This window comes from Xiphophorus hellerii, chromosome 3, assembly GCF_003331165.1.
Source record: "Xiphophorus hellerii strain 12219 chromosome 3, Xiphophorus_hellerii-4.1, whole genome shotgun sequence".
NCBI classification, from domain to species: Eukaryota; Metazoa; Chordata; class Actinopteri; order Cyprinodontiformes; family Poeciliidae; genus Xiphophorus; species Xiphophorus hellerii.
Window position 1 is genome coordinate 10,313,606 of NC_045674.1, and position 68,607 is coordinate 10,382,212.

The following is a 68,607-nucleotide window of genomic DNA, read 5'->3' on the forward strand; positions in this document are numbered from 1 at the left end:
ATGTACAATATACTTATTCATTTTAAATTAATACACAGTATTAGATGGTGTCATAGGTTGCCAGATTTTGTTCTTTGTGTCTTTCCAATTGTAGTTATCATCCTCTGATCTGCCCCTGATCTCACTTTTGCTGCTAAAACAATCCTGATCTGTCGAGACCTGAACTCCACCCGGCTCTTGGTGGATTTATTAATTTATTGGGGGGGGGGGGGGGGGGGGGGTTATCAGAGATATCTTGGATATCTTTGCACACTATAAAGTTGTATGCAGGGAAGCCATGCATGAGCTGCAAAATGTTGTTCATTCTGGTTTTATATTGCCTGTGGCTAAGTGTGTCTGATGGAGATTTCATGTCTTTCTTGATTATTTTTTGCTTTTTTTCCTTTACAAGATTATGTAAATGGCTTGTGTCATGTGTTCACTCACTGAGCAACATTATATCGCATTATGCATTATGCATTATATCATTAAGGTGTTTTCTGGCACCAAGTTGTTCACAGGAGATCCTTTAAATCCAGTATCGTTAGATATATGGACCGGACTTGTTTGTGCAGCACTTCTTGACTGAGCTACAAATTTACAAGATTATGTGTTTATCTCCATCAAACATATGCAACAATCTGTGATCCACTCCTTATTCTGAGATATTTCTATCAGAACAAGCATTAATTTCTTGAGCAACAGCAGCTTGCCTTTTGGATCAGAACTTGTTTGAATAATCCTTGGTGACCCATGATCCCTCTTGTTTAGGACTGCTCTTTTCCTGAACCATTTTTGATGAATATCGACCACTGCAGACTGAGAACACCCTACAAGTAGTTTGGATTTGTTCTAGCCCTTATGTCATCGATTTGGAGGAGAAAATTTTTTGTCATTGCTGCCAAATATATCCAATCTACTAATAGGATAGATTATTAGAAGATAAGCAGTGATTCACTTCGCTTATCAGTGGTCATAATGTTAATCTTCATTTACATTATGACAAAAACTCGTTGTTTTTGGGCCTTCGGTTTTGCTGTTTCAACTCTGGATTATTAGTAACCTGCATTAAAACTTTCTGGAATTGCCTCTTATGAACAGTGGAAAAACCTTTTTAGCAATATTCTAAGTTCGACCTGATGATACTTTTGTTACATACATACATGCAAACAGAAAGATTGCATTAAAATCTCAGGCTTTCAGATACTCAGATCCCTGCAGATCAACGTAAGAAAGTCATTTATCTTCAGCAACTGTTTCTACCAAAACCAGGATTAAACCCAGCAGTAGTTTGTGAACATGCCACTTAATTTAAAAGGCAACATACCATACTGAATATAACCCTGTCATCTCTGTTATCTCCTTGTACGTGATGTTTCACAGGTTTTGCAAGATTATCACCTTGAGTTAACAGGGTCTTAAATAGCTGAATGGCACCAGGAATCGAGTGAGGAATTAGACACCTGTTACGTCAACCAACCATAGCCTCATTGTTGCAAATGTGGACGAATGAAGGTTGGCTCTTACAGGGAGTAGAAATGGCGTCAAACAAGCTAGTAGCTGCGGTCCACTTCTCACAGCAGGAAACGTGGCTTAGTTGTGTCAGGGCTGGGAGGGCAGAGGTGAATAAATAAAGAGCAGATGTGGCAGAGGACAATCATGGCTCCAGTCTGGGGCTGCCCTCAATGCAGCGTGACGTCTGAGCAGGACGTCACGCTGCAGAAGCTGGGATTACTATTGTGGGAAATAACATTTTTCTGCAGGTGATTTCTTTTGTTCAAACATTCACTCTTTTAAGCCTCCATTGAGTTTGGACTTTCAAGATTTACATTTTAAATCATCTCCATCTAGTGCTGGAAGCAGCATCCAGCTGCTTTCTACTGTAGAAAATATGGAGCCAGAGTTCAGGTTGCGCTTGATTTATGAACAGTACGACTCATGTAGGCCGGAGCACTTGGAGTCTGTTTATACTCTCTGTAACATATTTTCAGTGGCTCTCTTGCACTGTGGTTTCTCACCAGTTTCTCTGGGCTGTCAGAAGAGATGAGCAACTGAATGAGAAACAGGTGTGCCTGCTCATTTATCTCACCCTCCCTCTCTTTTCTCTGGCCTTGCTGAGCCACAAAGTTTTGTTATGACAAAGATGGCAGAGGTGGGAGTGTGAGCAGAGAGAAAAAAGTGTAGGAAAGTGAAAAAGCAACAAAAGATAAGCCCACATTTATTCACAGTAACCAACAAAAACAACCATAAGCAGATGTGAAAGGTCAAGTGCCACAAAAACCACAACGTAATAAATGTATAGTAAAGTTGACAGATGGTGTGAAGAGGTTTTTTCAAGCTCTGTGGACCTTTGATTATTTGTTTGAATCATGGATTTCAATCAAGCCTGCTAAGTGCTGATGGTGATGCTTTGAAAGCTAAAAATCAATGAATGGAATGAGTGAAGTGGCCAGTTTAAGGTCTTTCACTCAATATTTGAAGTGCAACAATTAGCATGACTCTTCAGAGATTGGTTAATCGAAATGCAGCTTATAGAATAAGAGAAAAAAAAAACATCATGCAAGTTGAGTAATTGTGTTTGCCATTTGATGAGATTATGATGAAAATATATCCAACTTCCACAGACATCCTGGAGTGTGTCCAGTATACCTAAAAAAAACCTGAATGTGCGCCTCGGATCTTTACAGCACCTGAAGATCAGCAATGTTTTAATTTATAGTTGCAGATTTCAAAACGTTTAAGGTCGTAAAGCTTGATTATTTCACAATTTTCTATGAATTCTAAAGCTGCCTAAAAGTAATACTATTGGGTGATAACGTTACTTCTTTTAATTTCTTTTGGTATCGAATGGAGGTTGGTTTTCTCTAAAGCAATGTCAGCTGATCAAAATGAGAACTAATGAGAACTATAGTGAATATTCAGGCACTATGCTGGAAGTTGCAGTTTAAAAGGCCATGCTGACTATGTTAATTCTAGAACTGGTTTGACCTACATGAGAGCCCTACAATCGACTTCCCAACACTCATTTAATTTCCCCTGAAATCAGCCAAAGTCTGATTCATGTTTCCCCCCTTTAGCATCTATCACTTCACATACAAGTAGGAAAATATTCTCCCCTAATTTATCTACCTCAGTATAAGCAGAGGCCTTCTGACTTGTCTCTCTTTTTGATGATTTCCTGGAAAATGGAGCCTATGCTGCTACATCTGAGCTTTCGTCAAATATGGCAAATAATCACTGTAGAAGTGAAGAGTGTCCAGTTTTCAATATTGGTCTTGCTGCAAACTTTGCTTTATTGTTGTTGATTAATAGCTGTCATAACAGAAGTTTCTCAAGCAATCTATGTGGTTTTTAATATGCTTCAAATTAAAAATAAGAAAACTGTGGCATGCATTTTCCTTCAGTTTCTCTTTCTCTGCAATTGCAGCAAGCTTTCTCTGGTATATTTTTCTGTGGTGCAGATGTAGAAACTATTCACAGGCTGACATTTCTGCAGTTCTGGAAACATTTGGGTGTGGTTTCTTCACTGAAGTAACAATTTGTTGAGTAGAGAAATGTTTGCAAAAAAACAAAAAATCACTTTCATAGTATTTTTTTATTCAAACTTTCATGTGGCTTATCTTTGCTGGAAGATTTACAATGACTGCTTACTGTTTTGTTCCCAGAAATCAAAATTTGCTTCAAATGTCTGGATTAAACTGTGGGATCCTGACTGATTAGCAAAATGACTCAAGCTCAGTCAGGTTGGAAGGAGAGGCTCTGTCAACATCAATTTTCAAATGTTTGACTGAACTATTCGAATATATCAACATGATGTGATCTAAACCGTTCCATTGCAACTCTGGCTGTTTGTTGTCCTGCAGCGGGGTGAACATTATGCAGAAGCTTCTCTTCCAGGATTTCCTTAGCTCCATCCATCATCCTATCAATTCTCACCAGCTTCCCTGGTTGCTAATGAAAAAAAAACAAACAAACACCCTTTGCATGATACTGCCATCAGTATCCACCAGTGTTGTATAAAGTACTGAAATCTCAGAGTCAAGTAAAAGTACAAGTACCTCTCCAAAATACGACTTTGGTAAAAGTCGAAGTCACTGACTGAAATGTTACTTGAGTAAAAGTCTTAAAGTATCTGAAACGTCTTGTACTTAAGTATGGAAATTACTGTAAAAATGGATGTACTCAAGTAATGTAATGAAAAGTACAAGTAAAAAGTAAAACAAGGCAAGTGTGAATGACATTTCTTATATTTTGGTAAACTTGTCAAATAAACTTAAAATAATGTACCCAACCAAGTGCAGACAAAATTAAACCTGCTAATAAATTGTTCCAGTTTTAAAGAGTAGCACATGTTAATGGTTTGTGGTTTTGAACTTGCATGCCTTTCCTATATTCGTTAAATTTAGTCTAAATTGCTATCGCTATGGCTTCTGTCCCCCATTGAACTAGGGTGACCAGACGTCCTCTTTTTCCCGGACATGTCCTACTTTTCAGACCTAAAAAGATGTCCGGGGGGAATTTAAAAATTGTCCGGGATTTTGGTCAACTGCCTCAAACACATTACATAGCTTACAGTGCATTATAGGGCACGGCGCTGCGTGTCACGTAATCCCTGAGCCGCGTCAGTGCGGGCAGCACTCTTCTGTGTTCGTCCCTCCCTCCCACGCGCTGTACGGTGTTCTGATTTCCCCAACAATGGGAGAAGCGAAACAGGTGTATCCTATTGGAGGTGATGAACAAGCCCAGGCAAGCAGGCTACGGACTTTGTTCGGTAGCCTACTTGCTAATCAGTAGGTGGGGTCAAAACACTTTGTTTCTCTCTCTCGCTTTTTTGTAACGAGTAACTAAACCACACATTGAAAATGTATCGGAGTAAAAGTACGCAATTAAGTTCGGAAATGTAGTGAAGTAAAAGTGAAAGTCATCAAAAATTTTCATACTCGAGGAAAGTATGAAGTACTCCAAAATATACTTAAGTAAAGTAGTGAAGTATTTTTACTTCGTTACTATACAACACTGGTATCCACCATTGGCTCACCAAGAGGTGGAGCCAGGAACATTTCATAAAGCTGGGATCATTGCTCACTCAAGGGTGACATACAACAGATCAATGGAGCACATCTGTATTTTCAAAATAATTCACCAAAGGCAGAAAACATTTTCTTGAATTGAACAAATTTGTGTCTGTAATATATATTTTTATATATGCTGTGTAAGCATACATCTCTGCTGCCACCAACTGTTTTGGAGGGGAACTGCTTGTTCTGGCCCAACCCCTGACTCCGCCCCATGTTTCACAGTAGCGATGTTGTGATCAGAATGATGTAGCTTTAATTTCTATGGATATATAGACGTAAAAGTACAATTTTGTTTTCTAACATGTTCGCTGTGCCCCATAAATTTCTTGAGGTGAACTTGTGTTTTGTTTTGTTTTTTCCAACAATGACTTCCTTCTTGCTGGTGTTCTATTGAAAGATTCGTTCACCTGATTAAAACATGCAGTTTGGAACTCTGGCATTCATAAATGTAGGAATAACATGGTAAAAATATGTCTCTGAAAAATGAACACCCACAGTTTTTGCCTTTTTGTCAGGTTAAATAAACCTAATTATTGGTGTTAATGTTTTACTGTGTGATACAAACGGGAACTCAACTTACTCCTACCTGCCCGCCGTCCCTCCTCCTCAGAGGGGGCAGGTCGGAGTCCGGACTCCCTCTCCACTACTCAGTGTGTTACAGATGCAGCAGCAGAGCGGAGCGCCACGCTCAACATCTGACATTACACACGGATCTCTACACGTTTACTGGATTTGGGAATCAAACAAAGTGGATGACCTGGGTAAATAAGGTGAGTCCAGGCAGGTCCGCGTGTTGTTCTTGATAAACTTGACGCGGGTAGGTTTGAATCGGGCTCATTTTGAGATATTTTTGATTGGGAAGTTCGAGAAAGCGATCACATGGTGGGATGAATTGATCCATGATCGGTAAATCGGGGTGATTAATTTTCTCTTTTTTACTCTTTGCTTTTCTGGTTTGTCATTTTTACATTGTATTTTCGTCAGAAATATAATTAATGAGATTAATTATCTCATTAATATGTACTGGCTGTGTGCTGGTGGCACAGCGACCTCACTGCTGGAGATCATTTAAGTGTTAATAAATTCTAATATTTTTTTATTTTACTTGTTTTCCTTTTTTTAAAAAAAAAAAATGTTTGTCTTTGTATGAGTTATCTGACATCTTTATGGCTTGTGCCTGTGAAGCAAGGAACAAACCATAAAGTCATATAGTACGTGCCCTGTAAAGTCATTTCTAGCGGTCAGGGTGAGTGTGATTGGTTTCTGACTGTGCATATTGTCCATAAACACAAGAGCAGGACTTCAACTTGAGCCAAACAGATTTTTCTGAAAAATTGACAAGTGCATCAATGTATCTTGTGCAGTGTAAACCAATCCACAGACCTTGATGCCCAGTTTAGCTGGCTGGTATGAAGAGAATGGGGTAGCTGACTGACCCCTGTGCTCTCATTAGGGCAAATACAGATGACATGAGGCAGTAGGTTCACAGCTTTGTAGGTTTGACCTGAAATATATCCATCTGCATGTAACCAAAGCTTTGTTTTCCAAACCTCCACTGTGTGTATCTGCTAACTTTACTGCTTTTTATTCATGCAAATAAATAACTAATTAATGCATGTTACTTCCCAAACAGAAGACTAGAAGCTTAAGTTTAAAACAACAGAAGGAAAATAGGTATGGTTGTTATGCAATCGACACACTTCAAAGTGAACAGATTCTCTTCCAAGGACAGAACCATGTGGCCTCAGGGTCCACTGTGACCCACCTCAGCCCGTCATATGCAGACATTATTTTGAATGAGTGTCAAGAGTTGGTTTGAGTGGGATCAGGAGCATAAACAACTTAGAGGCCAGACTAAACAAATCACACGTGTCTCTAAATAGATTTATCTTGACTCTAATAGGTGAGCACGTGTCGTTTTGATCGTCTATGTAATTCTGTTTGATGCAGATCATCTGCTGGGAGTGCTTTATTCTCGCTTTCTTGAGGGAGAGATGATCTTTTAGTTGTGCTGAGAGCCACTTCTGTGGTAAAAATAAAGACTGACGCAGCAATAATCTCTCCACAAGGTTCTCACAGCAACTGCTCAAGAGCTTTTGAACACATCAAGGGATTGTTCTCAGTAGATGAGTTAACCTACTTTTTTGACAACTTTAAAGACTTAAGTGACAGCTTTACACGTAAATTATGTGTTATTTTCTTTCAGGTTCATCAATTTTCAGGCTCTTGTTAGGGTGATTTGTTTGGAGACAGATTTATTTTGATCTCTATGCTCTTAACTTTAACTCCATAAATTTGACTGACATTACAGTGCCTTGCAGAAACATGCATACCATTTTTGCCCTGTTACAACCACAAGCTTCACTGTATTTTATTGGTATTTTATGTATTAGACCATCACAAAGTAGCACAATATTGTAAAGGGAAAGTAAATTATGATTTTTTCAATTTTTCTTTACAAGACAAAATCTAAAAAGTGTGGCTTGCATTTGTGTTCATTTGTATCCTCTAGGCCAGGGGTGTCAAACTCCAGTCCTCAAGGGCCAGTGTCCTGCAACTTTTAGATGTGCCTCTGCTGCACCACACCTGAATAGAATAATTAGGTCATTAGCAAGACTCTGGAGAACTGATCTACACAAGGAGGAGGTAATTAAGCCATTTTGTACCTGTGGCACATCTAAGAACTGCAGGACAGCGGCCCTCGAGGACTGGAGTTTGACACCTGTGCTCTAGGCAGTAGTTTGTTGAACCGTTTGCTGCTGTTAAATTTGCTAGCTCTTCACTGTATGAGTCCACCAGTTTTGCACATCTAGTGACTTTTTACTCATTGCTTTTGTAAGATTTTAGCCTGGACTTTGACTAGGCTATTTTAACACATGAATAATCTTTTATTTAAACCATGGGTTTGCAACCTTTACAATCCAAAGAGCCCTTTCTATCCTCAGTCCACCTAAATAAAACTTGAGTTACCAATTTTGTGAAAAAAGACAACTTATAACTTTTGATAAATACCAACTATGGGAAACATATTTAAACATAAACTAATGAAGCTTCGAGGCAGATAAATTTTCCTTGAGGAATTTTAATAATCGAGGTACTCAAAGCAATTGAGGAATCATTACAGCCCTACTAAAATCTATATCTGATATTATATCTATATTTATGTACTTTCTTCATCAGTTCTGACCAAAATTACTGAGAATCACTCGTGGGTCCAGAGCCCCAGGTTGCACACCCCTGATGTACACTCGTCAATTGTAGTTATGGCTATATATATGATTAGAGTTTCAAGTTTTTTGCAAATTTCAACAGGATTGTCCTGTGTTTAGCTCAACCCATGTTCCCATTAACTCTGACCAGCTTACTGAAAAAAGCCACCCACACCATGATGCTGCCACTCATGCTTAGCTCTACTTGACTCTTTAAAAATTGCAAACAGGACATCTTTTTGCCATTTAAAAAAAATAAATAATAATTCTCTCTCTTCTTAACATCCAGATTTGTAGAGCACATTGATAACATAGCTGTGGATCTCTGCATATTCCTGAAGAGTTGTCTTGGGTCGTTCAAGTGCATTTTTAATTGGTCTGATTTCAGGGGGTCTGAATACAAATGGATGCCTCATGTCTCAGAACAAGACCCTTCTTTCTCCACCCTTTTTACAATTTTTCACTAGTTTGTGTGTATCTCATCAAATACCAATTAAAGACAGTAAGGTTTGAGGTTGAGAATTTGAAAAAGTTGAACAAATATTAATGCAAGGAACTGAAAAATTATATGTGAAAAACAAATAATAAGCAGTGAAACATAATAATAATAATAATAATAATAAGCAGTGAAACATAAGTCAGTCGTTTTTCTGGTTTCGAAGCATCAATATGTCTGATTCCTGTAGAGCAACAACACATCTTCTATCTCCCTGGGGAAGAGGCCAAATGCAGAGAGCCGTTCACTGCAGTTTTCATCTGAGTCGTTGATGGGAGTCCTAACATCATTATCATGGCTAAATAAAATGCTATTTATGCCTCTTTGCTTGGTTTACAGCACCAGAGGGGACGTTGATGATGATGTTAGAGATGCAAGACAGTACTAAGAAAAACCTGCAGAAGCATGTTGAATTTATGACCCTTTACACCATGCATCTGCTTGTTTTGCTTACCCAGCCTTTTGTATCTTAATAATCAGAAAAAAAACTAATAAATTAACTTGTCAAAGTCCTCACGATCTGCTGCTTGCAAAGCAATGCCTTAATTTAAATCCTTTTTATTCAATTTTAGCATTTTGCTTGTTTGTGCTGTTGAGTAAGTATTTAATCTGATTTGTTTGAACCACATCAATGCCTGCTGCAAAGAGCAAGCAGAAACCACAGAGCATTGTCTGGTTTTAGTTTACAGTTGGTCACTCATGTGCTTTTTATCAGTTAAATGTCAGTCAGCTCCACCACAGCAGCTATTAAGATTTTGTATGTGCCTTCCTGAACAGCACAGCCGTTTGAACACTGCTCTTTAACGAAAACATTAAACATTCGCTTTGTTAGCCCCTCGGTTGTTGAGTGGCTGCATGTAAAGATCTCCAAGTTATGGTGGGAAGCTCGAGTTTCTAATTAAAGGGTAAAATGTACACTGCTAATGACATCATCTTCCCTCTGGGTATACATGGTGTGTTTGTGTGTGTGCGCTTCAGATGAGCAGCTGGTTTGAGACACTTGACATTCAGTGCAGTGTAAAACTTCAAACACTTACAGAAAAACCCCCCCACCAGTCATATAATTTGAATTTACAGCTTCTTGTCGCCCATTGTGCTAAACGTTTGTGGGAACTTTGTAACAACTTTAAGGAGGGGGGACTATTGGAAAAAGAACAAGAAATTATTAAAACTTGAGCTCCACAGTTACAGTCTGCATCGATGCATTTAGGTAGACACTATATGTTAAAGTAATAGCCACTGTTACGAAGGACAGCTGGTTGCACGGTCCAGTAAGACCTGCCATCTATTTCATAAGCTGGCATTTCTTCTATTTTGTAAACATCAGGGTGTGGAATCTTCTTCACTCAAGTAACAATTTCAAGAGCAAAGCTTTTTTTTTCTTCCCCCTCAAAAGTTATTAAAATACTTTTTGAATAGAAACTTTCATGTGGCTTGTCTTTGTTGGAAGATTTACCATTACTGCTTGCTAGTTTGCATCCAGAAGCTAAAATTTGGTTTAAATGTTTGAACCTAACTTCGGGAAACTGATTGATTTTATTGCACAATTTCAGGAAAATATCCAGACTCAACAATATTCCTGAAAATAGCTGTGACGACGTGAAAAAATATGATTATCCCTCTGCCCTCCATTAGCTTTAACATCTCAATCCCTGAAACTCGACATCAGTTGTTGGTTTGAGGGAAGATACAGTCCATGTAGTTGACCAAACATTTTATCAAGGATGCATTACACTTGAAATGTAGCATCTTGTCAAATAATGAATCTATTTTGTATTGATTGGGATATTGCACACAGTGACATTGTGATAATAGTTGCAATTTAATATAATGTTCACCTCTACTTGTCAAAATCCTTCTCTTCTCCTTTATTCTGTATGAAATAGCTCAGTCAGGTTTGATGGAGAGCCTCTTGAACAGTAATTTTCAATTCTTGCTGCTACTGAACTGGTTTGGACTTTGACTAGGCCATTCTTACGTGTATCAATGAGAGGCAGTATCCTGCAGCATTCAGTCGTATGCAGTCTTTAACAGGTTCTTCTCTATGACTGCCCCTGTTTTTTTAGGTCTATCCAGCTTTTATCCAACTCAAATGACTGTGTTCTCTTCTGATGGTAGCAGTATGGTGCTGACATCGCCATGTTTCATTATGGGGATTGAACGCTCAAGGTGATGTGCAAAAAACTGGGATATATCTTGGCTGTCTTTCTTGCCTCTTCCTCATAAAAAAAACAGATTCAGAGTTGTTGAGTGCCTGACTAATAGCTGTGGATCTCTGGAGCTCCTCCAAAATTACCATGGTTTCTTGGCTGGTTCATTGTATTATCTTGTAAATATTTTAGACGTAAGTCCAGCTGCTACTATTGCATTAGTTCCCTTCCCTCATGGGCTTATGACTCAATCCATAATTCATTGTAGTCAAGAAAGTCATGAAACATGATCTGACAGATCTCCATCTCCTGACAGCCTCCTATGAGTGGCTGACAGCTGTGAGATCAGCCCTTCTCGCCACTGCTCTCACATCTTTGTAATTGTTCACAGCCTGACCGATCACCTCTGTTGCTCTGCCACATCCCATCAATCTCAGCCGTGGCATGCTGCGTCCATTCATCCGTGAGGAAGATGGCACCGAGCTGGACATCCTCTTCCACACAGGATGAGCCCTTGGATGCGGCTTCACTGATTTATCCATGTGTTTTCGGATTCTGACAGAAGCAAAGAGAGGAGTAGGGGACGAATAGAGGGTTCTCTTGCGGTTGCACTTGGGTGCAGTTTGAGGCAAAGCAGGTCGGCTGATCGGTAATGAGAGAAGACAGCTGGCTGGTTCAGTGGAGGCTAACGGCTAAGCGTAAATGGCAGTGAGGAAGAGGAGGAGAGCTTGGTTTAGGGTCTTTCTGAAGGAGTTTCTGGATGTTTTAATTTTGTTGCCGTTGAAGATGTTTTGAAGTGGTTAGGGATGTTTTAGGAAGATAAAGTTTGGGACAATAAAAAGAAACATAAGTGTAGAATTTTTTTTATTTTGAAGAGTCTTACTTTGTATATTTTTTACTACCTTTATCTTCTTATTATCTTTGAAGATTTGTTTTACTGCAATGCAAATAATAAAGAATAACTCTAAAGCGTATAGAAGGCAATTCCCATATGTTTATGCATTATTTCCTGCATAAAGAAGGCTGATTTTAACCTAAATGATGATCAATGTTGAGACTTTATGCAGTGTTGCTGTCTAAACTGATGTTTCTCAAACTTCTCAAGTTCTGGCCCTCAAAATAACCCGAGCATAGATATAAAGCCTTACCTTGGATGAACTATGCAAACATTACCGATAAACTCATTAAAAACAGTGTATTGATGACACAAACATCCACAATAAGTCATTGTGACTTGAACAATCCTTCGTCCTGTGCAAACCTGTGGCGACAGTGGAGAAGAACAGCTTCCTTTTATCCTTTTTAGAAAAAAAAACCCTCCATCAGAATCAGGCTCAATTGGAGCAGCAAAGTTGTTGGGGACTGAGAAGACAGGAATGGGAAGACACAGAGGCAGTTAGCCAGGAGTACTTTCTATGGGAAGAAAAAGAGAGCAGAAGGATTTGAAAATATAAAGTACACATATTTATTTATTAATTTGTAAGAAATATTGTAAATGCTAGTATCAACAATTTTAAGACTTTAATAGTTTCCTCTGAATGAATGATTGGATAGAGTTGGAGTTTCATGATCCCACCTCCTACTTGCACACCAGTAGTCTAAACTGACTCACAACAACTGAGACTGTAAAGTATAAAGCTAAATTTGGGAAACATAATAATGTCAGCCACAAATATTTGCTTTATTCATTTGATTATGTTTACTCTCTTATAACATTTTACCTTTTGGAAAAATGGAACTTGATGTTTATGTCCTACGGTGAACTTAATGTGCTGCGGTGATTATCTCATCCTGTACATGACTATTTTGTTGTTTTATTTTCAATCTGATTCCTCAGCAGTGTTCAGAAGACAGAACTTTCCTGTAAAATGTGAATAGTCATGGTTCTGTTTAATTAAACTTTCAGCTGTGTCAGATGAATTAAGTCAAATAGTATCCGCTCACTGCTGATGCAGCATATGAGCTGCATTAATCTTTCCTCTGTTATGCTTTTAATAATTAATAACCGAGCTTAACCGGTGCATCATAATTATTTAGTTATGATTATTTAATGTCTCGGAGAATCATTAAAAATGTAAAAGCCAAGCTTAAAAGACTATAACTATGCCACACAAAAAATCCACTGCACTTTTTAAAAAGCATGGCTTTTTACTGATAAATCTCGATTGACTAGCTGCCCTTTGCTCCTCCAATTAAGTATATTTGGGAAACTTTTTCATATAAAAAGACAAGTGGAACATTTTATGAACTCTGACGTCAAGCCTTTTAGAACTGCTCTGTTGAGTGGATGCTGAATCAATGCTGACACATTTAAAGTGGTGGAGTGTTGTTCCACAGAGGGAGGGGCTGGACGGGCTTTCTGCAGTGTTACAGCAGATTACCCAGAGTTTGGAGACAACTGGAGCAGCTTTGTCCCCCGAGTTTCTCCAAACAAGCTCTATCACAAACATTGACAAGTCAGTGCTAAACTTTTTACAACTTGCAACACTGACGCGTGTTCAGAATAATGCGCCAAAAGTAGTGTAGGTCTCCTTTTGGCATGTTTGCGTGAATGAGATGTTTTCTGGTTTTACTTGCTCTGATAGAGAGGAACAGGTGTATGCTTTAGCACCACTCATTACATTCTGCTGCTGCTTTCTGAAAGCTGGCGTCCTGCTTTAGCATCTTTTAGGACTCGGTTGAGTCTGACACAAGTGAAAAAGTGTGAAAAATGGTCTGAATGTGTGAAATAAAACATCTGGCTGCATGCCAGACAGCGGCGTCTCTCTCAAGGACTCACCCCAGCAGACCTTAATGAGTGTGTGTGAGAACAGAGCTTCATAATTTAAGACTGGCAGATTGAGGGATGTGCCTGGATGTATGCCTCTCCACTGCTCTCTATAAACAACCTCAGGACAGTGAATTCACGGTCACACATAGACACACACTGTGATCACTGTGGCTTTTATTGTTGGCCACATAAGCCAGGCTGGCATGCTGGGGGAGCGGGAGAGGGGGAGCAGCGGCCATGGTCGTAATTTCCAAAACAATGCTGTCTAGAGCTGCTGCGCCTGCTTGATGTGAGTCAGATTTGGATGTGCTGTGTACAAACTTAGCTCCGCCTCGCTGCACTTTGTTCCCCTTTTGCTACACAGTCTCTTCCCACACACAAATGTCACGAACACAATTCTCCATAGCCAAAGACTGGGAGTGTGCCACACGTTTAAGTTTTGCCTGTGCCACACACTCAATTATTTAGTTAACCTCATGAGGAGATGAGAAGAGAGCTCCATGCAAAAGGAACACCAATATTCTTACAATGGCCTGTGTGGGCAAAGCTCTAAAAGTAGCAGCTTATGGACTTGTCTTTCATTAGTAGCACATTAGTGATATATTTTCTGAATTAGTCTATTTGATTTTATATGAAGTTTTTATTCAGTCTTGAAAACTATTGAGTCTAGGTAGGTTCCAGGTCTGGATGTGTATTGAAGAAAAAACAGATTCCATATTTAATACATAACCTCTGTAAAATGGTTGGGAATTCAAAATAAACGTGTACGCTACACAGATTTAGTGCAGCAAAAATATTTGCATAAAACTGGAAACCTCCTTGTTAAAAAGTATGAAATTCAGACATGTTTTACATTTGCTTCCCTCAAGCTCAAGTTTAATTATGGAACTTTTTTTTAATAGTTTAGTATCTATATGCATTTAAAATTGTTATTCTCGTTCAGTATTTACATTTCAGATGAGGTTTTGCTTGACTGAAAGCGCTGAGCTTTTGCCGCAGTCTTTAATTATGTAAAAGAGAATGCTATGCAGTCGTCTTTTTTAAAGACACTTGGAAGGAGTCCTTCTAATACAGAAGGATGCCTTCTGTATTAGATAAGCCATGTTAGCAGTGATAAATCTTTGTACAAAACTAAGTATTCTACTTTCATAATTTGTTAAATTGCTCAAGCATTTAGTTGTTCACTCATTTTCAGTGAGGTCAGCACAGAATCATAAAGATATGGAGGCGCATTGAGGCTGAAGGAACTGCTTTCATGCAGATCTTCGAGGAGAGATAAATTGGTCGCTTGCTTCAACTTTATAAAGCCTCTAAACCTCATATGTTAATTACGTCATTTTCAATTTCATTTGTATCAACTTATAACACCATGCCGTTACATAAAAGTGGCATTAAGCTGGTCGTTAATGTGGAAACATTGGCGTGCAACGCTTGAACGCTGTGACTTTTCTTTTAAAAAGCTTTGGATGGAAAAACAAACACTGACTAATAAAACTTTATCCGCCAGGACAGGAGTGTCAGTAATCTACAGTAACACCACCCTTCCTAAGCCTTGAAGTAGGAACAAACTTGGCCTAGCAATAAAAGCAAGAATAAACATGGACACTTTATCAAAAAGCTTATCAGAACAAGCAGTGGTGTGGTGCTACGACATCAGTAAGGTTAGCTGTAAAGCTTAAGGTTGATGACATCATTTTTAGTAGATATTACAGCAATAGTTTAGGGGACTGCAGCTGCAGATCAGGATACAAAGTATTTTATTTATTATGCTAACTTTTAAAAGCTAAATAGATTGTGTATGAACCAAAACATTATTATTATTATTAATTCTGCGGTTTTAAGTAGAAAATATGGATTTGTTCACTGCTTCATCTTTATCCAGATCAGATTTAGCTATTCATGCTGTCAGCATGTCAGAGTAGAAATGTTTGGTCCACTGAAACCTCAGCTGTCACAATGATAATTTGATCTGAATGACAAAAGAGCAGCCGCAATGAGTTAAGAGCCCATCTTGTCGATTTTACGGTTTCAGAAGGAGGTCTATTCAGATTGGGGGTCTGTAAAGTCCTCCCAGGTGGCCCTCCTGCTGTTCCACATGAGTGTGGAGCCAAAGACCCAGTGGCTAACGGAGCCTTTGTGTCTGAGGGGAGACAGCAGCTTATGCACCCCATGGCTCCATCTCTTTAGCTTTAATTGTCACCATGTTGTCCTTTTCACTACCTGACTAATGAGGCAGAGAAGCCAGATCACTTAACTCTGAACATGGAGGACAATCGTTGTTCTTGGTCATTAATAATGCAGAAAAAGGCAGACACGTCTCTGTTAGGGGAGTAGAAGACACCGTCTTTTTTTCTTCAACATACTCCTTTGCAGATTTTCTTAAGCTCAGTGTCTTTATTCTATTATGTTAGTGGAGAATATTTGCCAGAGTGAAAAGGCAATCAGGATGTTGCCAAAGATTTTGAAACTCAAAAGTTTGAAACTTTATTGTGAATTTTTATTGGGATATTTCTGAGAATTAAGAACAATTCAAATTAATTGCTCCATATCCAAACATTCCAGTTTCCCACAAGAAGACAAAAAAAGACATCCATAAACATCTTAAAACAGTAGATTTCAATAGGTTTATTGGTGAGATTAACTTTACCAAGTTTTTATTAAGACGGGAATGTGGAGGAAAAATTGTACTCGTCCACGGATTAAGAAATTTTGTTAGTTGACACTAAAAGACCCGTACACTATGTTATTTCACAATAGCCAGCCCCGCCCTAAACCTCACAACTCCCATGGACTGACTACTGACCAGCTCTCTGTCTAATGGGTCCGGAAAATCTCTAAACCCTTGAGTCTTACCCTGAGACGGGTCTAGGAGAGATAATCTGTCTACATGAAAAGATTCCATTCCCTACTCCTAAAGAAAGTCTAATTCAACAAGAAAATCAAAATACTACCTCTTGGGCCTCTGCAACATCCTCCATGTTCACTTCCTCCACCTCCCACTCTGGTGGCCAATTTCTCATTTCACATTTGTCAGCTTATTGTGAACCTTTGTGTGTGCATTCCCAAATTTTCTCACAAATTTATGTCAATTCAGATGGAAAGTTATGAATTTACCAACCTGGCAGAAAAACTTTTATCAACCTTTTCCTCAAAGGTCAAATGCCTTTCCTCTGGGAATGCCTAGCAAGCTTATTTACAGGTTATCCTCTCGTAAAACAAACACTTCCTGAATTTTCCTGTGTTTGTCTAATTTTTCACAAGAAATGATCTGCCTGCTTATACCTGGCAGCATAATTCACGACAGAATCTAAACACAGCCCATGTGCTTCCTCTTGGGTCAGATCTACGTGGCACAAACAATGCAGCTGATAAAACTGAAAGGCCACACTCCCTTCCCTTTACACGTCTCTGTTGGAGCCGTCTGGGTTCCTTGATGTGGGTTGACAAAAAACATCTGTTTTTTCTTAAGCTGTGCTGGAGGTAGGTATAAGCCTTCCCTAGGGACTGGGCCAAAACAGAGAGGACAAGAAGGGAGGAAAGAAAGACAGAGATGGACAGTGCAGTTTAACTAGCGGAAAAAGGTTGTAAGTTTAACAGATTGTTGCTGAGGTCAGAGGTTTGTTAGTTTGGAGATGACTTTAGGTTCAGAGACCTTATTTATCAAATCATTACCATGTTATACAGTGGAAATCACCAAAGACTTTCTTGCAGGACTGTCAATCTATGTCCAGTTCTAGAATAAACTCCACAAAGAACTGAACAAGTTGCTGAGAGACTTTTGGCTTTTTTGCTGACCAATGTATGCCAAATTTGATCAATTTAGTAATTTCTTTATTTGTCCTGAAATACTATATTATTGTCTGGTAAACTGTATCATTTATTGTATTTTTATACATTTAACTAACGTGATTGGAAAGTGTATCTTTCTGACCTGCAGCTGGTAAATCTACTGAATGTCATGAAATGGTGGTGTTGAGGTGGTGAGGCAGACGCTGTAGAACCAGGATGCGATAATAAATGATTTTAATAATGAATGTCCAGCATAACACAGTCCAACATGGTCCAAACAACGGGCAGCACGGCCGAGCGGAAGCCAGGGTTCGACGCCGGTAGCAACCGTTACACAAATGGACGAGACGACGGACTGGGTACAAAGACGACAGACTAGAAGTCAAAATGAGACGAGGACAAGACAAAGACACACAGGTGACACTAAATACACAGGAGGTAATCAGGGAACGAGAAACACCTGGGAGTAATCGAGGGGAAAACAGGACAACACAGAGACACAGGAAACTCAAAATAAACACACAGAAAAACACAGATCACGACACTGAAAAGTGAATTTAAAAGTGATTATCAAGCTTACAATAGGAGTGTGCACAATAATAACTTTGGGAAGGACTGTTTAGAGTGTAATATTTGTTGTTTATTATTTTAAGTAATCAGAAATGCACAATGGATACCAGTGGGATATTCAACCTGTTCAATGGAATCTCAGTACAACATATTTTCACAACTAACACAGATCATACTACTATTAGTACTTATGCTCAAACTAGTATTACTTATTGCATTTGCTGAAGTCAAAGTTTCATTGGTTCTATTTGTGGAAAAAAAGACAACTGACCTCAGAGGTTACAATGAAATGCAGAATTCACAATTTTTTCATATGTTGTTTTGTTTTTTTTTTACTAGTAGGATCATTTAAAATTAAAGTTGTCAGTCATGGATGTCACTTTTTATTGTTCAGTTGCAATGACTACTGTCGCCAGCAGCCAATAGAATAGTAGCAGAGATGCTACTGTTCTGTCTCCTGTGACAGATTGTGCAATTTATTAATGCAATAGAATCACATAAATGGAAAGAAAGTCTTAAAAGAGGGCAAGGAGACTTACCAAAACCGCTTCAAACTAGAAAAGAGAGAGACTGGTCATAGCAACAGCAGTGCAGGATTTTATTTTGGTATCAGATACTTCCAAATTCCAAATTTGTTGTTGCTCCTTTTTGGTCCAGAAAGTCCTAAATTGACAATCAGTGGGTTTGTCACACTGCAGGAGGATAGATCAATGGCTGGTTTGCAAGTTGTTAGTAAAAGTCTTGAAGGATTCTTCGTTCCTTAATATGTTTGCTACTAAGAGTTGCCTTTAATTTTAAAGGGATAACAGATTTAAGTATGCTCTTGTTCAGGTCTGTTTCTGAAATATTCTCTTCCCTGCAGTTCTCCTACATGTGCAAGCTCTGCGCATTTGTTGATCTTTTTTTGTTGTTTTTAAAAAAAGAGAGAGTATTTGTGTTTTGTTGATCACACTATGTCCCTAACGACCTCCTGACTCATCAGGAAGTAGGTTGCTAAAAAAAAACGTGAACATATCCAGAGTTCAAACAGATGTAGCCCCGATACATAAAACACTTTTAACACAATACATGTTGGGACAAAAGCTTTTTAAGATTTACTTCAGATACTGGGAGTAATGGTAAAAGGAGCCAGACAGGAAAACAGATTCAGAGAAGGGTCAGGCATGTGTTTACAAGAAGCGAGGGAAATGAGAGGGTAGAGACGGTAGGAGAGTGCAGGGAAAAGAAGCTAGGGCGGTATTACGAAGGAAAAGACGGGGGCGGTGTTCACTGTAGAGATGAGAGTAGAGGGAAAGGGTTCAGAGGTTAATGACAACCTATAGCGGGAGACAAAGGAGGTCATGAAGCACAAGAGAAATTCAAAGGCAGTCTCACGCTTTTCACAAGCTTTCAGATCACAAGAGAATGGGCTGGGTACTAATTTGGCTCATTACGGTCAATGGAGCTAATGGGGCCTTATTGTTCTCCATTTGTGTGTGTGCGTGGGGTGTACCGAGTGTTTTTGTTGCAGCATTTAATCAGTATTTTCTGGAAACATCTGTCTGCATGCCCATTACTTAACAGTTTTCAGTAAGAAATGTGTGATTAGAAAGTTAGCACTTTCAACAAGTGATGACATCTAAATGTGATTGATTCCCTTAACGCCCTTCATGTCAGATTCAGCGATTGTCATTTGCATTACAAATACAGCAAAGATATTCACTGGAATTGGTGCAAGCACTGATGTAACCAGAAATATTGAAGCTTCTTCATTTTAGGTGGCAGATATTATCCTCATTTAGTTGAATTAAGCACTACAGCCATATTGCCACTGGCTACTGGACCTGGCAGGATGATTAAGATTTTTTTGTTATCAAAAGGTTATTTTCAAATGATCACTGAATGATTTATTTATGTTTGCTACTTTCAGTATTAATAAGTTGCATGTTGTATTTTTAGTTCTTTACAATAAAGTTGGCAACATAATTTAAGACTCTTCTCAGGCTTGTGTTTTGATGCGATCAGAGTAAAATCAGTCGTTGCGTTGTAGCTGTAGTTTCAGATGGGGATCAGAATGTTCCAAAGGAAAATCCGTTCATCAACACCCCCATCACCCAAAACTTGAACTGTAACCCCAGTCCCACTTCCTCCCCGTTTTCCACTCATTTTTCTTGCCTCATGCCAAGCCCTGTCTCCTTTTTTACCTCCACACCTGTCGTGAGAAATTTCTCCCGGAACTCTGCCTAAACAATGGTTGGTTTTCCCGAGCTCCAACATCTGGAAAAGCTAACCAGCATGCCAGGGCCCCTTTTCCTCAGGTAATTTACAGTGGCATGCCATTTGACAAGCTCTGCAAGGGGCGTGGAGGCTGAATGAAGTAGATTATGGTGAAACTTAAGCTCCTCTTCTAAAGTTTCAGCAGCACTTAATATTTAGTGGTAGCTGAAGAGTAGTTATACAGAAGACAGTTAGATATAGCAAGCTTTTTGTATGAAAGTGTGACTATTTCAGCAGGCTGGTAATATTTACATCTTTAGTTTTTTTATAGATGAACAAAATAAAAGAAATTCAGCTCTGATATGAAAGGTCTGGTAGTTGTTGTGCAATTACCTGTCCTTTGTTTTCAATTGGTGATAAATATAAAACAGTTTGTAATAGTTTTCTGTCTTAAGTACAAGTATGCTGATGCAACTCAGTTATTTTGAAAAAAAAATAAAGGCTGTAGTTTCTCCAGGCAGCTTTGATTAATTTAAATGTGTTTTGCATAAGATGCATGACTCATGCATCACTGAGCACATGCTTCATTTCTTTAAAGCCAGTGATGTTCTACTTTAAGAGGAATGAGCTAAAATCGGTGCTATGCACCAATCAAACATATGAACTCTAACCCAGCGATCTGATTGGTGGGTGTTTCATTGATCACTAAATGTTTTATTGCTTTTTCTTCTTTCTGTAATATGGCATTGGAACAAACAACACAACCCATACACAGTTTGTGTTAGCCATTTTTAGGAATTTATGTTTGGCTATAATTGCTGCCTCAATTTGTTGCCCAAATTTGTGAAGAATAACAACATATAAGAAGAAACTATCCCATTTCTGACAGAAATTTGATTAAGATTTAATCCTTTGAGTAAAAGGAATTGAAAGAGACAGGAAGTACAAATGCTGAAATACACATCAAAAAGCAGAAAAACACTTTACAGGCCTGCTGTGCAAAGCTTTGTTGGTACAATACTTTATGACATGATATGGTTCTGTTTTTCTTGAAGTGGCAGCTCTGTGCTTCTTCAGTTTGATACATATCTTGAAACCTAAGAAATTCTGACTTAGAGATGGGGGTGTTGTCAACAGAGGTCCACGTTTTCCTGTCGGGTGTGTCATGTAGATTATTATAACAATGAAATATAAATCATTTTCCTTGCTGTTTTTGTTTCATTTGTTGGGAAGGAAAAACTAAAATAGCTGCTGATAACATTTGAAGCTGACCTAAGTGAAAGTAAACCCAACAATATTTTCCTTCCCGCTATCTTACGGAAGAAATGAGCACTTTCCTCCCTATTTGGACCATAAACCACCTGTGAATTTGGGGTTCTGGTTTCCAGACACTACCACTTATAAAATTGTCTTTTTGCCTTGAACTGACACACACACACACGCCACCACGCACACTCACACCCCGACACACGCACACAACTCAAGTGAAAAACTAGAGCAGACATGCAAATACCCATAGCTGCATGCACATCCAGACATACACGCACATGTACACAGACACAGACACATGATAACCGTGCTTGAGTGTTTTCTAGCTAAATATACTCCTTCTGCAGAGTCTAGCCTGTTATAAGCACGTGCAACCCGCTTTTTACCCCCTCAAATGCAGAAGCAGCATGAAATTGATGCAAAATAAAATAGTGCAAAATGTGGTAACATTTAGGGAAACAGCATAGTCTGTTTTAGTGTCCCATTTAACTTTTGCAATAATTGGTTAAAATGAAGAGCGTTGAGTACAAACATTTGGTACTTTGGAGGTGTATAACTTAATTTAGAAACATTTAGTGGCTTTGAATTACAGCAGTCTGACTATAGTTTTCTGATCTGATTTTTAAGACATCAGTTACACTGGCTTGTTTCAAAATGTAATATATTGTTTGGAAATATCTCTGCCAGTAAAGTTTATTTTAGTCTATTAACTGTAGCAAGCAGCTGAATTGGTGCCAATACAGATTGTCTCAGTACTAAAGATAAAAATAGCTAAAACAAATGACTCCTCAGAATAAGAAAAGGTCTGGCTCTCTTCCTGTGCAAAAAAAGAGAAAAGATAGAAGCAGACATGCCATCGTCGCTACTGGACAACAGAGTCCATATTCAGTTTATTTTCAGTCACAATTCATCCTGTGTTGAGGGTGACTTGCAAGGACATTTTATATTTTATTTATATACAAGCCTGATAGTAATTAAAGGCTCAAATATGTCAGCTTCATATCTCTGCCTGCTACAGTCATGCAGCTCCTTCTGGTTTTAAATGGGTACAGTCTGAGCAGAGCTAAAGGGGCCGCTGTCTTTTCAGCCATCTGGTCTCTGCTGCCTGCCCTCGAGAGCAGCACATCAAACTAAAACCATTCTTTCTCTCTCCCCGACTCTCCCAGGGGGCTCCACAGCCGAGGTTAGGACGAGGACGCGATCTGCTTCTTCTCCACCTGCCCATCATCGAACCAAGTGCCTTGGTGCCGGCCAGGTCATCTCATTCGGGACGGGTGCCAAACAATAAGTCTTGACCTGCCGCCCCTGAGAAGACCAGCACTAAACAAATATTTGAGGCCATTATATCTCATTTCACTGGGCAGCCGCCACCAAGAAGATCAACAGTGAAGGGTGCAGTTAAGAGACGAAACGAGAGAAGCGAAAAGAGGGGGAGGAAGAAGTAACCCTTTCAAAGTGCACCCCTGCCTATTTCTGCCACGTTGTGGGCAGGGAGCATCTTATTTGGGAGCTCTGCTGGCTGACAAAAAAAGCACTTCTCCATTGCTTGCCTGGTCAGATGCCTGGGTAAATACTAGATAGAGATATCAATTAGTCTGAGTTCTTCTACCGCCCAACAAAGCGACTGTGAGCTATCTATAGAAAACATAGCAACAAACTTGGACTTTGCGGTCACTTGAATTACCACTTCTTTATAACCCTTTCAGAAAGTTTCGAGAGCTGTGAGAAACAGGAATGAGAGTCGCTGCAATTTTTTACTTTTAGAAACTTCTCCAAAGCCAACAACAGCTCACTGTGGGGACCGGAAGCTTGGAGTCAGTTTAGAAGCTGCAGTTTTGATGTCTTTCCCAGCTCAGTAAAGTAACATGAAACCCCTCACTCCAATCGGGTCCCCCTCTCCTCTGAGGCTGCTCAACAAGGGTCCAGATTACCTGCGCAGGCAGATCGACGGTGGGAGTCACGGCCGTTCGGTCAGCGCTGTGGAGAGGCTTGAGGCCGACAAAGCCAAATATGTCAAGAGTCAGCAGGTGATCAACACCAAACAAGAACCTGTGCTTGTGCCCTGTGCCACGCCTCCACCGCAGCCTCGGAGAGCCATCTCTGTACCTGGCAGCTTGACCCCTCGTTCTTCCCCGCGACGGTCATCCAACACCCCCTTCTCTACTCTCTCTGGCTCCTTCACCTCAAAAGACGAAAATGAAAATGATGATGCCAGAAAGGAGAACAGACGGACTTCTATTGACATCAAAACACACAACAGGAGCAACGTGAGCAAAGTTATGCCTCCAAGCCCCAGGACGCCTGGAATTAACAGCCTGGTAGCGCCACACAGTGCCCCAGTTCTCAGAAGGAGTACAGGCAAGCGCATGCTCAGGCCAGACTCCCTGTTAATATACAGGCAGAAGAAAGAGTGCAAAAGTCCTAACAGCTCCACACTGGGAGAGAACAATAACATGGAGTTGAAGGGATATAGTTTTGTACGTCGCCTCTTCCAGGGTTCAATGAGAGAAAAGAGTGGCGGAGGAGAACGAGTTCAGAAGATGGTGATAGGTGATGAGAAAGCACCTTCTCGGGATGGGGACTCTAGAATGTCTTGGACCAATGACAAAGATGTTACAGATGGAGGACCAATGAGTCGAAGGTCAAGCAAGACGGACCAAGAACGCACCCCAGAGTCTATCCAAAGTCCAGGTTTTAACTGCACATTAGAAAACACAAAAAATGGTTTTATTAATGGTGCCACTGACCAAATAAACATTAGGCATGATGATGAGAGTGATCCATGGAAGCGTGCCTCCCCGATGCCACAGAGAAGGCAGTTTGGAGAACTGCAGCGCTCCAAGTCAGACCTGCGTTTGCGCTGTTCGGTAGCTTTGTCGGAGCAGGAACATTTCTTTGACTTCTGTGGACTGGACATGGACATGATAGAGCGCCTGGGCCGGGAGAACTTCCTCTCTTATGCCAGCTCAATAGACACGCTTTCCTTGGCTCTGCGGAGCGTAGGAGGAGACGGCTGTGGTGGCTCAGAGCCCAGCGAGTTTTCCCGCCACTCAGGAGATGGACTGTTTCAGGAAGAACTGGCAGAGCAGCTTCCCACTGGCGTGTCCATCATCGAGAGAAATGCCCGCGTCATTAAGTGGCTGTATGGGTGCAAGAATGCAGCTCAGGAAGGACCCAAAGAGTCAACTGTATAGTATGAGGATCAAAGATTTGCAGTTGGAACCAGAAGTTTACATACACTGTACACAGTCTTTATATTTCCCCGACATTTGATTTGTATTTTGCCATTCTCTCAATAGCTTCCTGGAAGTTTGGCCCATTCCTCCTGACAGAACTGGTGTCACCGAGTCGTTTTTGTTGGCTGCCTTGCTTGCATCAATCCTAATTGACATAAAACTGGAAAAGTTTAGTATGATTTAATGTCTAACAGTGAAGATAAACATACAATATATCTTTATACAATGTATCAAAACATCTGGTTTCAACTGTATGTGCCATGGAATGCTAAAAGTTTATTTTCACATAAACTGTAAGCCAGTGTTTAAGTGCATTCTTAAAAGTACCAGTTAAACTAATAATTAGTAAATTTAACAGATGAAGGATCTAGTTTTGCTCAATAATCTATAAACCAGAGGTAAAGGGACAAAACATACCAGTTTTCGATTTGAACAGTTTTCAGACATTAAAACAGGATCCATACACCTGAGGATTAGATTAACACTGAGCTGACAGATAACTTTTCCAACACCAAATGCTAATGTGTTTCTTGTATTACATGTACTGTATATGTACTGTTTTTTTTCTTTAGTATTTACCACACAACTTACAATCTAAGTAGTTCTTAAGTATTTACTCATTGACACTAACAAGAGCTTTTGTATAATTATTGCAAGCTTAAAATTTAGCACGTAGTTGATGATTAGCTCAAAGGTTGATGCATTTAACAGGTCTTATGTCTGGAATTTGTTGGACTTTTACATATTCCTTAGAAGATTTTGAACTACTCATCTGTACAAATGACGTTACTGGAGTTTCATAATGCAAAACTACAACCTTCATGTATCTGTTTTGTATTTCCATTTAACTACAATCAGTATTACTGGCATTCCATGGCATATAATTACCTTTAATTCCTCTGCTGTAGAACAGCTGATAGTTTCATCTTGTCAGATTTAGATGTTGCATTTATAGAACCTAGCGACTATTTGTATGAGTGTGAACTGTCCTTACTCTCCTAGTGTAGCTTGATAGTATCAGTGGATGAGTGATGTGGACATTATCCTTTACATTTCAAGTTTCTTTTCAGTATTTTTTTTTGGCAGAACTGGATTCTGAGCAGACTTGAATTCCCCATGTAACCCCTCAAAAGGCACATAGATGTTTGAAACATGCTTAAAGGTTGTTACTCTTGACAGTAATGCTCCCTCGTACTGAGTAATTTAAAAACCACTAAGCTATACTTTTCTTTGTAAACAGGGATTCTCATTGTGTGAGAGTGAAGTGAACTGTGTACCTCATTTGAATCTGTCCCAGTTGAGTTTGTTTCTTTTTCTTTCTTTTTTCTCTTACAATTTTAGTCCTTGAACGCAGGCGTTGGAATAAACTCGTGAGACGCTCCTGTGGGGTGTATGATTGCACTGAACTGGACAGATAGAGGAAATTAGAGAGTGTAAAAATCACCAGGATGTTTAACACTGAGCTGGATTCAGAAGAACATCAGCATCCAGAACAACTATAAAAAATATTTGGCCAGATTATTTTTTTTTTACTTAATTTCTTCGAACTGCTTACAAAGGTCAAGAAAATCATTAAAGTTGAGGTCATTGCATTTCACACCGGTCTTGTGACTATTGTGTAAGGTTTTGAGTCACAAACCACAATACACATGGAAAACCTGGGTTAATATTCCATCCTGTAAGGACTTTGAACTGGAATCCTTCAAACTAATATGTTCAACTCTGTTTGAAAAGAGGCAGAAGTTGTTAAATGTTGTAGGGAGTCACTTTCACCAACTGCTAGTTTACAGATGTTTAACCCATGCAGCTGGTCCATGAAAGCATGCAGGGGAGGATGAACCAACTTTCCTCCCACTGATAAGCACAGATCCTACCTCACTTCATCCATTTCTCACTGCTTCACACTTCCCTGAAAGGTCATTCCCATTTCTTGCCCTGGAGGATGCCACTGTAATCTGTTAAAGTATGTGGAGGTTAGCCTGCGAGGACTCGTGGGCTGAGCGCAAACCAAAAATGATGGGCTTAGTTTATTTATTCATGTCATAAATTAAAACTTGCAGCCTTGATGTTTTTCTGTATTTGTCACGAGCATGACACACTCCTGAAACAGCTTTTACATAGACCTATTTTTATTGCATGTTTACAAAGTGGCTCTAAAATTGGGTGTATATGAGAGAGATTTTTTTTATTCCAAAAAGGTTTGGTGTATGATGTACACAGCTAATAAAAACAGAAAAGTGAAACCAAGTGTGTTGTCTTTCACTGTTATCTCTTACATTTATTTCACAGGCATTATGGAGCAAAATCCACACTATGAAACTTTAAGCTTTACAGTTTCACATGGACATCACATTTAGAAATCTTATGGAGTACATATAAAAAAAAAAATAATATGCAATATTTCTTACCCGTCACCTCAGACAGTGAAACTCATATTCAGTGGTGCCCAGAGTCGACCCTCAAGGACTGACTTTGGGCACCACTGTTCTGTATATTTCTCAAATATAGACTGATAAATTCCAAGCCTTTGTTTCTTTTCATTTTGATTATAAGAAACAAACCTGGCTGATTTATAGATAATTAAAACCCAAAATTCAGTGTCTCTGATCATCTCATCCAAAGGAGGCCAAACCAAGTATTTAGTGCATAGAAGCCTGACATTTGTGCTTAAAACATTAGTTTTTTATTGGACTAATGTGAAATTTTGATTTTCGGAGAGACTGAATTTTGATACTTCTTAACATAGACATGATAATCGTCAAAATTGTAAAAATAAAAGCTCTCTTTGTAATGAATCTGTATCAAATGCCTGTTTCACTTTCTGGATGACTGGCAAAAAATCTAGCACTTTTATGCAATATTAACATTTTTTGAGAAATATCAGTACATGCTAATTTGTACGTCACACGTTATCAAAAAATGTTATGAGTTTTATATGAGTTTTGCATATCACACACGTAAACTTTCACATCTAGTTAATCACACTTGCATAATTATTGACACGTACGTTTTATCTCAACACAGTCTTGCGTAACATCGTCTCACCCTTTACTCTTTCCCAAGCCTTCAAATCGCTTCATAAAATTTTATTTTTCACATTATCTCAACAGGCTGGGAGCTAATCCGTTTAGCATTCCCTGCATAGCACGGTGTTTGGAGAGCTGCAGCAGGTTGAGCTGGAAGACAAGGAGGCCTCTGTGTGGCCTGATGCTACATCTGGGAGCAAACCCTCCACCCTGTCTGCAGCCTCCTCCTGACACTCTTTGTCCCCTCTCTGAGTCAGCCATTGTTTTCAGACATTCCAGCTCAATGTGGCCGGCTAGAAATCTTTGGAGGTATTTCTGGTCATTCCTTTTGTTTCATTTTGACTATGAGATCTAAAAATTAAAAGTGAAACATTAGCAAGTGGATCCTGTTTCCTGTAAAATGTATCTATACAACTCTTAAAGACAACGAAATTTGGTCTTACGATAAATGTATGTTGTCGCAATGAGATAACACAGTGCACAAACATGAAAACTGTGCCTTTTGAGCAACATTTTCACATTAAAATACGTTTCTTTTGTTAGAACATAATATTTGGTTACCTGGCTCCTAATGTAAAAAAATTTTACATTCATAAAACAAAGTACGTTATTATAGCAATATCTTTTTGATGTTAGCACAATAAATGATCATGTTCATGCAATATAAATATTATGCTATAAGAACAAAGCATTTTTTTGCTACAATTAGTGCAATGTTTTTTTGCATTAATTTCAGTTTTAAACTGAATAAGGCACAACTATCCATAAAGGTTTATTCAAAGCAGACTAAATACAGGGAATGTTATTAAAGAAACATTTTTTATTTCAGACTTGCAGTAATTAATAATTTACGAGTCCTTTTGCTACCAAAATCAAACTACTTTGCCTGGTAACTTAAAATAATTGTACGTTTTGCTCATGATGAGTTGGTAAAACAAGGGGAAAAAATCCCAATTTTGCATATTAATTTCAAACAAAAATAATTTTTTACTTTCAAGAACGTTACACACCTCTGTTCTTGTAGCGGTCAAGCTTTTAAATTCTTCACAAAATGGAAATAGAATAGCACTTTTATTAATCTGACATAGTATTAATAATTCAAATACTAATACTATAAAGCCTTTAGCAGAACAGCTCAGAGGGAAGACTTGATCATATTCTGAAACTTTCCATTAAACGTCACACAAAGTAGTTCAAGGACATCTTATTGCACCACTTCAGGCTGCTGGCTGTACAATACCTTGCAAGCTTGTAATAACTACAATAACTTCACATTTAACCATGAACACAGTGTTTTCTTTGTGTGCATTGTCTTCCCACACACAGAATAAAGCCAAAGCCCTCCTGTGTGGCTGAGTCTCAGTCACTTACTCTGACCGGAGGGCCTGCTGTGACATCCTGTTTTGGGTTCACGGGACAAGCTTTAAGCATATGGTCGTGTCTTGAGCTGGGCCTCTCTCCCTCTGTCTGCTCTGGAAGTAAACAGATAACAGCTGGCAGGGAGCTACTCGGGTCTGACTGTTACACAGCCGACGTGGTTTACATCAGTCTAGTGCTGAGCAAGCAAAGTTTTCGTGGGGGGGAAGTCGAGTCGGGTGTACCTGTTTATGACTCGGTGTGCTTACAAGTAGAAAAAAAAATGGTCTGGTCGTTTGAAAAGAGGATGATAAACTAGCGGGAGTCTGAGCTTTGAAGCTGCAGATGCTTTTTTTGGTGTTGTTTTTCTCACTCACAGGCTTTGACTCTGCACTTTTGTTCACCAAAAAAGTTTTCACCCACTACTAATTTGTTACAGTGAGATTTTTTACACAATCATTTTAGTAAATTTTCTTTACAGCAGTTTGAAACTTGTGCTAACTTTTTCCCTGTAAAATCCAAGTTTCTTTAAAATAAGTCCCCAAAAATCAAAGGGCTCAGATCAAATCCAGATTTTTTGTGTGTGTCTGAGGGACGTCCTGTTGCAATGACATTTGTAGCTTTGATTTTTTTTCCCCCTCTGTGCCTTGAGCAGCAATAATGTGTGTCAGAGTTAGCATGGGTTGTGAAGTGTGTCAAATCTGGCCTAGTTCTTCTGCATCAGCAGCTGCAGCAGACTGCCCATGTGAGAGAGGAGCTTGGTTCATGACTCAGGGACTCAAACATGAAACATCCAGGAAGAGCTATTCATTAGCGAGAGCAAATTTAATGAAAGGTGTTCTCAAGACATCTAAAATGTACACCTAAATGAGACTGTCTGTGTTGCAGCAGGAGTGGTTTTGTGAACTGATGAGTCAGAATCTCTAAATCAAGCTTAGGGAAAAAAACATTAATCAGTGTAGTAACTTAGTCGTAACTAGAGATTGTATGAAAAGAGGAAACAATGTATCCCCTTTACAGACAAAGGCTGCCTGAATAAACTGATCGCAAATTAACAAAAAAAACCAAAAAACGATTAAAAGTTGCTAGGTCAGATGAATCCATGTTTTTGACTTACTTTTGGTCAAAAATAGACAATGTAATCTTTTGGTAATATAATGTTGCTTTAAAGATGCAGAGTGCGAGTGGTTGACTAAACTGCCTGGAGTCCAGGTCTAATCCCATTGAAAATGCTCTCCTCAGTTAAAAATGTATAAAGTCACAAACTGAAATGAAGTCAAACTCTTTTATTTTAACAACAATCAACAGTGAATCCTTACAACAAACGGCACTAACAACATCCATTGTTTCCTCTCAAGAAAAGACACCATCAAGACCTGGTACTAATATCCACCTAAGGCAGTTTGATAATGTCCAGATAGCTCAAATTACAGGTGTGAGTGCACTGAAAAGATTTTGAGCACAGTTTAGACTCAAATCATTGTAAAATTGCATCTGCATTATTTTTCTACTCTGAACGCAACCTATGAAGCATAAAATGGAAAACCACCAGCTGACATGACATTGCTTCATGCTAGTTGCAGATACCTACACAACTCCATGGTAAAATATAAAGACAGTTCTAATCTAAAAACATTTTGGAATGGTCTTTGGTGCCTCATGGGGAATAATCTGGAAGTCTAAAAGATATGTTTTTCTAAGTTACATGTTTTCATAAGTTGATTGTTGGATTCCTTCTTAATAAGAAATCAGGATTTAGAGGATGTCAGGACACTGTAGGTGTGACTGATGATGCTCTGATGTGTGTAGCTTATTTACACTGATTTTAGCAGTGAGGAGGAATTTAATTCCAGATGTGAATGATTGTTGTTCAGCTTGTCTACTTACATCTGAATCAGCTTGAAAAACACGTTGATGTAAGGTCTGAAAAGGCCCAACGGCTAAATGAAATATTTAATTTGGTGCTTACACATAGGCATCAAGGTATTTCAACTTCCCAAGCTGTACATCCTTTGAAATATTTTAGATAGGCTTTATGGAAAAAAAAAATCTGCAAGATTTTCTGCAAATAATTAGAAAATACGTTCCACAAGAAAATTTGTAAATGGATGCTTCAACCTTTGGTCTAATCTTGAATACTAAACTGTGACAAGGCGACAAGGTGTTGTGACACTGTTTCAAACAAACTCAAATATTTTGCTTACTGAAATGAAGTTGTTTAGATTCCACATTAAGTTGTGCGTCCTAAACCACTAATCCATGATTATGGAAAAATAGTGAGTGGTGAAAGAAAAAGGGTTAGAAAACATATGTTTACTATGTTTACTTTTATCTGTGTGGCAGGTAGCTGAAAATCTTAGAAGCTTTTGGTCTCTGCCACAGTCTGAATGCCTGGTTGTTCATCTCTCTGTTCCAAAACTGATTGTGACCAGCAAAAAAAAAAATCTAATTTGCTGGATAAACTGGATGTACTTAACAGTAGGGGTACAGAATCAAAACAAACAAACCTGGTTGGAGCTTTAAATTTAGACATAAAGGAAATAATGAGAAATTTGTAGCAGGAGGCAAAAATATAACTCAAAGTACTTAATACTGAGTTACATTTATACAAAAATGTACTCTATTTACTAATCAGGTGATTTATGAACACAATTTGTTGCACTGAGTTCTATTTAATGGTATTAAAGTAAACAGGGCCAATTAAAATCAACACACATTTTTTCCAATTTTGTAAAAAAAAAAAAAAAAAAAAAGCAAAAACAAACAAAAAACCTCAGAGCCATGTTTTGTTGCAGTCATGGCTAACTTCTGGCTGTTGGAGTTGTTTGCAAATAATTTTGAGAGTAGGTGGCCATAAAACCAAGAAGTAAACAGATTTAGAATAAAACCATGAAAATAAATCAAAGAAACAAGATGAGCCAAATTATAACTTTCCCCAGTTGGACGATGATGTTAGTGAACAGGGTGGCAAGGATGAGCAACGATCAGAGCTAAATATGTTCTAGCCAGTAATTATGGCTGTAGGAATAAATACAACCAAAGATTTGATTTGAAGTTCAAAATTCAGTCGTTTTCTCACATCTCCAGAAACGTATTTATTTCTAATTTTCAGCAGTGAATGTTATGAAACGTAAGGTGTTTAGAAATTCAAGGCGACTCACACTAAAACACCATTTAGAAGCTGTGGCAGAAAGCTTTGTCTACCATCTTCAACAAAAAAAGTACATAGTTATGTGAAAAACTTATAAACCCCTATGAGAGCCTGATTGTTTTCTAACATATCTGAATGTATGGATATATAACATATTGAGAAATTCTAGAAATACATGAAAAACAAAAAAACAGAAGAAAATATCTGCTTAAAAAAATCAAGTTTGTTGTGTTCCTGAAGAAGTCAGAGTGAACAATATTGCAGAAATTGAAAAGCTGTGTTAGTGCTTCAGAAAAAAGATTGCAGCAGCAAGAGTCTCGTAAGGGATTAGAAGTCCAAAAGAAAACTTGAAATATGCCATTTCATTTTATAGAAAATAGTCTAAAAGTGGAGGACATTCAAAACAACATTCAACATACCCAGGTCTGCCTGTCCAAATAAATTTACACTGAAAACAGACCACAAGACACCAATAAAACCTCTTATGTGTCATCACACAGGCTCTTAAACTGTTGATATGTAAACACATTCCTCTAAAATCAGATGAGGCCACACACGTTTCATGGGATGTGTGCTCTCTAATAGAAACAGAAAGTCCAGATTAAAGTTTTCCAGAGAGACTAAGGAAAAAGATCAGGACTTCTGAAAAGATTGTCTTAAAAATGAATCATTTGGACATATTAATAACCAATGTTTTTGGCATAAACCAAATAAAGGATTCCAGGAAAAGAAACTCATGCAAACTTTGAAGCATAGAGCTTAAAGTATCGTAATTTGAGGATTCACTGCTGCACAAGTATTTGACCAGTCCTCCATCGTATGATCCACTATGAATTCTGCTGTGAGAGTGCAAAGTATGAACTTGTTGGTCTAAGAAGTGAAACAGTTTTTTGTAATTTTTATCCACTTATTTAGCGCTTACAGATGTAAAAAATGTACATCAATATACAAACCTCTCTTAATAAAAAACTGAACACTAACCAGTGTCTCATTTTTTGATATAACTTCATTCATTATGTTTGCACTTTTGAAATCTAATTGAGTATCTTCTATCTCTGTGACACCATGCATCGTTTCTTTCTGAGTCAACCTTTAAGGCCACAGTGTGGTGAGAAAACAGCCTAATCACTCAGTCGAATCTATTCCTGGTCATGCGGGAAGATGGGAACATCAGGTCAACAGCTGGCCCTCGCTTCTCGTCTGCATTTATAATAAAAGTCTTGCTCTCTTTGATATTTGATTCCCATGAGAACTCTGTTGATGATCTAAACTCCATCATGGAGTTTTTATAGGCAACTTCATCGCATCCTCTTTCACTCTTAGCTGTTGTTTTTCCTCTGAAAGCATCTCCTGAGACTGCATGTTTCACAACATGACCCGGCTATGGTCAGTGACGGGCTCTTCTCCTTTTAGGAGGCAGTTCTGGCTTTTTTTCCATAGCTGGTTAAATTTGTCCGGGAAAATTTATTCACTTCAGAAGGAAAGGAAAAAAAAAAAAAAATTGGGCTAAGCTTCAAACAGCTTCCCTCAGCTGCCTCCAGTTTTACCTTGTGGATGTCTTAAGGGATATTCACCCAGCTTTAAAGGTTTCCTTTCAGCTAAAAGCAGAGACGGCAGAATTTCAGTGTTTGAGAATGCTGCAGTTTATACAGAGTTTCATGCAGGCAGTATCAACACATTTCTCTTTTAGAGGTCAGTCCTGCAACTTTTTCATCATTATGGAAAATGTAAATTCAACTTTGCTGTAACATGCTGCAACATAATTTGCTGGTTTTCATTAACATTTGAAATATTTTATAGATGATGTGAATAACCTTTAACTAATTTTCAAAATATTTTAGATCAAAGTCAATTTGGACAAACTTGGCTCCAAAACATTAAGAGTTGCAAGGTTAAGATTTTTTCCTTTTCTTTTTTCTGATTTGTATTGTAATGTAATTATACCGTATGTTATCAGTGTGATTATGTTATACAAAGTAAAAAAATGAAATTAAATTGTTTGTACAAAGAAAGATCAGATGATCACAGTATGACAAAAAAACAGGAAATTTTATGCAAATATGCATGCATTATGCATCCATTGCCAGAGGAAGTGTATAGAAAAAGAGCTGTTGAAATACAGAACAGATCCATGCAATGCATTAATCACACCTTGTTGTTTTCTGCTTCCCATGATGAAGAAATACTGCCAAAACTCTAACATCTCTCCCTAAATACATCCCATAGTCACACGTGTGCCACAGGCTGTTCTCACTGCAGGAACTGGGGAGTTCCTTAGAGTTCTGTTTTACAGCTTTGGAGTGATACAAGCGCAAAATCAAAACCTTGTTCAAGTCCTGAGAGAGTCAAGAAAAAAATCCAGGTTTTCTGCTTCTCCACCAACTTGAAAAACTTTTTGGCTTTGGGATAGGACTACATAAATTTTTAATATAAAAAAATGGATTTACTTTGTATGATCCAATCATAGGCAATGTTACAGGAGGGATGATTCTGGGATCCATAACACCTGGATTCTAAATGAATACTCTAATGACTGATTTGCTGCAGTTTGTTCTCACATAAGTAGCTGCAGAAATTATTTCAAGAGCTCTTGTAAATAAAGCAGAATAAACACAGTGGAGAGAAACATGAATGTCAGATGAAACAGTCATAATGATAAATCAGTTTTAAAGCCAGCGATGTTCTTGTGAAAACAAGAATTGAATGTTTTACATTAGGAAATAGCCATGGAGAGCGTATAGGCAGGACAATAGTTCCCTTTTAATGTAACATTGCTTTATGTCCCTGATATGATACATACAAAAATAAATAACATACAAAGATGCAGAAGCAGCTATAGCAGCAGTTGGTCCATCATCTGTTGGCTGCAGATGCAGAGTGCCTGTTTGCTCAGACTTCAACCATCATCAAAGCAGACCAAAGCACTTGACCTCGCCCTGGTCTTCACCACAGCTCTGGGTTTGCTATTCCCAATTTAACCCCAGTCTGGTTGCCAGGGCAGAGGAAGGCCCCTCAGCGTGGCGCCGTGCTGGGCAGGACCTCCCCAGAGGATTCCACTTTTGACAACCCTCCAAAACCACAGGAGATCCACACCTGACGTATCGTCCTCTGAAGGGATTTAATTGCAGGATTCTGTTCAGGAAAGCAGATGTCAGTCATAACCAAATTTGGAAGATTTTTTTCTCTCAGTTCCTCTAATCTCGTGTCTGTGATGGTTACAGTTTATTTTATTATTATTTCGTGAAAATAATCCTTAATGAAAATAATATTAAATATCTACAACTCCTCTTTGATTGACATCTAGAGAAGTTAACGTTTCATTTTTTAGTCACTGTAATAGTAGAAAAATGAAATAAATGAAAATATAATACCAATAAAGTCAAATAAAATTCACCTAACTATTCAGCGATTTAGAATATAAAAACAATTTTTATTTGAATCTTTAGCAAAGTTTTTTGCTACTATTTAAGGTGTGAGTCCCAAAGGCTGATTAGTGCAGTACTGCAGTTTGGAAAACAAATTTGTCATGTTATACGTTGACCTACTGAGGTATAATCATGTATAAGTCCTTTAATTACATTCTTTGGTTCACTGCCAGGATCTTTCATGACTTGTCAACATTTTTGAGCTCAGGAATGTAGCCCTCTGATGCAAATCTATCAGATTATCTGACTTGCATACCAATGGTGCCATAAATTGAAACCCAGATAGATTTATTAAATCTGTTTCTGACTTGTGCATCCTTTTAATCATTTGCCTGTGATATGACTCTGAAAGAACATAATAACTAACAAAACTCAAAGTTCCATCTTAACACATCAGCTCATCTGATGTGTTAAACAATAGTAGGAGATAAATTGACCTAACCTATCATTTTTTTTCCTTCTATGACGCTTTGTGCTTTTATTCTGGGTCTCTTATGTTTTTTGGAGCTGTGTTGTAGTCCAGGTGTGAGGGGTCCAGGTGTCTAAATGGAAAACAGAGGATCACTCACTCAGGTCTAAAAAGTCTCTTACAGCACAGTTATTCACTCCATTGAAGGAAGCGTTCATGATCGCTACAGGTGCTGAGTGAAAGGATTATCCCAGTTGTGATGTTGTTTTATTCGGCACCAATGCTGCCCACAGCATTGCTGAAAAATTGCAGAGATTAAAAAATTAAATTAAATTTAAAAGCTTTTGAAAAAAACTGAGCTTTAAGCTTCCCAGTTCCTTTCAGCAGTATTTGTCCTTGACATTTTTCAGATTTTGTCATGTTACAAACCCATATTTCAATGTGTTTCATTGTGATTTTGCATGAGAAACCAAAGAGTAATGTTGTAAAAATTGTGAAGTCTTCAAAGTAATCAATTTAGTAAAGAGTACAAGTGAGTGAGAAGATCTCAGAGGTCTGTAAAGTCCATTCTCAATGACAGTTCTTCCCCATTCAGCCTCGTCCAGATTAGTGTCCATTTGCAGATATGCTGCAGTTCTCTGATTTTTAGAATGACCTTAGGAGTCCAAAAGCTTTTATCAATTGTGTCAGAAGAGTTGACACAGTGTCAGCTGGACAGGGCAACCTGCAACAAACAAATAATGATACATTATTGGATGACCAGTGAGAACTGGTCATCCTTCTGAACTGACAGGTTGAGTAAGAAGAGCATTAAGAATCTGTGGCAAGGCTAACCTATTTCTGTAGATCAACTGATCTAGCTTAAACTACCAAGCAATCAAGAATGACCAAAAATGTAAGTTTGTAGATGTGCAAAATTGGTAGAGTTGTACCATTGGTAGGAGGGCTGGTGACACGTGTACTTTTCAGGTTCATTAAAAAAGATTTATAATTTGAACTGTGAAATGGACTGGTGACCTCTTGCCCAATGACAGATGGAGGTAGGCATGAGCTCCCCATGACCCTGTAAGGAGAAGCGTGTCGAGACAATTGTTGATTTGACTTTTTATGTTGCAGTGGCATCCATATGCCAATTAAATGTCAAAGGAAGCAGACAGGTTCTGTCATTTGTGAAAGATCTTTAACTTTAAATGCAATCTGTCTGTCAGGATTCTGTTCCTGAAACAACCATAACAACCTACAGTATATTACGGTGATTTTAAATTGCTTAAGTGGCACAAGTTAAGAAAAATGGGCCCAGAGCAGACAAAATTACAATGCTCTTCTTATAATTCCAACATGATGGTGGTTGCTTTTGACTGACTGCATGGTTGTTTTTTTTTCTGTGAACACAGTCTTTGTAAATGCCAAATACTAACAACAGCTTAGTTCCACAATAGCTTTACCTCCTGACAGAATCCATCAAGTGCCTTATCAAGGTCCTCCCTCCCTCCTCTGCAGCCAGACAGGCTGTGACACCACAGACTAACATGTCAGAAATAGAGACGGACAGGAGGAGAAAAGGGACTCAAAGAAGACACTTAGAGTGGGGGAATTTTTTTAGCGGTCTGACTAGCAGATGGAGGAAAGAAGGGGTCTTTAATGATGTCCTGATGAAAGGCTGAATGGGGGGTTTTGTGGCTCTTTAAGGAGAAGAAGAGCAGGTTGTAAGGATATTTTATGGGTTTGTATAGCTGTGACTCAGTGTCTCTAAACTTGCACTGCGCTACCCCAACAAGAAACAGAAGCAGTGAAATTTCCAGTTGTGCATCGGTGTGTGATTTCTGACTTGTTCATTCCGATAAGGGTCACTTTTCCCCTCAGGCACAATTTTCTGGGCAAGGAAGCATGACCAGTTTGCCATGTGCACGAAGGCTGCTTCTGATGTGGTGGAAAAACTGGAAATTATTTTTTGTAAATTGTTTTTCAGTGGAGGAATTTAATTTAAAAATATTTACAAAGCTCAACTTAAAACTATAGATAGAAAGAAAAAAGTTATTGTACATGCAGGTAAAGCTGCAGCTGAATGGCATAGCATAGTATCAGATAGGCACACACACATTTCTCTCCAGAATAATCAACTGCATGACATTATATGTGATCAGAGAAAAACACCAATTTGTTTAAAGAACTGTCACATGCAACATTGTGAAAGAAAATGTTACCAAGGCATTGATTCCTATATATTTTAAATGGAAGTACACCAATCGCTGGAACTACGAATACTGCCCTGAAACTTTAAATGAAAATTATCTAAACAAATTCCAGATTGTTTCTGAACTCCTTGATGTGAAATAAAAGTTGAATCTCCCCATCATGATGGATAACTTACAACAGTTAGATGAATCGTATATATCCACTTACAAAATTAACATGATTGACATATGTAAAAAAAAAAAAAAATTTTAAAAAGTAGAAGGAAACCATTTATGGGCTGATTTTCCACAGCTGGAAATTTCACTGCTTCTGTTTCTTGCCATGTTAGAGCAGTGCAAGTAAAACTAAAATAGAGACAATCTAATAATACAAATGATAACTTAATCTGTAGATGTTTGAGGACCCCAATGTAAGTCTAGGGTAGCTTGTGTGTTAAATTAAACTGTAATCATAAAGAAAAGTGAAAACACAAATTGGCATTAAGGCATAACAGAAAAAAACCCAGCAGAAATTGCAATCAGAATATCTGAACAGAAATGTCTGGAAACCAGCAGCATATATACTGGTAGGTGTGACTGCTAAATGGAGATCAGGTGAGCTAATTAGCTAATGAGTAACAGCTGGGAAGGCAACACACAGTCTGCATGGATGCAGCTACATTTCCTCTACCCTAACAGCTCGAAAACAGAGAGAATCTGTTCGCCACATCAAATTCAGCAACAAAAATTTCTTAGGGTAACTTTCTCTGGCCAGAGCATTCCACTTTCTAGGACACCAATTTTGGTGTTATTGACAACTTTCTTTTGAGACATTTTGTCACAACACTATGGGGAATCCAAGAGGGGAAAAAAACAAGAACTTCCGAGTTATGATTCGACCAGCACAAATATGAAATATTTCTTCACAAATGCTACATTCTTGCAGTAGATCAGACTCTATTTTAAAAAAAATTGTCTTGTAAAATGTTACTCTCCAGTTATAGGCAAAAACATTTTAACATTGTTTGAAGGGTGCTTTATGTTATTTTTTTATTGGTAGTGCGATTCATTTAAATGGTTTCAAATTTAACAAACTTTGGCTCCTCTATGCTTTAGGAAATATTTTGCCCTATTTGATGTTTGATCTGAATTGATTAGCTACTTAAGCACCTGAACTTCTGATTATCTGTCAGAAAATGTGTGCAGTTCACCTTATTTTGTGTTAATTGAACAGTCACTGTGTGTGACGTTAAGCTGACAGGCTGACATAAAAAACACCCTGTTTTCACCTGGACAAATTGCATCATTTGTTCATAGAACGTGGCAATATTCAGATCAATCATCAAATAGGATGAAATATTTCATAAAGCATAAAGAGCCAAAGTTTGTTAAATTTTAAACCACGACTCCTGCTAAGTAAAATTAAATTATGGGCCATTATAAAGAGAAATTGGCTTTTTTCTGTCTTGTTTCTAGAGCTGACAGAAACCAAACTATAGATTTATTAGCAGAGATAATATTTGTTTTACATATCCAAACATCAGCATCTCAGTTTTAAGCCACATTTTATAGAATCCAATAATAACTAAATAAAGAGTTAACTGCCCCAACTAGACCCAAAAAAGGTTTTGCGTCTTTATTATTTGCTATATTAAAGACACATCATATCTTAATTTATTGCATTCTCATGTAAGTTGTGGCTTTATTCTTAGCACTAGAAAAGAAAAGGTCGTCCAGTGACTGTGGGTGCATCAGCACCCCCCCACCCCCCCCACCCCCTCCCCCCCCCCCCACTTGCAACACCAACTTGCAACACAAAGTTACACCCTTAGCCTAAAAACTTCTTTTCCTGAATAGTCAAAAATAATCGGGGCACCAGGAGAAAAACTTTGCATCCAATCCAATCATCAATCCATTCATCCAATTATCCAATTGATAGTTGTTACCGTCCCTCATCCTGAGCAGTCAAGTAGAGAGGAACAACTCCCTTTTAACAGGAAGACACTCCAGCTTAGAGAGACTGATCATATTCTATGACCTGTTCAAAATTAAGACGACTAAGAAAACAGAAAATATAGAAACATTAGGACTGGAAGCCATTTTATGAGGCCATGTAAGGAGTGTGTGCTAAAAAGAAACGCATTAAGAATCTGAACTAGATAAGTTCATATTCTTTGTCAGTCAGTGAGTGAGACACAGAGGTAAATTTAAAAGACAGCAATTGACCTAATCACTTTTTCCCCGAAGGTAGGAAAAACCGGAGCACCAGGAGAAAACCTATGCATTGAGTTTAAAGTGTGTCCATTTAAAGAATGTCTCCAAATATTAGTGAGTGAGAGACTAAGGTAAATTTAAAAGAGACCAATTAGTCCAATCACTTTTTCCCCGAAGGTAGGAAAAACCGGATCACCCGGAGAAAACCTATGCATTTAAAGAGATGGGATGCATATCAGGAGGCATCCTAACCAGATTTTCCGGCTCAAGAACTCAATGGCCTTGGATTTGGAGGCACCGATCCTCATCCCGGCCACTTCGCACTCGGCTGCGAATCGCTCCAGTGAAAGCTGTAGATCACGACCTGATGAAGGCAGTAGGACCACATCTTCTGCAAAAAGCAGAGATCTGATCTTAAGGCCACCAAATCGGATCCCCTCAACACCTTGGCTGTGCCTAGAAATTCTTTCAATAAAAGTATTGAATAGAATTAGTGACAAAGATTAGCCTTGGTGGAGTCCAACTCTCACTGGAAACGAGCCCGAGGTACTGCCGGCAATGAGGACCGGACTCTGGTCTGTTCCTGAGCTTCTGTAGATCAGGATCAGATCACCAAGGTCCCTACCTTCAGCTGCCATCCTTTTGACTCTGCATCCCACCAGTTTGTCTCCCCCAAAGGTGGTGAGCCCGTGTGAAGAGGGAATCATGTCTCCTCTTCGGCTGTGCCCAGCTGGGCTTCATGGGTTAAAGCCCAGCCCAAAGGTGTATACACCTCTTGTATGTGATGCTCACAAATGCACCTCATAATATCTTGTTGCCTTTAACCTCTGAGGGAACTTTAACGTTCCCATCAACTGCGGCACGTCTGCCTGATTGACCACTATTTTTTCTCTGCTCAGGTTCCCTGAGGACAATCTTCCTGCCTGAAAGTGTAAATGATGGCATTTCAAGCTTCTTTTTGCTAGGGGGTATTGGGCTAAGGTTTAACTTTTCTATCGTTATGAGCTTGTCTTCTTTCAATTCTGGCTCTAACCTGCCTCCACCCAGAGGCAAGGTTCCTTTATAACGAACTGACTTTCCCTCAATGGATGGTAGAAATTCGGCTTGCTGTTTGTTGGTCTGTGTTTCATTTTTAGGTATTTCCGCAGCAATATTACCTTCTATCTTAGTCTCTTTGCTCTTTATGGATTTATTTAAATCCTTGTATTCCTTCTTCTCCCTGTAGTACTTAGTTTTCATCGTAGACACTTGTTCAGTGAGATTTTTAATGCACTCTTGATCCCTATGCCTGTTTTGAGTTAGTGCCTGTATCTGACCATTTAAGGACTGCATTTCCTCCTTCAGCCTTTTCCAATCAAATTCTGTGCGGTGAAAACTTCTTTCCTTACCCATGGCTTCTTGCTGTCGTCGTAAGTCTTCTTCCTGTAGTTTTAAGCTTTCTTGCTGTTGTAAGGCTGAGAGAGTTGAGTGGCTCTCGGCCTGCTTCTTCAAGGGTTTTCCCTCCTGGAGAGCTCTTGCCTTCTGATATGTTGCTAATACCCTGTTTTGCACTTTTTTCTGAAATAATACGGTATCAGAAAACGTGGCACTTGGTTCATACTTATATGGATCTCCCACCAGAGTTTTTGAAAGTCTATTCTCAGGAATTTTCATTTGATTCTTTGCCTCATTCAACTGCTTTTCCAGATCTTTTACCTTGCCCTCAAGACTTCTGGACTTTTCTTTTTCTCTCTTAATTTCAATAGTCTTCTGGTCAACATAGTTGCTCTTTTTGTACAATTCCAACCGAAGTTTCTCCACTTCATTTTCCTGCTTTTCAACATCCATTCTGTAGGCTGTGAGTTGAGACATTGCTTCTCTTTTTTCTGCCAACGTCCTCTCAAGCTGCAGTTTTGAGTCCGTGAGGTTATTTAAAGAGGTTTCAAGGTCTTTGAATTTAGTTTGGTAGTTTTTATTCACAATCAACAACTGATTCCTGTGGGACCTCTGGTTCTTTATCTCTCTTTCTAACTGTGGGATTGTCTTACAGTTCAGGTTTTTGTTTTGTCTGTGAGACTCATCTAGCTTTTCCTTGAGTGAACCAATGTTCTGATTTAGATGCACAATTTCTTCCTGAGCTGCTTTCAACTCTTCCTCCACTGCGGTTCTACTCCGATGCTCCTTAGCTATTTTTTTAAACCTTTGTATGAAATCCAGATTCACGAAGATCAATTCATCTCTACTCATTTCTTTAATTTCGCATTCTGTTAAAAAATAAGTGTTAATTGGCAGCATTTTGGCTGTCCGACTGATGTATCACAAAAGCTACGAAAAAATGCACTGTTCAATCCAATATGGAAAACCCAACGTCCGAGCTGCTGCTGCTTGACTTCTGCAAGTTTGATTCAGATGCTGGATATTCAAGGCATCTGTTCCTTGTGATGTCATAAGGGACAGATGCCTTGTCCCTTATGACATCATAACACTTTGGCATCATCAGATTACATCAGTGGAATAATGTCATGTATGCTATGTTGCCAGGCAACAGCAAAGCCAGCTCACTTTCCACCATATTCCTGGGAGGCTTACTGTGTGAAACGATTCTAAAATTCATTAACTCTTATTTGAGGAATTGTTTAAGAGAAGTAGTACTGCTCAGCACGCCACGCTGCCAGAACTCTCTATTCCTGGGAGGCTTACTGTGGAAACGATTATGAGTCTTACTTCCGGCGCCCACCGGACGTAGCGGCATTTTACTGTAATTTGTAGGGTTTTTTGTTCATCTAAATTCATGATAGAAGTTACATCTCTCTTTTCAGTTACTGTACAATGTTTGGTAAAACTTGTTCACGGAGACGCCGTCTGCCATCAGAGAGCTGCTCAGTTCAGAGGACAGTTTGTGAGTTTAATCACGGGGAGCGACAGGAACACAGCGTTAAGTTTGGTAATGGAGTGACGGTGAATTAGCAGCGCTGCTAGCAGCTCGTCTCTCTGAAGAACCGACTTTAACAAAGAGAAAAGCAGAGAAGCTGGTCAGAGTTCTGAGCTGCAGGTTTGTGCCAACAGTGTAAAACAGTAGAAATACATAATATTAGCTTGGTGTGATGTGAATTTGAGTTTTCATTTGGATTTAACAAGTCATAAAGTTCATGATCTGAATCTTTATCATTATGTTTGGGCCAGCAATACATTTCTATAGTACAAAAAAATATATATCTGGATTTATTTAGTCCATCACAACCAGAACGTCGAGGTTCTCCGTTGCTGAGTGTCGCTGCAAATAAGCGGAGAAAAGACCGCAGCTGTCCATAACCCGGAGAATCTCCCCACTGGACCGGAACCGAACCGAACTGAACCGAACCACACATTAATCTGTTGTAAAGAACAACTTGCCACTAGAAAGGGCCGTAAGATGCCCCTGTGGAACTCGGGTAACTGCTGTGCTCTAATAATTAGACCAAACTTAATTTGTGGCAGCAACAGATGTGTTTTGAACGTGCTCCCGAAACCAAAAAGACAGTGTTTCTGTGATAAGAGGTAGTTTTCATAGCCTACCGACAGATAAGGAAACAAAAAGAATTCGGCTAAAAATTCTAAACTTGGAGAGAGAACCCAAAATGCTTTATGTGCTCGTTTCATTGTGTGGACAAAAACCCAATGGAAGAAAACCCGCATAGGCATCCGAAGCAATTGAGTCAGTGAAGTAGCTAGATATGCTAACATTGAGTGAAATAAATGAAATTTTCATATTCAACATTATAAACAAACAAAAAAAAGCTCCTTGAATAGAAAAGAAAAAGAAAACTCAGTTAAACTGATTACCACAAAATGATGTTGAGCAGCAGGTCCTGTTACAAAGTCTACATCTCCACCTTAGTCAGTATAGGTACTATTAAGGAAGAATAATTTATAAATTAACTTTGGAAAAAAGTTTGGCTCTCTCTTCCTAAAACTCCCGGGTCCTCTCAGTGGGCGACGTGCAGCCACCAGGAAACAACAACACTGCGCGTTGACGTCACAGAATCACAGAGTTTAATCCCATACAAAGCAACGCATTAATTAACAACAAAACTGCAGAGGAACAGAGATATACATTCATTACCTTGAGACAGGAAAAATAGAGAAAGGAAAAACAAAGAAAAGGCAAAGACGCGTCTTTGGAGAGAGCTGATGCAAAAAAGCAAAATAGTGGCAGCTGTCTGAATTTTTACTCCTGTGCACGAAGTCTTATACTGAAGGTGTGTCTTCCCTTTTTAATATATTCAATTAAGGCGTACCTCTAGTTGGCCAACTGGAAGCTACCTTGGACACTCAGAGATACTTAGAAACTCCCCCTAATTTACACCAAAGATCAAAGGCCATTTGCTCTCTGGTAGAACAAAAGAGCCAACAGCTGCGCCTGGCCTCCTGGGTTCTATGGTCATTTGGGTACAGAGAAACATGAGATAAGATTTCACAGATACCTGTGAAATCCGAAGTCTCTCCCGTTATCTCTCCTTACATAAATTCTCAGGAGAAACTTAAATCCAGTAATTTTGGTTCAAGGAAAGGTTATCTTTACAAACCCCAGTTTTGCTCCTCTGCACTCAGCACCTATAATTCCTGAGCAATTTTCTAATACTAAACAAAACATTTTCATTCAAACAATTTCCATTTGATTCTGATATAGTCACAGATAGTACAATTTTCAAATACATTCATCATTTACTAGATTAGTAGTTTTAAAATGAGATAATACAATCTTCAATAAAAACATGGTATTAATACTTAGAAAAATGTCTTAGAAATTAAATGTTAGTGGTTTCAACCTTCTATATTGTATTCAGTTTTACACCATCCCAGATGTTGGTTTCTGGAAGACTTTTGATCTGCTGTGAACCAAACAGGCTTCTCTCCTACAGGCTCAAGTGATTCTGCCCTTCAGGAGATGCTAATTTTATGGCCTCCTGTCCTTCTGATAACACAGCAGGAGTCCCATAGAGAGATCTGCATTTGGTTCCTGTTGTCTGAATGCTTGCCCATCTGGTTTAATTTTAAATCCTTAACACAAACCTGTTCAAAATAAAGAAATTTGTTCAAAATAAGAATGTTCAACATACCTTTTACACATGCCGTAAGATTAACTGTATTAAGCACTAAAAATAATCATTTTTCCTCAACAGTACCTTCCAGTCCGATTTGGCGTCCATCAGTAGGCCACCTTCCCTGCTCCCCTGGCTTGATCAATCTGCAGCCACAGACGATTTCCCTCCTCCCAGGTTTCTTTGGGTAGCATTTTAGCAAACCGGATGCCCAGTTCTTTGCAATAAGTGGATTTTTTGGTCTTCTTCCAGATTTCTTCCTTCAATAATCTTCGTGTAAATAGCACAATAACGGTTCTGTGTTTGTTCTCTATCCTTCGTCCCAGTCGATGAACAACATGCACGTCCCCCTTCAGCCTTGATGCAGATTCAGGAACGATGTGCTTCAGAGTACATATGACTAAAGCCCTGATGTCTTCATCTTTCTCCTCCTTCAGACCTTTTATGCGAAGGCTCCATTTCATTCTGTACCTTTTCTCTGAGCCTCTTCTTAAGACCAGCATTCTCCTCTCGTAGTTTTTCACTTTGCTTTTCCAGCTCTTTACCTTTTGCGGTCTGTGTATTTTCAGGCAGTTTGGTTTTTTTTTGTTTGAAATGAAACAACGAAAATAGACTAGTTTTTCGTTTATTAAACCAAAATCGGATGACGGCCCGTTATCCGATTTCCCATTTAGTGAACAAAACGAAAATAGAAAAACCGGATAACGAGCGCTCAATTTCGATTTTCATGACAACATTTTTGACAAGATATCTGACCCGTAAGTTCTCTCTGTCCGGCTTACACAGGGTCTCTATCACACATAGACTTTATACAAGCTGCAGAAAGACGATCTGCCAAGCACAAGTCAGTTTAAGTAATGCTCCTGTGAGAAACAAACAATACCGGACACCTGGCCTCCGAGAAAAATGGTTAGCCTGAGTTTTTATTTTGAAAAGCCAGAGCGCGAGGGCGAGGCTTTCCACACCATCCTGCAGTCATAACTCCCTCGTCTCTGGACCAGCAAGATGGCGTCCATTGCAATGTGCAACCAGCACCGGTAAATAGAGGGAAGTACCCTATTAATTTGCCACAAAAAGTAGTCCTTATAGCTTCATCTATCAACTTAGTTCATCCAAAATTAGGCTTCTTTGAAATACGCTCCGGAGTTTTCGGAGCAGTGTAGCTCCGCTGACGGGGCCAGGCGGCGTGCGTTTTCCCCGCTAACCTCATTTCGCCAAGTCCCTCTGTTGTTTTCCGCTGCCTGTTATCGGTTCGTAGCGGCTCAAAGTGTGATATGAAGAGTTTAATGTGTTTGTAGGCTATATGGACCGTTAGATACCTGTATCAAAATAAAATACTCTTTCTAGAGAGTTCGACACTTCTGAAGATATTATCTCCTCAACTTTGCCCAGTATTTTCTTCGAATTCCAGTTGCTAATATTGCCTTATGGATTTTTTTAGTTTGTAAATTCATATTTTTGTGTGTGCGTGAAATATATTCTTCCCTTCGATTGACTTCTTACGTGCAGTGTGAACTTTTTTGAATATGTGACGGGGTTCTATTATGATTTAGTCAAACAAAATGACTGTTCCAAGTCGGAGATCGTTTTAGAGGATTTATTAAGCTCTCACAAAGATGGCAGGTGCAAACCACACACAAAGGACATCCAGAGCAGGTTAGAAATCAAATAATCATTAGTACCTTCACTTGCAGTAGTCCATCACCTCCAGCGTGACTTCTTCAGGAGTCTAACCACAGACTGCCTCCTGTGGAGCAGAGCCCTGCTTTTAATTCTTAACATTGTCCACATTTGGAATAGCACTTTTAGATACTTTTCTAATCAGACAACAAATAATGTACAGGTATCAAAGTCAGCAGTAAAGAGAATATTTTTTATTTGAGTGACTCAGAAAAATCCTGTTTTTCTATATAAATTTGTTTGAATTCCCACCCTTTTATCGGGTAGTTCTCACACTTTGTGTGCATGCGTTTGTTTCTGTGTGTGGGGGGGGAGGGTGTGTGTTTGGGCTTAGAGGTTTTATCAGCAGGTTGGGAGCAAAGCCAAAGAACAACAACCCTAAACAGCTGAAGAAACAGTAACCTGAGCCTTTCAGATTTGGTGGGAAGACGGAAGAATTACATTGGATCCCAACAGCAAAAACAAGTAACAATGTCAAAATTTTACATGAACCAGCACAGCAACATGATGACCTGAAACTCCCTGATTTGCCCTCATGTTGATAAAGAAATCTGTCTCTGATGGGAATAGGGGTTCATATTTGCCAGTCTCAAGACACCTGGTTGTAGGTGGTTACCACTATGTGAAAACAACCAGCAGACTCAACTGATTCAAACACGAATGGACTCAAAAATGCACTTATTTCAACAAAATGAATCGACTTGTGTTTACTAGACAATTGTTTACACTCTGAGCTTTTAGTGGCATCAATGAGTAAAGAAAAATCCATACATTTACAGGAGATTTAGAGGCAGAGCTGCAAGTGGAGATCAGATTTCACACCCTACAGATAGCCGACAGGTCACCACTGTGTCTGTGTGTTTTAGTTATTTTCTGTGGATTGTGGTGTGACCACAGGGGTAGATTTGGAGGGATTAACCCTCTGCTGGGAAAAGGGAGCAAGTTTTCTTTTAAATTCTCTGACTGAGCCGGTAGATCACATTAATGAAACATAATGTGCGAACTTCATGTGACATGGTGGATGGAAAATACACCTCTCTCCCAACCCATTTCTTCTGGAAAACATTGCAAGACTTTAAAAGCTACTTTAAAAATCTAAACCAGTGACAAGCTGTCTGTGTGCTGCCACTAGAGTGATGTTTCTGTGTCGTCCTCACATTATCACCTGGGCGATTATCGTGTGTTGCAGGTTGAAAGACAGGGGTCATGGTTATCCAGGAGAGGGTTAGTCCCACTTCAGAAATCACATTGTCCACTTATCTCTGCAGCTCAGATAAATGCTGCAAACTGTTTTTTTTTTGCATGTTTGTTTGGCTGATCTCCTGCTTTCAGATGATAAAACTATCAGTTCAAATCTATCTTTAAGTCTGGATTTTTTTTTCTGAAGCATTTATGTTAACATATTTTTGTGATTTTAGAGTTATTGCTGTAAATAGAAAAACATTTAAAGGGTTGTATCATGTATTTTCCATTTTGTATCACAATCAAGTAGCTAGTAGTCTCCACATTCACCAGATCCTTATCTAATACAGCAACTTGGAAGTGGTGAAACTCTATAATGCCATCATTTAAATATGGATCAAAATCTCTGAGAAACATTTCTAATGCCTTGTTGAACAACAAATTTAGGCAGTTCTGAGGGGCTCCAGCCCCCTACTAGCAAGATGTGCCTAATAAAGTTGTTATAATTAATTTAGATGTGAAAGACATTAATAAATACGTTTGTATACATTTATGCAAACAATAAACAACTTAAGGAACTTGCTTTGAAGTAGATTACCAACTACCTGCAACATTTTATGCTTTGGAATAATCCATTGGTTGTTCAGAATATCTAAATAATGTGTAATCAGAGAAATGGCCGAAAGGTTTAATATTGAAATGTGAAAGTTTTACAGAGTTTTAAAAACAAAATAATTGGGCTTCCCATCACAGAATTCAGTAAGATACAATGCTTAAATGGAATTGTCTGCTTTCTCTTTTACACTGAGTTGATTATTTTGTATGATGCTCATAAAACCTTTCATTTTCCCTCTGGTATGCAACAAGCAAGACATGTTTCACCATCCTTATGTTCTTTTAGTCTACACAGTGAATACACTGAGTGTTTGAGGGCTATTCCCCAGACATGTTTCCTCCCTCTCGCCTTGAACAGGTGGGAAAGTTGCAGGTAGGTCACTATAATGAATCTCCCAACACTGTTTTTGTGAAAAGATCTTTTCTGTTCTCTTCCAGATGCAACCGGTGCTCCAGTCTGTGAGTCACCGTGTCTGTTGAGACGCCCACCACAACGATGTCACACCTGAGTGAAGCCAGACATGCCTGTGGGGCTCAGTGATGGAAGCAGCTTTGATTTTTACAGACATTTCCATAATTCTACCTATAAATCATCTCTCCGACTAACTTCTGGTCTCAAATTTTAGAGACAAAACAAGTCTGAGGACAGAAAAAAAGAGAATTGTTTGCATTTCTCACCTCATTAAATGCTTGACAAAAATGCCTTTTGTGAGATTAAGAAAGCTCTATATACTGTTTCTGTAAAAAGGGAAAAGTCTGTGCAGAGAGAACAGTCAGTAATAAAATAGTAAAAAAAAAAAGAAAAAAAAGCTCTTTGGAGAGAAATTTGGGCTGTAACATATCTTTCTGACAGGACTGTAAAACTTAGAGTTAGAAACTTGGCCTGTCTACTGTATTTGTGTGCAACTAAACTGAAATTTTGCGTCAGCTGTTGGATCTCAGTTTTCTCTGTTACATCATCCATTCATATTCTATCTGCAAAAAAACAAAGTTAAAACTTATTCTGAACCCTGTTATCCTCAAGTAAATTTAATATTAGGCTGTAAATTTAAAAAAAATGATTTGATTTGAAAGCAGCCTCTCTTTTCTTACAGTTATTCTCCTGCCACTTCCTAATGTAGTGTACATTTCTAAGGCTATTTGGGAATTTTCTTTCATACAGAAATTAGACTTTGACATCCAGTTTTTAATGCAAAGGCTATGAATCTTTCCCTCCATTTGCTGCTACAAAAGCTTAAACTATTTTAGGAAGACTGTCTGTAAATTTAGAAGTGTATTTGCTAAGATTTCTGACCCTTCTTCCAGAATAGCACGTTGGAACATCAGACACTTTTGTTGGAGGTGAAGGTTGCTGCTCTAGCTCATCCCAAAAGTGCTCAGTCAGGTTGAAGTCAGGACTCTGATCAGTCCAGTTCTTCTCTACTCTTCTCTACCATGTCTTTATGGAGTTACTTTGTGCACTGATTCACTATTATGTTACAACAGGAACAGTTTGTTCATTGCAACTTAGGTGTTGAGGCCAACCCATGAAAATTTGTCCCACACACGCTAACTCTTCTTTACCTCAAAGTTTACACTTTGCATCACATCTTAATTCTTGGACGCAGCTGTTTAGACACTGAAACCCTTTCCAAAAAGCTTTCTATGCACAGATCTGGAGCTAATCTGGAGCCCACATGAGGCCTGAGGGCTGTAGCTGGTGACTGATTTCAATGATTTTGAGGCAATATAGTGTATGTTAACAATAGATTTTTCAAATGCTAAATGGAAAAGGATAGAAGCAACTTCCATGAATATCTATGCCACACATCAAAACCCCCAAAGGAACAATTATGGAAATTATTTTTCACAAAACAAATTAAATCAAAGCAAATGCATCCTGCAAAATTCCTCCTTGCACCATTTGTTTAGGTTAGATGGATCACCATGTCAGCCTGTTTTTATTAATGAACTCTGAAATGACTTAACAATACATTGTCCAGCAGTTGCTCTTTCAAACAGTGGTTTCAGAGGCAGCAGGTGTGCTGAACTATAGAGCTCACTTTCCACATGAGTAAGATGTGACTCACTAGTGAGGAATCCAAGAAGAAAACTGGGCAGGAAAAAACCCAAAAACAAGGACCAGACAGAGAGCTCTATGGACAATAACGACCAAAGGAATTCAGGTTTGGTAATTAGTAAAATGAAACCCAGTGTTCAGGCAGTGGAAAAACAAATCAACTGAGAAACATGCAACATTGAAAAACAGAGGCAAAAGAACAAGCAAAACAAGACAAACTTAATAAGACCTAAACTTGATCTGTATTTTTATTTTTATTATTATTTTTTTTTTCAGTTTTATTCATTTTCAATCTCCAAAACCCTTAGGAAACTATGAGTGGTATGGAGCTGCTCTTGTTATTGCTCTTCTGTTCTCTTTACACTACAGTTAAACTTTGATTTTGATTCCTCCATTTTTGTTGACATTTCAACTTTCCATTCAACCAATAAACAGTCAAACTAGGTGGAGGGTGGGTTTCAAACGAGGTGCAGCACATTCCACAAATATCTTTGTTATTCAAATAAATCTAAAGTAGATAAAATAGTTCAGCTGTTGTTTCGGATGCTGCTAGAAAAGACTAATGAAGAGGATTTTTCATGTTTTAAATTTGTTTCTATGTTGAACTTTTAAGATATTTTCAGTTTACTCATAAATCTTGAGTGTGAAGTGTTCTTGAGTCTTACAGAATGTGCATTTTGGTTTAATTGCTTGTGTGCTAAGAAAAAATATCTACTTTTTTGAAAAGATGCTTATTGTTGTAGATCTTCCGTAGATGCTTCTTTTCCTGAAGAAAAAAAAACTATTTGTCTCACTTCTGACTTGTCCATGTTCTGCAAACCTCTTTCCTGCTTTATGTCACATAACTGAAATATGTAGTTCTACACAATATTTGGGGGAATTGATTCTCCTCTAACCTTATTATATAAGTACTTAATCAGAAAAAGAAGTTCCAAATGCAGAACATGTTGCTTAGCTGAAAGCAGGGAAAGATCTGTTGTGATTCAAAGTGGGACTGACAACTGTAGGGAAGTGTGGACAGAGCTACTGCGGCTCAATGAGTCTCACAGAATCCATGATGACAGCTTCAAATCTGACTGATGCTGGAAATGGCTAAAAAAAGACCAGCCTGGGCTTCTGGTGCATTTGCTCAAATTGTATATCTTTTATTTTAAAAGGTGAGATTTCAAATTTAAATGGAAACCTGAAGGTCCCAAATAGGGAAAAGGAAGCTGTGTTTTATCTGAGTCAACACCTTACAGTTAGAGAGGAAATGGGGGTTAATAAAAAAAACAGGAAATACAATAGAAGGAAACAGGAAATGGGGGAAGCTATTTCTGACACACAATATGATCAGTTTCAAATAAAAAAATAAAAAAGATACTTTGATACCTACGGGAAATTAAGTAAAATGGTCTGTATAAAAAGTTTATAATAAAACATACGTTTCTACGGGTAGTGGAGGAAAACGCAGCGAAAACAGAGAAGAGTTGATCAAGGTTTTCTTATTCCGAAGTGAATAGCGACCTCTGCTGGTCAATGGTAGCAACTTTTCAACTTTGGAGCCCTATTAAATAAAAAAAGAATTAGTAGAACTATTTAAAATCTAATTAAAAAGTTAAACTGGAAAAATAGCTGCAGAGATGCTGTAAAGTTTACAGGCATTTGTATTTAGGTTCATTTGACCTGAATTTTATAGAGGCAACAGATGGGGTGTAAGATATTTAAAAATTTCAAAGGGTTTATGTCAAGGCTGTGATAGGCACACTGTATGTTTGCAACATGTTGCAAAATTTCTTTATATGTGCAAAGTTGATGAGACTTATTTGTGAATCTTCTACTTCACATTTATGCATCACTTTGCATTAGTCACAAAATATCTAGGTAAATTTTGCACTGTTGTTGTGCTTTAGAGATCTTTTTAAATGAGACTGCAAAACTTGCAGGGAAAACAGTCTTTATTTTGTCATATCAGAACCAAAATCAAAATAAACATACAAGTCAAAACCCAAAAGACACTAAATAAGAACATCAGCCAATTTCTCCCGTCACAAACAAAAAATTCACACATTGCACATTTCAGTCTCAAAGATTAGAAAATTCAAGTCATGGTTTCAGATTTTATGACCAAACACACATTTTAGTCTTTCATTTCACATCACAAAGGGAGAATTTCTTAGTAAGTGTTTGCCCATACAAAGGGTCTTACAAGAATTAAAGACCTTTGAGCTGTAATTCTCTCTGAACAGGTTAAGTGATCTGATCCTCGGCTAATCCAGCTATCGCTGCCTTTAATCTTTTAATCCAGTTTTCTCCTAAACTACAGATTAGGTTAGATTTGTTGAAAGGTAGATGGGCCCCTTTTGTCTTGTTTGAAGCACTGTGGTGGAAAATCTGACCACACAAGCTCCATTTTAAAGTTTTCAAGTGTTACTGAAAACAACAATAAACCTCTGTATACCTCACATCATGGAAGGATGCAAGCATCACTTTACAGAGATAAGGAGAGAGGAATGCACATTTCACCTGCCCTATTACTGAGGCACAAATTCAATTGTTGCAGGATCAACATTTAGGCTGTCTTAGATAAGTAGACACTAAACATTTATTCTGCAACATTTACTTCTACAGTTCAGTGTGCGCTGAACTGTAGAAGTAATCCACAGTTTAATATTTAGTCCAGGATCAATGTTTATACACGCCACGTCCCACCTTTTATGGTTCATTGATTGAAAAAAAAAAAGGTTTTAATGTCTTTTTACCTTTAAGACTTGAAAACAATCAAATGAGATTATAATGAAATAAAGTTAAAGTAAATGTGATTTGCTGTAACATTTTGTAAGAATGTTAGAAGACATCTTTGTAGCGATCAGTTGGTCTTATTCACCATGCCCTTGGTTTTCAGCTCTGCCAGCTTGCTGGTAACAAAGTTCCACTTAAAGGAGGCCTCTTCGCTGCTCCCTCCCAGCGTCACATATTTAGAGAAGCTGTTGTTGCTGCTGCTTCCTGCTTCCGTCTCCTCAGTCGGGCCGACCTGCTGCTCCTCCTCTGCAGCCTGAGTCGCTCCTTCCTCACTTGACTCTGCCACACCCTCATTTGCAGCTGCAGCAGCAGCTTCGGCCTGCTTCTTTGCAGCAAAGTTGGTTGCAAAACTATCCCAGAATCCACTGCGCCTGGTCGGTCGAGGAGGTTCTTCAGGTTTTACTGCGAGAGGGCTGAAAGTTCAGGAAAGTCATGGGTGTTATTGACCTTGTGCTTCAATAATGTATCAAATCCAATTTAGATTAAAAAAAGGATGGATATAATCAAAATTATTCAGCTTGATGAGAAATTCTTAATCTTGAAGCAGACAAACTGAACTTGAATTGGGATAAAGATGATGAGATTTTCTTTTAATGATAAAATTACTTTATTAACTCTTCACTTCAGGGCCTCAGAGAAACATTTCATACAAAAGGTCTTACAGACTTTACATTAATACAGTAAACCAGTCATGCAAAAAACGCCTCTGATTTTGACACCAATAAACTGGAACGTAAATACGCTCTGGACTCACTGGTCAGCGACAGGCGGGCACTCGGTCTCCTCCAGAAGCTGGTGCTCATCCTCTTTGTTGAAGAGAGACGAAAACCTGTTCCAGCTTTTAGCCCCGGCCCCCTGCATCTGAAAAAGAAGACACGCAAAGTTCATATGATAGGATAGGATATATTTCTGGTTTTCTAAAAGACCACATTGCTTATAAACTCAAAAGAGGAGCTTTAATTGTATTCCCTGTCAAGACATGTATTGCACTGACTTGTCCTTGTATGTTGACATTTATCAGGTCGGCTGATAGCATACCTTTCTGGCCAGCTGAGAGACGGCGTTGGGCCCTTCATCCTCCTGTATTGGACTCATGTCATGTTCTACCTCTGTGACCTGCAACAGCATTGAACAAAATGAATGTACTTCACCTTTCCACCTTCCAATGTTCAATTAATGCAGTAGACCAGAGTTTCTGTAAAGATACCGCCATCTAGTGTGCGTTCTGAATAATGCAACCTCCAGAAACTGTGGTAAACTCTTATTTGAAGCACACATTAATTGTTGCCTTCCAAGAATACACATTGTATTGTGTGACACTGGGGAAAAATACATTATTTTCTCTTATCTATTGCTCTATTACCTTGCAAAATAATTTAAAAGTCGTTTAAATGTGACAAAAATAAGTTCTTAAGATCCAGAGAAACCTCTATTAGTTTATAAATTATGGACATAATCTTAATAAACATGGGGAACTAATATTTAGTTTTGTACTTTTTACCTTTTTGTCTTTCTTTTGGTTTTGTTGTTTTGTTTGCATTTCCTTCTAATTCATGCAAAGCACTTTGAACTGCCTTGTGGCTGAAAATGTGCTTTACCTTCCCTAAACTGACTTGCTAAGCAATAGGATCTGTAAACTGTAAACTCTCTCCACACATGCAATGCATTATTTCGTCCTAACAGGAACTCTAGCATTTCAACGAGAGCACAAGTTGAAGATGTCAGCTGATATGATCTGAGTGTGCGCTGAAGAGTTGGCTATCTGTCTCATCCCCTGTCAGTCAGGCACTGGAAGGCCAACTAATCCGCTTGCTCAGCTCCAAACTGAGATCGAATTTCTCTGCTCTGCAGCGAACTGGGTCAGCACAGCACCGTCTGTTGCAGCAGCAGCAATTCCAGAAAGAACTAAACCTGCTGCAATGGAAAATAGACAAGTATTTTGTTCTTCAAAATGTAAAAACTCTCTTCCTAAGAGGTGATCTTGGAAAAAATGCCAAAGATGCTTTGGAAATTTGATTGTTGCAGGTATTTTGCAAGAAGTAGTTTCCACATTAAGGGTAGCCTCAGAGCTTGGCTCCTGTAGATGAAATGATGGTTAAAAGTTAAAAAAAATATTCATTTCCTCAAATATATTTTTTAAAGATAATGTATATATTTTCTTGCTTAAGCTTTTAATTATCTTGTGTTTAGTTTGTTTTTTCTAGCTACAAAATATAAATCATATTCAACCCCAGTAGACAACTCAAAATGCAATGATGTTAAAATAAAATGAGTATTTCTAAACTAATATGCCCATGTCTGAAGTCTCAGACAATATTTAACATAAATTAGTTAAAATACAAAGGACAATACATGGTAACATCATTCATCAAGTTTCTTTCATATCAAAAGGACATCATGCTGCAAGATGTAGCTAACTTTGTTTCAAATATTACAAAAATAAAACAAGTGACCCGATCTTGGTGTTAATCGTGAGATTTCTCAGATTTGATCATTTATCTCATACTTGTGTGTAAATCCTTTACCTCCTCTGCAGTATCCTCCTCATACTCAGGATTCAGAGTCTTCATCACTTTGCCTTTATAAACCTTCCACATGGGATTCATGTTTGCACAAATTGATGCTCAACGCTCAGAGGAAACACCTGTGAAGACCTCTGTCTCTCCAGTCGCCCACCCTCCACCAAGTCTCCACTTCCAGCTTCAGGACGTCTCAGTTGGGCCTCAGCAGACCTGTTTCCATGTGGGAAAACATTCAGCAGGTGGTAAACACAGAAAACCTCTTCAGAATGAACGTTGGAGTATTTTCATACTCTCCCTTTGATCAGATTTGGTCTATTTCTTCAGACCAAACAGGTTAGCAGCAGCTGCCGTTCCAACACGGTGTCTGCACAGGTAAAACTAGGAACTCGTGTTGCTCGTGCATGAAGCCAAACAAGTGTGAATGCACATGCACTGGCATTCGTCACAGTACATTATACCTGCCTTGGTTACTTGGAAACAGGTGTGGATTTCCTCATCTATATTTTAGAGGGTCTCTTTTTGCAGAACCAGAGTCTTTGTCTGCCAACTTTGGTAGGATGGCTCCTGCACACACAAGAGCTAATTACAGACATGGGTATGTTAGTAAAGACAACCTGAAATGTTATTTTATCCCTTATTTCAACTTCATATGGATCCTTAATTTGTGTTTGACACAAACATAAAATCCTAGCTTTGTTTTGCTAAATCTTTTTGAGTCTGAGTTGTGTTTAGGGATACTGTGTATTTATGGAAACTCACCTTCACGCCGTGTTTCTGTTACATGGCCACTTCCTCATTGTCCTTTTCACAGATGAGATTCAGGTGTGCAGTGAGTTTTTTTTTTTCTCACTCTGACACCTGGCAACCTGAGATGGCTGTCTGCTGCTGTTAGATAAAGATGTATAAAGCTCTGACAAATGATTGTATTTCACCAGAACTTTGCAAAGTTTTGCTTTTTTGACTCAATTCATCCTGATTAATGAAGATGTTTGTATTAAACTTAAATGTTATATTTATTGTGGTAAAAACTAATGCTTTAACAAAAGAAAGGACTGATTATAATCTTGATTATCCAGCAAAGAAATAGGATCTAACTTGTGTTGCTGTCCTGTTCCTGATAACAGATTAGCAGTGATGAAGCTGTTGAGTCAAACAGATCCATCATTTGAAAATGAATAATACATTCAAGTGAGTAAACAACACAACTACTTCAACACATCTGTGGCTTATTTGAAGGGAAGCCAGTTTGCTTGGGCTGCTCAGGTTTCACTCAGCAAATAAAGGTCACACCCAATGATTTATCAGAGCCGACACACAGGACAGTGCAGAGTGGGTTGGTGGATGGCCTACTTATATTTTTAGGGAACTTAAAGTACCCTAAAAACACAAGCTCATCAAGTCTTGCTTACTTATGGAAGTATTTGCGTTCTTTATAGTAAAAAAATAAACTAAAGTTTGCAATGTTCTGCACTTAATATGGATTTGTTAAAAATGTACCTGTTTCACAAGAACGTTGTTCATGATGTGATATTATCAAAGTTTATCAGCATGTTGACACTTTTATTGCCATAAGGCCCACTTATGCCTTTCATGCTATAAAAGGACAATTTCATCAATAGTTACTGTTTCAACAGTACTTCAACACCTGCACAGAAAATGTTTTACATAAATAGTACAAAAGAAGTAGTTAACATGTCTGTTTTTGTAAATAAATGTTAAATAATAGTATGTCCTATTTTTATTACACAGCTCTTCTGTTTTCTAGATTAAACACTAAGAGGCTCAGCCACCAGATGGCTCCAGAGATTTTTTAACAAATTCACATTGGATTTGGTGATGTTGAAAGACTTTCAGTGCTTCTCAATTCCAGTCCTCAGGACCCCCTGCTCTGCGTGTTTTAGCTGTACCCCTATTTCAGAACAGCTGATCCAAATGATTGCATTACCTGTTCTGCAGCCATCAAGTACTGCAGAAGCCTGTTAATCACTCATATATTCAATCCAGGTGTGTGGCAGCAGGGAAACACCTAAAACATGCAGGGCAGGGGGGCCTGAGGACCGGAATTGAGAAGCACTGCGAGTTAGCTTAAAATTCAGCTTGGACATGCAGCTGTTAAGGTCAGACTAACAAAAAGTATTTACAGAATCTAACTTTATTTCTTGAACACATTTATCAAGTTGATCATCTTAATTCTGTAACTGTCTTATCATTTCTATTGTTTTTATTATTATTATTTTTATTATTATTATTACTGTCAAGAAAGTCCAGTGTTGGACCTCAGGCCAAATATCTTTGGGGATATGAAAACAGTATTTTTTTTTTCTCCAGGGGTTTTTTTGTTGGCTCTAGTGTCCCTTATATGAAAGTAGGCTGACAGGAAAGGAGGGAAGACATGCGGCAAATGTCGCCAGGTCCAGGAATCGAACCTGTGGCCGCGTTGAGGACTCAAGGCCTCCAAACGTGGGTCGCGCTATCCCCTACACCACCACAGCACGCCCAGCAGTATCTTTCTTGATGTTTTCTGTGAATGTTAAAATAAGTTTTTGTAATTGCATGTTTTAACTAAATATTTTCCTTTTCAACAAGACGTGCTCCTGCAGAAGTTCCTCACAGTAGATCTAATTAGTACTTCTTAACTTGGTTTAGTCTTGTCTTACTTTGAAATTGCAAACTTTTGGCAAGAAACTTTGAATGACTTAAGAATGAGAATGACCAGATTCTACTTAAATCTAAACAAATACTATCCTATTTTTAAAATAATGTATTTTTGTAGATGCACTTTTTGTGTTTTCCGTAGGTAGTCGATTCTTTTACTGTAGACTTGTCATCACTGTTCTCTTTACCACCAGAGGGTGGCGACAGTAAAACACTCCCATCCTCTGGAGTGTTACTTAAAAGATGTGGAACAGAATGTACAAAACACAGAGAACATTTTAACATACATCTGCATGCCACAGTATCACATGCATGACTCAAAATAGTCAAATATTATTAAATCTGGCATTATCTTTCCAAGATTAAATGCCATAAAATCTAAGGTTTGCATTTCACTTATGAGGAAAAGTAAAGTTTTATTTTTGAAGAGGAAAATGGGACCAAAAACAAAACATGACAAAAGTTAAACTTCAAGATGTATTTGATGAATTTATTTTTGCTAAACAGACCTCAAACCTTCAAAGTATTTAAGATGAGACATTGAAGGAGTGAAGAACTTTCATTGTCGACAAATTCAATAGAGCAGCTGGAAATATGGCCAGAGGGCTAAACAGAAGCAAGAGAGTCAAACTGGTTCCTTTTGTTAAGTAACGTTCAGTAAACTAAATTATGACAACAAACTCGATGTGACAGATGGATTTATAGGGCAATCACCAAAATTCATGGAAATAAGGAGAACAAGATCTGAAGTGTGGAGGAATTTTTCTGCCATAATCCAAGAGAACATTTTCAGTCCGAAAGCAGGACTTCGTGGCGGAAAAATTCCTCTATACCATACTGAAGGCTATTCAAAGTATGATAAAGGGTTGTTTGAGTAATGATATTTAATCATGTTTGTGAAATTTGCAAAAAATTAAGGAAACTGTTTTTGTGCACCATTAATAAACACCAATTTAGCCCATTAGACTTCATTTTTGTGCAAGAATGAATAAATGTTACAAAAGCTTCTTTTTTTTCAAAATCATGCCCTGCATTTGTTTGTTCTCACAAACTTTTTTCCTGCATATGATTTTTGCAGTTTTTACCAGCATTGCATGTAAAGACACTAACATTTTAGTGTATCCAGGGTCCTTATTTTACAATTCAACTACTTTACAAATCAGTTCCAGTTTATATTTTGAAGAGAGCATGTCTTAACATATATTATCAGATAATGCCACATATTCTGAACTAGAATTCAAAATGAATGCTCAGATTGTCTTCATCCCATGTGACGAAGCTTGAGCTATTTTGCAAAAAATAAAATGGGTGAAAGTGTTAGTATATAGGCGTACAAAACTCAGAGACATACCCAAAAGAGCTTCTATTTAGTTATAGTCTAAAAAACTATTGATCCTGGGTTTTTATTACATTGGGAGGCTGCCAATTTTTTGTTTTACTTATAAAATGTGAAAATCATGACTCATTTTTATTCCACTATGCAACATACCATAATGCACTACTTTCAGGTGATCTGTTACATAAAATCTCAATAAAATACATTTATGCGTGTTTAACTAAGTGTAAAAAAAGGGGGGGAAAGGCTCAAAAGTTCATCCTACTCTGAAATGTAGCAAAGAGCATAAATCTGGAGTTAAAATAGCAGTTTCTCATAGTCAGTAGATGCCGTGTTGTCTTTCACCACTTATTAAATCTGAGAAAGACCTCAGTTATATTTATAAGGTCCTGTGTGTCAGGATAAATTAGATTGGATGATAAGTCATAAACACATTCTGAACAGCAGAAATTTTGCTGGGCTTTCTGCCATCACACACTGGTGATAAGAACATCTCACCCTCTGAGGTTTGTTCAACACTGAAAACAAATTTTCTACACGTTTACATATTTTGTTATAGCTGCTATGTCTGAACATTTGTTTTTATATTTTGCAGCCTCACAGATGCAGTCCTCCTTTGACCATTATTCTCTGGTTTATAGTACAAATCACCAGCTTTGCCTTTAACTTTACAAACAGCTGCGTCTTAAAAATTTAAAATAATAAACACTATAAAATGAAAATCATTCTGTATCTCATTTCTGTGAAAGTGGGTGTATTATCAGAACACATGACATGATAAATTTGTCCTCATCCATCTAAGCGCCCTGTTTGCAGGATATCGTCACCTCCTCTCTCCAACTAGTATCCATATAACCGCTTCCAAGAACTTGTTAACTTAGTCTACGTGTGAAGGGAGGGTTAAAACTTTCATAGAGCTGATGCGTGGTCAGAATTACGCTCTGGATGTTCCACACCAAAATAGATGTGAATATAAAGACACTCATTTGAGAACACGAAGACAGGATGAGACATGTGTTTAATAGGGAAAGGGTGTGAAATGAACCCCGCTGCGTTTTGCTCCAGTATCTAGTGCCAGGTCCTGTATTAGAAATACCTGCATGATAAAAATATGATAGAGAAGGTCAAGGCCCTGTTGATGCTAACTATCAAATTTAAATAAATGCTTTTTCTCTTTCAAACTGCAAGTGCTGATGACATTGTTGATGCAGGGAAACCTAAGTAAGCAGAAAGGGATTTTTTTACCTTACAAAGCAGGATATTCAGAAGTAGTATTGATAGTTGTATTGTGTAGCCAGTTTTCAAAACATTTTCTACCATGACCAGCTACTTTATAATGTATTTTTCTTTTATGGATGACTTTGGGTTCAGTTAGACATATTTTCTTCAGTTGTCACTGGAGCCCATACAGTTGCTAAGCTAAGCTAACTCTGAGCTATGACAGCTAAAATAATTAGCTCCGGTTTTTAAAAGTACTGAAGTTGATGTGGCTGAAAGTAGAGTTTTGAAGGCATCAGTTAGCTTAAACATAATAAATTAATCAAATGGATAAATAATTTTCTCAACTCTGATTATCAAGAGCTACCGTCCTGAAACTTTTAGGTGAATTCTTGCTTCAACAAACCTGAATCAAATGGCTAATCACCAGGCCTCTTCAGAACTTGAGGAGATAATTGAGTCATTTGATTCAGGTGTGTTGGAGAAGGGATTCATCTAAAAACTACAGGACAATAACTCTGAAGCGCTGGAGTTGGAGGCCCTTGGACTGATTTAAAACAAATTCTCACTTACTTCATTTTCTGAGCACCCTTTGTCTTGTTCAGAGTAAAGGCCCGACAGGGTGACAAGGGGGCGTGACATTGGTTGCTCTCTGCTTGTCAGTCCTTTGGATGGCTAACAAAGGAAGAAATCACCATGCAAGCCCACACTCCCACCAAAGGCCGATTTAGAGCAACCAATTAACCTAACAAGCATGCTTTCTGGACTGTGGGATAAAGAACGGAGGATACAGGAAAACAACTGATACATGCATAACCTTCTTAGCTGACATTACCTACCACTTTACATGAAAGTTTTCTAATAACAGATGCAAAGGGATTATTTTTTTTTAATTCTTAATAAAAACATTGATTAAAAGGTTGAAAGGTTTACAATCACCCCAATTTGACTGTGGCATTTGAACTACAGTATGCTTTACTGGATTCTGCAACTAATTTGCTAACTTCTTTTCTGAGAAAGCTCTTTAAAAAAAAATTTATGGGTTGCTTACAAAAACTTAAAGTAATTAAGGTAATAGTTTTCTCAAAAAGAAGATAGCAAATTGCAGAATCCAGTGGTGTATAGTCCAAATGTCATGGTCACATTGGGGTGATGTCATTGTCAATGAATGCAAAATCGGGGGTCATAATAGACCCACAAGCCAATGAAAGTGTAGTTGGAATGGTGTGGTAAGCTGCTTTAATATAGACAAGAACAAAGGAGGCCGGTAAACAAAAAAGATATTATAAAACCAGTTCAGTCCTGATCACTTCAGTCACACATAAAAAGTACACATCTAAGGTATAGTGAATTTGCAATTTCTAGATGCAAATAAGTTTTGTAAGCAAAGAACTACAAACACACATGTCCACACACATGTAAATGACCATAAATCTATTTTGGTGACATCCTGTTGCATAAACTCTTCTGCCTATCCATATTTTTCCATGTTCCCTCATGTTTAATAGGGCTCCAGAGCTCTTGAGTTTCAGCACAGTCCTATTCCATCATGCCAATGATTGTGTAACACATAAGGCATCTCCACTTACCTTTCAGAGCAGGATTTTACTGTTGTCATATTTCCATCATCAAACCGGCTTGTGGCTCCGGCTCTACCAAGGAACTCTTACAGTTATTAGAGCCAACTTCTTTTAATGACATGAAAGAGTGAAGATAAATGCCATTGGATGGGGCATGAAATGCAGAATGGCAGGATTGTACTTATAAAAACGCTCTTCAAAGTCAAGTTTTATTAGCCTACATCACCTATGAAGGACAATTAGAGACAACGTTCTGTTCTGTGCCTGTACATGGAAAATATAACTAAGATAGAAATGAACATAACACTGGTACATTGTGCAACTGATACGTAAACCTCTGTTTTCCAGCACTGTGATTTGCTGTCATTTGTTTTCAGATCTGCTTTTAGTCACAACAAGATCTTAGAATCATGTCTGCATGCAAGAATAGTCTCCTTGTTGTGAAGTATTACTGGTATGAGGAGGAACATTTGGCAATGTGACACAATTTGTTTATTTTAGAGAGGAATCAGTGTTTGACTTTAACGGCTGCACACGTACACACGCACCTACACAAAAACACCACCATGGATGTTTTTTTAAATGTACCTGAGAGCTTGTGTGCTGATATGCATATGCATGTATTTGGTTAAAAGACTGCAAGGTCACTTTTGCTGGATAGCAACAGTGCTTTCAAGTCCCAACCCCATCCTTTCATATTCTCTGTACAGAACATGTTTTTTCATCCCGACTGTAAACTTGTTCAAACCGGCTACGTGGTTACATTCAGCGCAGCTGGAGGCGCTTCTCCAACCACAAGGCCTGCCATTTCACTCAACAGGACTCTAAAGTTCAGAACCAAGAGGAAAAAACACATTCAGTCACACAGTAGATTTCTAATGAAGAAAAAAAAAACACTTGCTGCCTTGAAAGAATCAGAGTAACACCTGGACACTCGTTCTGATACTGATCTTTTGACAGTTAAAAAAAACCTCAGGTGTTACATAGCATAAAACATTTTGAGCATGCTCAGAAAAGACAGAAAGCTCTGGTGAAGAGCAACAGAGAAAAAGTCAGTTTGTGAAGATATGTGAGCATCTTCTTTGGTGTTTGGCTTATTTACATTTGCACCAGTGTTAACCTTGATCCTAATCTTGTTGGTGTAGGTCAGTGTTTCTCAACTGCAGTCATTGTGGACCACTGCCCTGTATAGCTTAAATGTGTCTCTGTTCCAGAACAGCTGATTCAAATGATTAGATGACCTCCTCTGCATGCCATCAAGTGTTGGAGAAGCCTGTTAATCACCCACTTATTCAAGTCAGGTGTGTGGCAGAAGATAAACACCTAAAACATGCAGGGCAGCGGTCCCTGAGGACCGGAATTGAGAAACACTGGTGTAGGATTGATTATTTGCTACTTCTGCTATGAAAGTGTTTGCTGCAGTAAAGCAGTGTATGTTGATGCTGAATCTTTTCAAGTGTAAATTTTTGTTTTTTGTCACCTAAGAATCACACACGTACACACATTCCCTGCAAAACTTAGATATGCCCAAATATACACACTTGTTGAAGAAAAAAAATCCTTACCCCCACTTCCTCTTAAGCTATGATAAACACCAGGGTTGGCTTATGAAAAAAGGCATACAAGCCTGACTAAGAGCAAAACCAGTATGATTTCACATTTATGTCCTTCTATCAAATTAGAAGGGTATGACTTCTCAGCGTTTCCATCCTTGACATTGTTCTCAACCAACAACAGAAATATGGCACTAAAAACAGTCAAAAACACAACTGTCAAACTTTAATGCATTTAAAACACCAGATCATTACTGTGATAAACTATATTTTTACCTCTGTTTTAACATGAACTTAATGAGACAGATAAAATGCTGTAATTAGAAGCGACTTCTCCAGTTCAGCTTCCTAGTCTTTGAAATATGAATGGACTGGCATGTCAACATGAAAGCTGATCTTCCCACATGACTTTATCTGTATTTTCTCTGCAAGAATTCATTTGTTTACATATAAAAATATTGGACCAGAACTTACCAAAATAAGTCCTTATAACTGAAGTTTTGGATTTTGTTTTTCTGTGTAAGTATGATTTATTTACTTAACATATGAGCTGCAGCCTCATTCACCCATAGTACTGGGGATTACATCCTAACTTATGAACTGACAGTTTCTCCTTTCAATGAGGAGCCAATTTTGTTTGGAAGATATTTCACAAGACTGCAGTGGCAGTAAATTTTCAAGTGCTGAGTGAGCCCACCAGTTCTAACTGGACAAAGCCACTGATTTTATGACCTACATTCATATGAATCCCCACATGTCGCTGCTCTCCAGTATCTACTCACACCTGTCTTCAAATGTTTGATCCAAAATTAACCTACGCTGGCCTCGTTTGCCTTGTAAAAAAGCAATGGAGGCTGCTGCCAAGGAAAGATTAGATGCAAAGATTCAGATGGCCCAAGAGATGACATGAAGGGATTAGAAAGTGGGATCTATCATTCAACTCAGGACTGTCTTTATAGCAGCTTTGGGTGTGGAACTCCTGATTGACAACATGGTGTAGCTGGAAAGTTATCAGGTGCTGCATGATGCAGCCATGATAGAGAAGGAAATAGAGAAAAGGGTGTTGAAAGGGGAATTGGTAAACAGAGTAGAGCAACTGATGTTGGGGTCTGATCAACATATGTGGCACTATCCAGGCATGTGTTTAATGTACGCCAAGTTAAAAGGACTGTTTTTGAATTTGATGTGTACACTCAATACAGATTCCAGCATGCAAGCTCACGGAATAAAGCCAATAATGTGCTGGTATAAGCAGATGGCATGTAGCAAATGCATTATGTAGTATCATCAATATAGGGGCGAAATATTAGCTCACCTTGCCTCAGCACACTGACGGTAAATCACCCAGCCTACTTTAAAAGTTTAGGCAGACATGAAAATTTAGGTTGATGAACAGAGAAATGCATAAACGTAACCGTTAGGCATCATATCTTCATAAAAAAAAATGTGGCTTTAAAAAAAACTATACAAATTTAAACATATCTTTCAGGCATTTATTGTGAAGACACTGTATTTGATGTAATACATAGAATAAACAGAGTCCAATTGTGTGCATTTTAATCTCACTATAAATATAATGTACCTGACAATTATGTCACTGGATCTATAAATACATTATTTGGGGGGGATAGCACATAAAGTCCAAACAAGATAAGAGAGGTGAGATTCCTAAGAATTTATTAATTTTAAGTTTGCTAACTTTAGGACTAAAATAAAAGCCAAGATAAGAAGCAACATGCAATAAAAAATGAAATAAACAGACAAAATTCCAGACGCCTTTGGTAAATATTTCTGCAGATAAAAAGTTAAAACCTAACAGTTAAAAGTGGTAATCTGGTCAAGGTTATCTACTTTCATATAAAATAAAAAAAAACCTCAGCAAATGCTTTTTATGGTCTTAAGTGACATTTTATGCAACTTTTAATGACAGAGACAACTGTCAAGGGGCAGCAAAGAAGAGAATATGAAGCATTTAAAAGGCAGGGAGAGAGAGTCTATAATTCCCAAACCACTGCCTATTTCCAGCTCTGGCTCCCACAGCCGCTGGTGTTTTCAAAGCATTCCCCAGCATTAGAGTCAGGAAATCAGAGTCTGTGCTTCGTTTGTACAGCGGCTCAATGAAAGCCGCCCCATCAAAACCATGAGGGGATTAAAACAACAATCTCAGGCTGTGGATCTTAATTAACAAAGAGAACTGTGTGAATCAGAATGAATGCTTTCATAACTGGTGTTTTTCTACTTGGTGTTATTCTGTTTATAGAACATCTTCAAACGTCCATTTACTCAAACTAATACAAAAACAAAATGGGTTTTTTTTGTTTTTTTTCCAATTCAGCAGGTCAGTCTAAACATACAGACTGGAAACAATTCAAAACATACAGAAAAATCTATGATTTTTGAATTTACAATTTTAATGTGAAATTGTTAAACTTATTTACTGATAAAGTAAATGTGGAGAGGGGAAGGACAACTGGGAAGTAGCTTTGTGCCAGATGAAAAAGGAGAAATGATTTCAGGATGACGAAACTTAGCTGAAATAAACTATGAAACTAGCAACAAAAAAGAGAGAAAGTCTAACATGAATTATCTTTATTTTTTTGCTGCACAAAATGATGAGTGCAAGAACCATTGTTAGGATCTCCAAATAATTTTGCTTAAATTGTTCTGTCACCTTTTGAAAGTGGGACACATTCCATAAATCAATATTATTTAATCACCAATTTGAAAAATATATAGTATACTGAACTTAAACAAGTGAACTTTAAAAAGTACTTTTCTGTATGTCAAGAATTTATAACAGCCATGATAAATGATTATACATTAAAAATAATAGAGGCAAAAAAACAACAACAGAAAACAGACTAAAATAATTCTAGAAACGATCTAAGAACTCCATATTCAATGCTGGATAGATCCTGTTGGAAAATCAAGCAATGACCCATTTTTAGTTTTCTTGAACAAGTCACCAGAATTTTCTATAAATTTAATTCATATGTTGGACAGATTAACATGTCGTTTTTTTTGATAAAGCTCCCAGGACCCTTTTGAAGAAAGCCAGGGAGACTCCATAGCACATCACATTTAACTGTTCTGTATACATGGCATGAGATGCTGTTCCACAAAATATTTTGTTTTTCACATCAAATCCATTTTAAGTAATTGCAGCTGAAAATTTTAGCCTCAAGTCTTACTCTGACAAAAGTATGATTCCAAGATAAATTCCCTGTAGCATTTAACTACTGCTACATGTTTCTGTTTGTAACAGAAGGAAAGAAAATAAATTTTCTGGGAGGTTTTTTTTTTCCTACTTCCTTTATCATCGTCCTTATCAGTGCAGAGTTATGACATAAACATGAAAACCTGTCATGCTTGTTTGTGAGTCTCATTGATTTAAAACTTCTTATTGCAATGAATATGGGTAAGTTTGTTTGAGTGGCACACATACTAACATGATTGACAGCACTAACACCCTCGTCCTGACTCTGATTGGTTGTGTCTAGTTAGCCAAGAGAACACTGGGAGAAGGCAGAGGTTTTTTTCACAGATTATCTGTTTTATACTATACTGTCATGACATAGGGACAATTTCAACAAATACGTAAAAAATATACTTTTTCTAAATGTTATGCACTGCAGTATTAATGTGTAGTTTGCCATATGTGGTCAGTATCACTTAGATTGTGGCTAATAGTAATGGAAATCTCTAGGAAACTTTTAAAATGAAAATTAGCTTCCATTGTCTGCTCTTATTTCAAGCCTGGTTATTGTAGATATTAATTATTAATTTCATTGAGGCTGGGTGACATCATCTGGAAGTCATTAGCAGAAAAAACAAACTCTGTTGGGGAAAAATGCTCTTAAATCAGAGAT

At 38.2% G+C, this 68,607-nt stretch overlaps 2 protein-coding genes across 2 annotated transcripts; one reads left to right on the forward strand and one right to left on the reverse strand.

The window, feature by feature from the left end:
* The first annotated feature begins 5,697 nt into the window (after positions 1–5,697).
* On the forward strand, positions 5,698–26,989 carry fam110d (family with sequence similarity 110 member D). Its single transcript, XM_032559024.1, has 2 exons — positions 5,698–5,827; positions 22,673–26,989. The coding sequence occupies exon 2, from the start codon at positions 23,372–23,374 to the stop codon at positions 24,698–24,700; it is 1,329 nt and encodes a 442-aa protein (XP_032414915.1). The 5' UTR covers positions 5,698–5,827; positions 22,673–23,371; the 3' UTR covers positions 24,701–26,989.
* Positions 26,990–53,015: 26,026 nt separating this feature from the next.
* On the reverse strand, positions 53,016–58,021 carry LOC116715851 (uncharacterized protein C1orf232). Its single transcript, XM_032556561.1, has 4 exons — positions 56,400–58,021; positions 54,913–54,990; positions 54,629–54,735; positions 53,016–54,287 (listed from the first exon to the last, which is right to left on the reverse strand). Exons 1-4 carry the CDS (start codon positions 56,478–56,480, stop codon positions 53,942–53,944), a joined length of 612 nt encoding a protein of 203 aa, XP_032412452.1. The 5' UTR covers positions 56,481–58,021; the 3' UTR covers positions 53,016–53,941.
* Between the last annotated feature and the right edge of the window lie 10,586 nt (positions 58,022–68,607).

Excerpts from the sequence above, each read along its gene's own strand:
- LOC116715851 (XM_032556561.1), bottom strand. The coding sequence starts at position 56,480 with ATGAATCCCATGTGGAAGGTTTATAAAGGCAAAGTGATGAAGACTCTG. Across the intron at positions 54,991-56,399 it reads AGGAGGATACTGCAGAGGAG|GTCACAGAGGTAGAACATGA; the intron begins GTAAAGGATTTA and ends ATGCTGTTGCAG. Across the intron at positions 54,288-54,628 it reads TGCCCGCCTGTCGCTGACCA|CCCTCTCGCAGTAAAACCTG; the intron begins GTGAGTCCAGAG and ends CTGAACTTTCAG.
- fam110d (XM_032559024.1), top strand. The coding sequence starts at position 23,372 with ATGAAACCCCTCACTCCAATCGGGTCCCCCTCTCCTCTGAGGCTGCTC.